This window comes from Gobio gobio (assembly GCF_949357685.1).
Source record: "Gobio gobio genome assembly, chromosome: 13".
NCBI lineage: Eukaryota > Metazoa > Chordata > Actinopteri > Cypriniformes > Gobionidae > Gobio > Gobio gobio.
In genome coordinates this window covers 39,094,462-39,166,550 of record NC_137106.1, presented here as the reverse complement: position 1 = coordinate 39,166,550, position 72,089 = coordinate 39,094,462, and the positions used below count along the sequence as shown (strand labels likewise).

The 72,089-nt window shown below is 39.5% G+C and overlaps 2 protein-coding genes across 2 annotated transcripts; both read right to left on the bottom strand.

The window, feature by feature from the left end:
• Positions 1-30,086: 30,086 nt before the first annotated feature.
• Positions 30,087-35,265, bottom strand: rab32b (RAB32b, member RAS oncogene family; the record flags this gene model as incomplete). Its single annotated transcript, XM_079832524.1, has 3 exons — positions 30,087-30,218; positions 34,390-34,667; positions 35,052-35,265. The coding sequence occupies 3 exons, from the start codon at positions 35,263-35,265 to the stop codon at positions 30,087-30,089; spliced, it is 624 nt and encodes a 207-aa protein (XP_079688650.1).
• Positions 35,266-38,258: 2,993 nt separating this feature from the next.
• Positions 38,259-68,798, bottom strand: grm1b (glutamate receptor, metabotropic 1b; the record flags this gene model as incomplete). Its single annotated transcript, XM_079832770.1, has 10 exons — positions 38,259-39,084; positions 45,415-46,345; positions 49,599-49,725; positions 49,863-50,031; positions 52,339-52,585; positions 56,770-57,011; positions 65,994-66,243; positions 67,332-68,000; positions 68,092-68,150; positions 68,689-68,798. 10 exons carry the CDS (start codon positions 68,796-68,798, stop codon positions 38,259-38,261), a joined length of 3,630 nt encoding a protein of 1,209 aa, XP_079688896.1.
• Between the last annotated feature and the right edge of the window lie 3,291 nt (positions 68,799-72,089).

Below are 72,089 nucleotides of genomic sequence, written 5' to 3'. Positions count from 1 at the left end.
TGCGAAAATTCTCGCGCATGCGTCGTGGTGGCACACACGGAAGACAAGAACAAGTTGGATAAAGGTGTTATTTTGATTTTTTTTTTGCGCACAAAAACTATTGTCATCGCATCATAAATTATTGTAGAGTCACTGTGGTGAGATGGACTTTGTAACAACGTTTTAAGTGCCTTTTATGGGTCTTGTGAGTGTAAATGTACTGAATGCCAATGGAGGCCTATCTGCATAGGCGTCGATTTCGGGGGGGACGGGGGGGACGCGTACCCACCAGATTTCGTCATGAGTCCTTTTGTACCCACCACTTTTTTTTTTTTTTTTAAACCTCGAGTTCAATTTTGCGGTGAAGCATTGCTGACACACATATTATTTTTTCCACTCAATTGTGTCGTAATAACGATATCTTATGTCGTTTTAACTACATCTTTTCTCATAATAACGAGATCTTATGTCGTTTTAATTACATCTTTTGTTGTAAAAACGTTTGAAAAGCAGAAGCAAGCTCCGTAAAATAGGCTCTTCCGCTGCCTGTATCAGTGGCAGTGCCCATAACACGAAATTGTTGTAATGGATTGATGTAGCCTATACAGTTCTTAACAGCCATGGGTAGCAGGTGCCATGGACCGCTCATGATTTAGCGTAATGACGGACCCCGGTGCAGCCACAAATATCATAATTATCTATAGGCTAGGCCTACTGTAATTGAGACATTCAAGAATTGTATTAAAAAGAAAGACGCTTTCAGCCTTACTCAAAGTAGAGCCCTACATTTCTGCCCGAGCCCGACGGGCCCCGACTTTTTTACGCCCTAGGGCCGCGGGCTTCGGGCCAATTTTCCAGTCATAGCCTACCTCAGACGCGGGCCGGGCTTCGGGCTTTTTTAGGCTATGACGGCGCTATGCAGCACGCATCGCCGCAAATAAGTAGCCTACTAAAGCAAGCCAACACGCAAACTGCCACAAGTGAAACTGAAAATAAGCTAAGTTTTAGATGCTCAAAAGCACAATCATCTTCATTACAATTAATGAGACTAAATGCTCTTACCAGTGTTTAGGTCGCTCGTTCTCATAATGCGGTCTTTGATGTTGAAAAGAGCTGATGAATAAAATACTCATATCGGTTGATTTCGTTGACATGAACTCCGTTAAATGTGCATATAGCACGGGAATTGAAGATCGGATTTATATTAATTTCGCGGAGAGGTGTAGCCTAAAGTAAGACAACCAGCATGTTTTTTATTTTTAATTATTTGTTTAGATTGTGTAGCCCGTTTTGTTTGCGCGCGCCGTTGCGATCTGCCTGCCTCATCTTGTCAAAAATGCCTTTTTACTGTGATGGTGGTGATAATAGGCTAAACGTTTAAACGATGCTTTAAGTGTTTTTTATGGATTTAATAAGCAAGACAAGTCAAGTGTTGATTTCAGAGGCTAAAGTGTTGGGTTAACTCACTGTCGGCCGCTGGCCGCTTGGTCGTTACTTTAAAAAGCAAAAACTTTAGTTTAACAAACATTAAATGCTTTAAACATTTTTCTAAATTAACTTAATAAAGAAACAAAACAAAATATATCTACTTTGACATTAAAAACAAAACTGAACTATTTTAATGGCTGTAACTAATGTGTAATAGGGAGGATAAAAAAAACACGGGCTCCAGTGGGACTCTGATAATGAAGTGGTAAAAAAAATAGCAAAAATGAAAAATATTAAATAATTTGCGGGGCGCTTTCGTCGGCATGAGTAAGATAGGCTATAAGACCCGCAATATGTCTCTCATCTGACATTTTTATTTATTTACATTAGTAAGCTGCAGGACATAGTCTTTCAAAACATGACCTGCGCGAAAGAGAAAAAAAAAATTACCCAGCACTTCTGAAAATGCACTTCTGAATGCGTCTCTCTCCCCAGCACATTTCAAACCAAACTGACGCCCATGCCTATCTGAAGCCTTTCTCAGCCATCAGCTTTCAACTAAAATATCTTCATTTGTGTTCCGAAGATGAACGGAGGTCTTACGGGTGTCGAACGACATGAGGGTGAGTAATTAATGACATAATTTTCATTTTTGGGTGAACTTACCCTTTAATATTCATTTGTTGCTTTGCCTGTTTTTGATGTGCACGATGCCTCCTGACATTTAAAGGCCGTTTAGTAAAGCAATGCTATTTCAGGACACAGAATAGGACACATGCTTATTTGATAACTGTTTTATTTCCTATTTGGGTTTATATATATGCTTTATTTTTTTAAGATTAACTGTTTTTTTTCCAAGGCATTGTTAGTTTCCATGTTAGCTATGCAAAGATTTTATGTCAAAAACTGTATCATAGCTATTAAATAGCATTCTTAGCAATCATGGCATTCTTCTTTTTTTTTTTTTTTAAACCTGTTAAGGTCCAAATCCATTACATTTTTAAAACAGTAATATCCTATACTAAACTTAACCTAATCTTGACAAACTATTTACCATTTGAAAGCAATCTCTAGTTTTCATATTTGACATTGTCAATTTGAGTAATTTATCAATTTGCAACAAGAATATTTTCATACTCATAAGGTGTGTACAGATCTTTATTTTGAAATAGCGATGAGCAGGAAAAATCAGGAAAGATTGGTAGAAACCTCAGTTTTCATGCCAAGAGTTCAAAAGATAACATCCATTCAATATTTTGAGAAAAAAAGGACTGAAAATGTTCTAAATATAAAGAAAAAAATCTCCATTTGTGATGTTGCGGCAAGCTAACACACATACAATTTTTTTATGTGTTTATTAGAGGTTGAATTCAAATAAAATACTGCCAAACTGCCCTTCTGAATAGGATGTCTACTTCATAAATTGTATGAAAATTATGAAAATATATGGTTCAGATCACTCAAACCATATATGGAAATGAAGACGCCCTTATATGGTTAGTAGGCCTAATGGAGCTTGGTTGTCATCTAGTGAAAAAGTTTGGTCCTGCCCAAACAAAATCCCCAAAATTTGGAACACAATTTGTTCAAATTTTTGGCTTTGATTTTCTTGCAGTTTTAGAGTAAACCATGTTTTGTGAAATATATATTTTATATAAAATATATTTTTACATTTTACACTTTCATAAACTAAAACATCTATAACTTTTTTTTCTATTTCACTTACATAATTTATTTCATAATATGCCAAATGTCTTCTTTAAAACAAGACCAGTCTATATCCCAAAGCATTTTTGAATAACAACCATTTAAGTTTGGATAGTGCATTTTCATATAGCCTAACTATTTCAATTACTTTATTAAAGTAATGTCACATTGCATTTTGATTGCTTTTTGATTACTTTTTTAAATTTCTAAAAAATGTTTTCAACTTTTAATCATTGAAATAGTTACACTAGGCTTATTACATTTTAAATAGGTAACTTGTAATCTGTAACCTTTCCAAAGATGTGTTGAAGCGAGAGCAGACGTTGTTGTGTGAAGGCATGTTGGAGATTAATATTTTGTAAATAAAGGGGTAAATTACACATACATGCAAAGACACTAATCGACTTGTCGACTTTAATGCTCTGCTCTGCCCTGACGCTTTAAAGGGTTAGTTCACCCAAAAATGAAAATTCTGTCATTAATTACTCACCCTCATGTCGTTGGACACCCGTAAGACCTCCGTTCATATTCGGAACACAAATGAAGATATTTTAGTTGAAAGCTGATGGCTGAGAAAGGCTTCACACAGGCCTCCATTGGCATTCAGTACATTGACACTTCCAAGATCCATGAAAGGCACTTAAAACGTCGTTACAAAGTCTATCTCACCACAGTGGCTCTACAATAATCATACAATGCGACGACAATAGTTTTTGTGCGCAAAAAAAAATCAAAATAACACCTTTATCCAACTTGTTCTTGTCTTCCGTGTGCGCCTCCACGACGCATGCGCGAGAATATGACGTAGCGCCGGTGTTCGGGAATCGATGAAATACACATTTAAGCCCCATTTTGAGCACTACGCCGAGACCTAAAGCACGATCAATGTAGAATCCAACAGCTTAGACACGCGCGTCTTCCTCTGCTCGTAAACAAATCGCTTCTGGGTCATCTGTCCGAACGCCGGATCTGCGTCATATTCTCGCGCATGCGTCGTGGAGGCGCACACGGAAGACAAGAACAAGTTGGATAAAGGTGTTATTTTGATTTTTTTTTGCGCACAAAAACTATTGTCGTCGCATTGTATGATTATTGTAGAGCCACTGTGGTGAGATAGACTTTGTAACGACGTTTTAAGTGCCTTTCATGGATCTTGGAAGTGTCAATGTACTGAATGCCAATGGAGGCCTGTGTGAAGCCTTTCTCAGCCATCAGCTTTCAACAAAAATATCTTCATTTGTGTTCCGAATATGAACGGAGGTCTTACGGGTGTCCAACGACATGAGGGTGAGTAATTAATGACAGATTTTTCATTTTTGGGTGAACTAACCCTTTAAGCTTGACGTCGACTAGTCGCTGGCCTGGCATATAGAGGGTGCAACAGCCGCCATTTCCTGACCCGCATGCATGCTCCGTTTCCAACAAATGCAGACTCAGCGATTGCTTCACAAGACATGTTTGATTATGCCACCTGTATGCTCAAAATTGATCGGGAGAATGCACGATTTAAACAGTTTATTGTACACGTAAGTTAATCGCCATAATGTGTGCTGCATATCGGAGATCGCGTGCGCCGCACACAGAATCATTCGAGAGAAAGTTTTGTCAACACTGTTCTGTGATTTAGCAATAAAATAGCTCAGAAACTGAAAAGTTATAACATCAAAACTAGTAGAGAGACGCTGACAGGTAATTCATTCACACACATCACTAATGCTTTAATAAATGTAATCTTTGGCTATTTTATCTGTATCTGATTCAAAACAAGCATAAATCTGTGAGAAATATAACGACCCAAAGACAAAGTAATTGATAAACAAAAGCTGTGTCATATGCCATCTGCACGTCTCAGCTCGAGGTTCAGGCTTATTTGTTCATTAATGACGTCAACAGCGACTAGTCGACGTCGATTCGACTTTCATCACATAAAATGTCTGAAATCGTTCAACCCCTACTTGAAAATGGTAGGTGCGTAGCTGTCTATGGAGGGACAGAAATCTCTCAAATTTCATTAAAAAGAACGAAAGTCTTACAGGTTTGGAATGACTTGAGGGTGAGTAATTAATGACAGAATTTTCATTTTTGGGTGAATAACCCTTTAATCCACTATTTTTGTTTTATAGCCTATAGAATTGTTCTATAGTCTCTATACTCTGTTTAATGCAATTACATCAGAAGAAACTGTAATTAAATTACAGAAAATTTAAGAGTAATCCTTTACTTTACTTTTTCAATTACTTAATGCATTAAACCCAACACTGAGTATAACTAATTAACTCAATTTCTGGATATTATCATCGCTGGCAACAGTTTTCTCTCTGAGACATGAGTGATTGCAGATAATCTGGGAGCCCTCTGGGAACAAAATATTCTCATTGAAGCCCGTGGCAGACAAATTTGGCCCTTCCCTTCCGCAATGGCTGGCAACACAACAGTCTCCAGGGTCTCCTCTCAGTGTCTTCAATGTTTAATGATGTAATTTTGCAAGCACACTATTGTGCATGCAGATATATATTGATTGCTTCTTCACAATAGAGCTGCACGATTCTGGATAAATTTAAAATCACGATTTTGTTTGTTTCATAAAGAGATCATGACTCTCCCGTGATTCTGAACAGACAATACACAACTAAACAAAATAACATGTAGTTTAGTTTCTAACCAAATGTTAATTGCTGTAGTTTATTTAAAATAATTAATTTGAAAAAAAATATTTAAATATCAGGTTGAATGATTCACTTCACTTGTTTAATTACTGGATGAATCTATTGACTCGATGAATGATTCAATGAAATAGCCTATATTTTACAGGGGTTTTTTCCAGTCGCTTTGACACATTTCTCCAAACTCAGGTCACTGTTCTCAAAACGGTTAACACAGTAATCTGAACACGTTGTAATTGTCCTCAGGTGGTACATTTTCCTGGCTATCACCAGACCAAGCTCAATTTAAAGGGGTGATGAATTGAGAAATCAACTTTCCCTTGAGCTTTTGATAAAAGGTCATAAGGTAATGGTAATATTTTCAGAGCTGAAAACTTCCTTGTTAGTCAAAGAAAAGCTTTTATAGGCACCAGAACCCAGCAAACGATCGATCTTAGAATGTGCCACACCTTGACGTCATCGTGTGGTGAAACACCGCCTCAACAGAAGAAGAACAATGCCTGATTCTGTAGCCCCGCCCACCGACTCATGCCACTAACATGACATAGGCCTACATAGAGCTAAACCGCATCGAACCTCTAAACATACCACATAAGCTTCATTCGGATTCCAATATTATGAATGCATGGATAAACTTTATTTTTAATGAATATACAGCTCACGTGGGGAAGACTTTGCGTTTGTTCCTTCATTTCTGATCACGGATTTGTTTGTAAACAAGAGACTGGATTTGCAGACAGGATGAGATTACATGAATGAATGAAGCAACACACTAATGTGAGTAAAACATGTATTTTTATATGTGATATTATTGCATTGTTACAGATCATTTGATATAGATCTATTGATTGTGTACATGTCTTACTTAACATACCGTAGCACGCGGTCAAAGGCTGGAGAATCCTTTATTTGTGGTTCTTAATGCGCGTTGTTCACTCTCTTGACTTGATATTTGAAGGAAAAATACAATCGCGGAAGTTTTGATCATGCAGTCTGCAACGTGCTGGCATGTCTGTGTGTGTGTATGTGTGTGATGCACGGTTCGCGCTTATATCCATCGATTGGGCGGGCCAAGTAATAAAAAAAAAACATTCCAATCAATCGCGGGTGGATGAGAGATAAATCATTGTGTTGGTTTGATAAAGCGGTTTTGCGAGCCCTCAGTGACGAATTATTCCGGTTGCCGTTTTCCCACATGCTTCAAAACAATCCCTCACGGTGTACTCGCGGGGAGCTGAAGCTCATTAAATATGCAAATCTTATCCAATCCTAGCCATGGGTGTTTATTTTCAAGTCTTCAGTGCGGCATGCCCATAAAATCAGAGCGTGCAGGAGAGCCTCAAAACCAGGGTAGAAAATACACTCTAAAAAAGTTTACTATGATTTACTCGATTTTTTTGGTGAAACATTTTTACACTAAAAAAATTTAGTAAATTTTAAAGCAGTGAAATCAATTACATACACCGTATGGGCTGAGCAAATGCAAGTAAAAAAATTAAGTAGATCTAAGTAACTACATTTGGTACATTTACAAATAAAATTGAGTAGAAAAAATTGGAGGGAAAACATTTAAAAACCAATATTTGAGTAATATTAACTGTTTTTATTTATGAGTAATATTAACTCTTATTGTTAGAGATGCTCCGATCAGCATTTTTGGGGCCGATCACCGATTACCGATCACCAAGATCATGATCTGCCGATTGCCGATCACTGCCGATCACAGAATGGCAATCTTTTATCTATAATCTTGCAGAGTTTGCACCATTTGTAGAAATGAAACTAACTCTAAATTAACTGAGTCAAGATCTTGAAGAACCACCAAGTGTTTATTTTAGAAAATGAGATAACTTAAGACTATTGTAGGCCATCTTTCCCAAATAAATGTATATAATAAATGTATATAATTCTCACCTAAATATTTGATCATGCAGTGCATTTTTGTTTTTAAAAACAATTTTTCAGGTAGGTCTAACATTAGTATTGAGGTAAGAAATACTAAAGACATTTAATAAGAAATCAAATGTAAATTAATATTGGTCTTCCCTGAATAAATTAAATTAGATTCATCCTTACACTTAAGGTTGCAAAAGTTAGTCATTCAAGAGCAGTGGGTGTCATAAAGGTTCAACACAAGACAAAGAGAAACTCAGAGACAGCAGCAGTTTATTCGACAGCTGTCACTTTAAGAGTGAACACGGTTACGGTTACATGCAGTTGCACAAATGTTCACTCGCGAGTCACGACGGGGTTTACGTGCATACTCGTCAAGACGGTCATTTAGTACATACATATGTGTGTATCTGACCATTTCAGCGCACTTTGTACTCGCAAGCTTTTTGTGAGATGGCCTGTGTGTGTGTGTGTGTGTGTGTGTGTGTGTGTGTGTGTGTGTGTGTGTGTGTGTGTGTGTGTGTGTGTGTCCAGACCGTGCGCGCGAGTGCGGTTTGAACACTGGCAAGACTTAAAAATAAATGCAAATGATAAACTTTAGTGACAATGCGACACTGCCTCGATTGTGCAAAGTGGCAAATCCTGTGTCAACTGAGCACCTCGATTTTAGTGCAGATGCGATGCGCTGATGTGAAGCCATTTGAGCATTTTGAAAGGGAGAGAGAGCGCGCGCGCACGCTGTGATTCACGCGCGCTGTTTGTGAACTTATGTCCCACAGAACGTTTTCAAATGACTGCGAAAGTTATCTAATATAGAAATATGAATTGTACCTCACCTTCAGCATTATAATTATTTTACCCGCACTGGAAAGAGAATGAGACGGTGTCGCTGCATATTATGCCCTAGCTCTCACAGCAGGCGCGGGGTTTATGTGTCGTCAGCATGCGATCGGTTCATGAGATCGGCCTTTTTGGAGACCGCCGATCAACCATCCCAAAGCGATTATCGACCGATCATGATCGGTTGCCGATCGATCGGAGCACCCCTACTTATTGTATAACTTTAATATTAACTTTAATTCCATCGAAACCTTTGTAAAATACGTCACACCACACTTATACATGACATTGGCCTTTATTGTCGATGAGTAAAGCAATTCAGCATATATTACAGTTTTGACATGTATACAATATTTTACAACATATTTACATCATTTAAACTCATTTAACAAACATTTTAGAAGTAAAAATTAAACATTTAAAAGTAATTCAAGTGTAATCAACCTGTCTGTTATCCAATTTCCACCGTATCAGTGCTGTTTCTCGAGCCTGAGATGGACTCACGCTCTAAAGGCCTGTACACACCGGGACGAATATCGCGCGCGCTTATCGCCAGCGTTTTTCGTGCCGTTTTTCGGCGCGTCTTGAGTGTTCACACCCAAGCGATTTTCACTGGCGCTGCGCCGAGTGAACGTGCACATTCAGTAGATGCGCTCCCGGTACACAAGGTGGTGCTGCGGCACTTTTCTGACACTCGCTTGTCACACAGAAGGAGAAGAGAGACAGTATTTACGTGCTTGCCAAAACCATAGACATATGTATATGGACAAAACCATTCACACACTTTTTGCTAACTGGCAAGCAGCATTAGCAGCCCATCTTCTTCTTTGTCTACTTACTACTTCTTCGTCGTATCAATGTGTGCTCGGCAAGAGCGTTTTGTGCTTGAGCGCCACCAAGTCGTGTTTTACTGTCACTTCAGCAGCTCCAGGCACGTGAACAAAAGCGCCGATCTCATTGGTCGGCCAGTTTTTTACGCGCCGCGTCAAAATAAAAAAACGAACCCGAGGCGTTTTTTTAAAAATGACGCTTTTACGCCTGGCGTTTTGCGCGTCGGTGTGAACACTCACATTGCCGCCCATTGTTTAGTCCCGAGGCGTTAAACGTCGGCGATAAACGCGTGCGAAAATCGTCCCGGTGTGAACAGGCCTTAAGGGTGGACTTTGAACTTCAGACCGCCGTCCTGCATTTCACTCGTAGCCGAGAGATGCTGCAACGCGCCTGACTCCATAACCTGCAAATAAACAAACAGTGCACAGTTTTAAGAACATTTTATCATCCAAATTAATTATATTAATTATCTTAAGGAATAAAGTTGTGTGTTTTGAGCAAGGCAGTGGCACCAGGGACTTCAAAGACAGATGCCGCACTCGTTTACTCACATTGCATCCCTGTATGTTGTTTTGCATTAAATAAAAATATTTTAAGCACAGTAATGATTTTATAGATAAAATAAAACACACAAACCTGAATTTCACAGAGGAAATGTTCCAATTCTGCGACGCTGAGAAGAAGGAACTGCTCTGGAGACTGAAGAGAATTCAAACAGCCTACGCTCACTCAACCGTCGAGCGGTTGTCACGTCAAGGGGCGGGGGAGGGGTGCAGTGTTTTAATCAAGTAAACTAAATTTCTTCAGTGCGTGTTAAATATTAATAATCTTGATTTGAATTAAGTAATATTTGTGGTTCTTGAAACAGATCGATTTAATTCTCCTTTCTCAAATATTTTGATAGAAATTTCACAAATATATTAATTATATTTTAAATAAATAATTGGTTATTCGAACACTAAATTCTTTTAGTGAAAAAAACTTAAATATAACTGTAAATTTGAGACAATTAACTGTTGGATTTTTAGTCAATTATTTTGGTATGTTCAACTCAAAACATCAAGTAAATGATATTTCAAAATTGTATTAAGTTAATGAAGTTAATTATTACTGTGATATTTACTAAGCCACTGAATTATTTTTTAGAGTGTAGCCTATTACTTATTTATTATGATGTTTTTGAATGTACAAACCAAGCAAACGTCATAAGTTGACCTCAGACAACAGTATATATAAAAAAAAGCCAGTTCATGACCCCTTTAAGATTGAACATTGGTCTGGGGAGTCTGCTATGTATTTTCTTCTGCACAAGAGGCGTGATAAACGAGCATAAATGAAATGACTCTGTACGCAATTGGATACTCCTTCAACCAATCAGACCACAAGAGGCGTGATCAATGGGCAACGACCCATCGATTCTCTATCCGTCGTTGTGTTAAACCCGTCAATAGCGTGCCAGGTGGATAAGCCAGTCTGTGATTGGTTCCCGCAAAAGTGTAACAGAAGCAGGAGAAATAAATGTACAGGTTTCCAGACTGAGTTGCAGGGCGTAATATAAATCGCCGGCAGATCAGGCTGGGTTTACCCAGTCTAACATTTTCCTTCATTTCATGCTAAATACAAAATCACATGCATCATTTTCTCAAAACACTGTGAAGAAAAATTCTCAAATGTTTTCAGAGTAGTTCACACAGCCAACCAAAACTTAATAACTCTTTTTATTGTTTTTTATACAAATCATAATCATTTGTGCACCATTTTTCCAAACACAACAAACGCGACTGTTATTTGTTAAATTTTCAGTTGCAATTGGAATGTTTTCAATTAGACTCAAATAAATATCTGCTGAGTTAGTAATACACACAACACAGGAAATGCAAATTTCCTAATTGTTTACAGAGCTATCTCAATTACAAAAACTATAAAATCGGAAAAGAAACGCAAAAGCAAAAAGAGTGTAAGAGTGAGATGTTTTGGAGAGGATAGGGGAAAGGTAACATTGAACAGTGGAACAGTGGAGGTAAAGAGATCAGGGGAAAGGAAAAGATGGAATAGGAAGAGGAGATGAAGCAAGAAGAGTTGAGGATTTAGGAAGAGGAGTAGAGGTAGAAGAAATGGTAGATTGGAAGGCAATGGTATTAGTGGACAGAGCAAGATAAGAGAAGATAAAATATAAGAAGACATGGACAGAGGGGAAGGGGAGAGCAAGGGGTAAGAGGAGGAAGGAGGGGTAGAATGATAGGGTACAGACAGGTTTCAGAGCCGTCCTAATTGACCATGTCGTAAATTATGATCTTTCCTTCATAAGGATGGATCCAGTCATAAGGATGGATCCAGCATCCACAGGTTTTTTCCCACGATGCATGACTCGTGAAAATATATGCTGCAATGTTGACCAGATGTAAATGAGAGGCATGATCTATTCATGGGGGGCTTGGGGGTATTTTCATTCATGTATTTTCTACAGCTGAATTTGTTATCAAATCAACAGAGAACACACTTGTAATTTGGATGTTACTATTTATTTTTGATAAATGCATTAGTAAAATGCAGTTCTTCATTATGCAGTGAATACTGAGAAAAATCTGTAAGTCACCTGTAGCCATCTGGTGGTGTAATGACGTAATCGATACAATCATTATTTTACAGTTCCCTTTCAAGGGAAATCGTGCTGCGTCGAAACACTGTGGGAACACCCCTGCGTGATTGCATCGTGAAGCACGTATGGAATCAGTCAAATGGCATGACGGAAAAGCATACCGAAACCAAACAGCGCCAGCACATTAGAATGGCGAGCGAACAACATTTCAGAAAGTGTGTTCATCCCTGCCCTCGTTTCATTACGGGTGGGGATACACTCGATGTGTGTTTGTTTGGGAGCGCAGCACACTCAGGCAGCTCTTGAGGGGACTGCATGTGAGCACTGTAAGCAGTTATCATTAAGGACGCTGAACTCCCGCCGGGAGCTCTTCGGGGGGGCGCTTCAGCACACGTTCCTCACGGCTCAGGTCCTGCAGCTTCCCTCAGCAGCTTCAGTCATGGGGTTCGCAAATGGATTTGACAGAGGGGTTAGAGAGAGGGACTGTGCCCTTTCTCTGCCCTCTCTTGTCAGATCCAGTGCCTCATCTGAGGTTCTGGAAGCACGCGCTGCGGTTACTTCCGCCCTGAGTGAGGCACTGGTACTGTAATTATCCAGTTCCGAGGAGCTAAATGTTGTTAGTATCAAGACATGAGATACTTTCTTCCCAAGACTCGTCACTTCAGTCTCCTGCGTGTGAGGAGCTGGTCTACCAAATATATCGTTGAGTCCTGCAGACAGTTGAAAAAGACTACGCTATTCAGTTCAGGTCTCGCTCACCCCGATTCAGGCTATAGAACAGGTTCTTCCTCCCAGCAGGGAGTCCATTACTTCATTGTCCTGAAGAAGGATGGTTTATATCTGCTGCAACTGAATCGCACTGTAGGGAAGCTCAAATTCAAGAGGCTTACTCTCAGGCAGATCATGTCACAAATCAGGTCCGAGGACTGGTTTGTCACGATAGATCTCAAGGACGCATACTTCCACGTATCCATCCTTTCACAGCACAGGAAGTTTAGGTTGGGGGCGAAGTGTACCAATATGTAGATGCGGCTCTTGCTCCTCTGCGTCTGCAGGGCATCCATATACTTAACTAGACAATAGACAATTAGTTGATTCTAGCTCAATCAGAGCAGCTGGAGGTTCGACATTGAGATGTCGTTCTCGCTCACATGAGGAAGTTGGGATTGAGGCTAAATGCAAAGAAAAGTGTCCTTTCGCCAGTGCAGAGAATCACATTTCTGGGTGTGATATGGGATTTGATAACAATGCAGACGCGCCTGACCATATAGTGTTGATTCTCTCAGCCATAAAAGAACTAAAGCTAGGCCAGTCACTCACTGTCAAACTGTTTCAGAGACTGGCTAGGTCTGATGGCAGCTGTGTCTAACGCAATACCTTTTGGCCTGCTTCGTATGATCAAGGTCACGCGGCGCTGCCTTCGTGCCTTAGTCATGTGGAAAAAACGTTGGTTTCTTTCCCAAGGACCTGTGTTGGAAACTCCTTGTCACCGCATCATGCTGACAACGGATGCATCCCACACAGGTTGGGGAGTGACCATGAGTGGTCGCTCGGCTCGAGGTCTGTGGCAGGACCATCATCTCTCATGGCATATAAATTGCTTGGAAATGCTGGCTGTGTTTCAGACTCGGAAAATGCTTTCCACCAGGGCTGTTTACATCCCAGGATACGTAAATCAGGGAGCAGACATCCTGTCGAGGCAGGGACCAAGGCAAGGGGAATGGTTTGGCCGTTGTGTTGCAAGGCCTTTCTGCTCCCATCGAGCCTATTGAAGAAGTTTTTCACACTTAAAAACTATCTTGCTTATCACTATTTCGTCTCTCAACAGAATTGGAGACATTCGAGCCCTTTCATTATCTCCCTCGTGCTTGAAAATTGCGCCCAGCATGGTGAAAGCTTTCCTCCACCCTAGGCCAGGTTATGTTATAAGGTTCCTACTAATACTGCAAGACCTATCGTACTGCACCGGAGACCAGGCCGGTGACGGCCGTTCAGGTTGTCCCCCCTCCCCCCAAAATTTTCTTGGGAGGAGCTCCTGATACTGAAGAGAGTTCATGGACGGAAGTCCTCTCTGGACCCTGGACAGGAGACAAAGTCCTCTCTGGACTCTAGTCAGGGGCTGGAGCCATCTCTGGACGCTGGTCACGGGCTGGAGCCCTTTCTGGACTCTTTTCAGTGGCTGGAGCCATCCCTGGACGCTGGTCAGTGGCTGGAGCAGTCTCTGGATACTGGTCAGTGGCTGGGGCAGTCTCTAGACGCTGGTCAGTGGCTGGAGCAGTCTCTGGATACTGGTCAGTGGCTAGAGCAGTCTCTGGATGCTGGTCAGTGGCTGAGGCAGTCTCTAGACGCTGGTCAGTCGCTGGGGCAGTCTCTGGACATTGGTCAGTGGCTGGAGCAGTCTCTGGTTGCTGGTCTCGGACAGGAGATGTCGCTGAGCTCTGGAAGTTGCCAGGAGACGTTGCTGGATGGGAGTTTGGACTGGTGGCCAAGATGTTTGGAGGAGTACTGCGTTCCTCCTCTGCGACTCCCATAATAAATACAGAACCACTCAGCTGCAATGCTAAACTAATATAAAATTCTAAAGTCCAGTTAGGGTCATGCAATGGCACGATTGCGCTGAGTGGCTCATATAGACCCCTCCGAAAAAAAAATCACAAGGGAGATCTCCATCTTAGACCACTGAGCCAGTTCAACAAAGTCTCTTACATAATCCTCAATAGGACAATCTCCTTGACGGAGACGCAGGATTCTTGCTGCTGGATTCATTGTGGTCAGTCGATCTGTCACGTGTGAGCAGGGATGAAGCTGAGTGAGAATCCAAGTGCAGCATAAACGATTTAATAACAAACAACATCAAAAGTAACTACAAGAACAAGGGTATCCAAAACCTGGCAGGAGGTAACAACAGGAACACACAAACAAAAACTGAAGCACAGAGCTATAAATAATCAAAGAGAAACAACTATAACAAGGGGGAGTGGCTAATAGGCAACACCTGGGGAAAACTACAAAACATGACAAGACAGGAAATAACAAAGAGTCCTCACAAGACAGGGAAACACAGGTTGGAATCATGACAATAGTGAACATTGTCTGATTACATATCTCTTCTGGACAGCAGCAGCTACATCAGTCCTTATTTGTATATACTTACACATTTGTATTTATACAGTACATTTATTTTTGTAGAAATATGTTTCATGTAAACTGAAAATTCTTGTCATGGAAGAGCAATTGGAAGATGTGTGTATGTGTTAGAAAAAGACAGAGTAAAACAACAGTGAATTTTAAGCTTACATGTTACACATTTCTTTTAAAAAATAAATGTACTGTATAAATACAAATGTTAATTTTCTTTTTGTTTAATATATTATTGACTTTTCCTTTTTTATTGTCTTTCTTTACTACTGTCTGAATCTGTATTTACAGTAAAAAGCTCAGTGTGATCCACAAGAAAAACTTTATTATTGTATAGAATAGAAAGCAGTTAGTCAACAAAAGAAAGTTTAAAAAAACAAAACATGAAATTTGTATATTTCCATGAAATATATGTGAAAAAACATGTAAACATTTTGACCAGTGTGGCTCACACGATGACAAAAACACTTTTTATTTTGGTAATATTGGCCAATTTACTGACACAATAACTAGGGTTTGAAGCATGAATTAAATATTTTGGGTGAGTAACTACATTTTGCAGAAATGCAATAGAGTTGTGATGTTCCAGCAAATAGTTGTGACAATTGAAGTTTATAGAATGTTAAGACTGTTTCGAAAAAAGAGATTGAGAAAAACTGTAATGAAAAATATGTCTACAATCTTGGCCTCTTCTGCCTCCGTACCCTTCCACCACACATCCTTACTTCCCTTCTTCTTTCTGGCTGTTGACACTGTTTGTTTCCTTGTTGTTCTTTCGTTATAAGAAATTGTAACACTGTGTTGTCGTCTGTTTGTATATGCTTGCAAACTGAAGGTTCATGACATCTCTGAGCTATATTTTAGAGAACTGGTTGATAATTCACCCTTTACATTTCCCTTCATTATTGAAATTCTAAATTCTCCTCCACAGTTCATCAATTCAAGACACATTTACACACACACACACACACACACACACACACACACACACACACACACACACACACACACACACACACACACACACACACACACACACACACACACACACACACACACACACACACACACACACACACACACACACACACACACACACAAACTCTAATAGAAATGTATAGAAAATGCACAATGCATTAAGAAAACTTAGCCGTTTTGAGAATTTCAGTTTTGATCTGAGAAATGCACCAAAGCGACTGAGAAAAACTATGATATTTTCAAAAGGATTAGCTCTATTTCGATTGATTCCATAGACATCAGTGTTATATCTGAGCTATAAACCCAGTAGGCCTACCTACTGTGATAATAAGAAACAGAAATAATGATACTGTGTGGCAGGGCCATAACCACCACATTGAGGTTACATGACGACTGCAGATCTGAAAGTTCCGGTGTGAGTTTGTCAAAGGTTTAATAGACACAAGCGAATCGTTGTCATTTAAGAGTGAGATGGCATAAGTGTTTGAATCGAGATTATGAACTTTTAACGAATGATCTTGCAGAACTATCACAATAGCTTCAAACTAATCTCGGCTGTATTGTTTTAAATGTGAGTTTTTATCATTTCTGCTGTATTGTGGCCAAAAGACACCTGTTTTACAACAAAGTCAGAGAAGCTATACAGCACAAGTAGTGGGTTTCTTGAAAGCATTGAATTAAGGGGCGGTATGTGTTTCACCCACTAGATGGTGCCATAATCATTCTTAGATCCCCAAATTAGCATTGCCAAAGATGAGGTTTGAACCAGGTACATTGTATTTCCACTCACTCATTTGCTGCGAATATAGGCTTTCTTATTTTTTATTTTATTTTAACCTTTCTTTTTTTAATCCTAAAACTTCTTTCTGCTTATGTTAATCCCCTATTTCAATGTGAACCTCACTATAGTTTATATACATTTAATGGTTTGTCAAACATAAAAATACAACTGAAGTGCAGAAAGGTCATGTTTGATTTGCAGTAAAATCATTTGCACTGCAGCCCTTCATGTGTCCTGTGGATTCTCTTCTGTCCAGCATCCCTCCTACTTGTGCGATTCTCAGGCTCCGTACGCCAGCAAAGTCATCATCCGCTTCTCCATGAGAGCCATCTGCTCTCACACATGGGGCTGCCGCTTTACCCATCAGACACAAACGCAGTGCCTTTTGTGTCCTGTGACACAGTTTGTTAGGGGTAAGCTGTCATGTGTCAAGGGGAAAGTTGATGGGAATATGGTAAACAACTTATGATCCCTTATTTTGCAAATTATTCACAATGACTCACAAATCAGGGAAAAGGGAACAGGGAAAGGTTTCATATTTAGAAAACAACTTGCCCCAAAAATTCTTTGCCGTTTCAGACTGAGTAGTAGTACCGACAATGAGACCAATAAAATAATATTTAATGAGCCACTGACACACTTTACCCCACATATACCAGTCTGGGCTTCATTTAATAATTAATGTATTTTTTACCCGACAATTTTCATGGTTTATACATTAGAAAGTCTCTAACATGTATAAAATATGTACCATGTAGAATGTATAAACCATGCAAAATTATGAATATGATTAAATTATTTACTGTTGTCAGATATATATATACACATATACACTCACCTAAAGGATTATTAGGAACACCATACTAATACTGTGTTTGACCCCCTTTTGCCTTCAGAACTGCCTTAATTCTATGTGGCATTGATTCAACAAGGTGCTGAAAGCATTCTTTAGAAATGTTGGCCCATATTGATAGGATAGCATCTTGCAGTTGATGGAGATTTGTGGGATGCACATCCAGGGCACGAAGCTCCCGTTCCACCACATCCCAAAGATGCTCTATGGGGTTGAGATCTGGTGACTGTGGGGGCCATTTTAGTACAGTGAACTCATTGTCATGTTCAAGAAACCAATTTGACATGATTCAAGCTTTGTGACATGGTGCATTATCCTGCTGGAAGTAGCCATCAGAGGATGGGTACATGGTGGTCATAAAGGGATGGACATGGTCAGAAACAATGCTCAGGTAGGCCGTGGCATTTAAACCATGCCCAATTGGCACTAAGGGGCCTAAAGTGTGCCAAGAAAACATCCCCCACACCATTACACCACCACCACCAGCCTGCACAGTGGTAACAAGGCATGATGGATCCATGTTCTCATTCTGTTTATGCCAAATTCTGACTCTACCATCTGAATGTCTCAACAGAAATCCAGACTCATCAGAACAGGCAACATTTTTCCAGTCTTCAACTGTCCAATTTTGGTGAGCTTGTGCAAATTGTAGCCTCTTTTTCCAATTTGTAGTGGAGATGAGTGATACCCGTGTTGTGGCTTCACAAATGCTTTGCTGCATACCTCGGTTGTAACGAGTGGTTATTTCAGTCAAAGTTGCTCTTCTATCAGCCTGAATCAGTCGGCCCATTCTCCTCTTACCTCTAGTGTCAACAAGGCATTTTCGCCCACAGGACTGCCGCATACTGGATGTTTTTCCCTTTTCACACCATTCTTTGTAAACCCTAGAAATTGTTGTGTGTGAAAATCCCAGTAACTGAGCAGATTGTGAAATACTCAGACCGGCCCGTCTGGCACCAATAACCATGGCACGCTCAAAATTGCTTAAATCACCTTTCTTTCCCATTCTGACATTCAGTTTGGAGTTCAGGAGATTGTCTTGACCAGGACCACACCCCTAAATGCATTGAAGCAACTGCCATGTGATTGGTTGATTAGATAATTGCATTAATGAGAAATTGAACAGGTGTTCCAAATAATCCTTTTGGTGAGTGTATATACCATGCAAGCAATTTCTTGCAAATTGCAATATGGTCTCATGAGTTAATGTTTGTTTAGCCCTTGTGCGGTCTTAGGTCATTTCTGACCAGAGAATTTTACGTTTTGAAATTTAAAAAATCACAGCCTCATTGGAATGGCACGAAACTTGGTGACTTTTATGACACTTGGAATGTGAACACAAAAAAAATTGAGGGCATGATTTGAAAAGGCTAAGTGGTCGTAAAAATATTGTCACACTCATGGTCTTCGGTCAAAAATGACCGACCATAGAAAATGAATGGGAAATGACAAAAATACGAAAATACTGAAAATATTTGTGTGCACAATCTAAAAATCGGACACACAATACTGAAAAAAATATACAGCAGTGAAGGGATGACACACACACACACACACACACACACACACACACACACCTATGAACCACTGTGTCTGTAACACAGAGCAAAGTTTTGAGAATATGTGAAATCTATTCAATAATTCAGTCATAATTCAGAAAAAGCTCACAGCAGTGAAGGGGTGACACGCTAAAACATCAAGACTTTGAAATAAACACACTCATTCCTACACACACAGACACACACATACACATATGAACCACTGTGTCTGTAACAGAGCAAAGTTTTGAGAGTATATGTGAAATCTATTCAATAATTCAGTGATAATGCAGAAAAAAGCTCACCGCCGTGATGTGGTGCCACAGGGTGATTGAATGAATTGCATTTTTTAAAATTAAATTCTGAATCAAAAAATGGCTAACAAAATGTTTCCTTGCGTTCTCTTTCTAACACAATGGTCTGGTTTGACTGTAATCATAATGCATAAACTGACACTTCAAATCACTATTTCTACACTCTAAAAAATGCTGGGTTAAAAATAACCCAGCAATTGGGTTATTTTAACCCATCAAATGGGTTGTTTTAAGCAAACATTCAACCCAACCGATGGGTTAAAACTAGGGGTGTAACGATTCATCTACTACATCGATGTATCGATTTATTTTCCTACGATCTAACTACATCGATCTGTGCTCGGCAAGTTGGCCTTCCGGACGACATATATCGATCTAACATCGTTTTAAAAGGTAATCAATCGATTGTATCGATCATAGGAAATAACGCATTGGATTTAAGCACGTCAGACTTTAAATGGATGTTTTTTCTTAGCACTTTTAATGATAAAGGCGTTAAACGTTACTCGATTCAGTCTGCCTATCTGTGACATCATCGCAACGCACGCACCAGCAGCAGCGCTAAGAAAACAAAACATAGCATGGCGTATGGCAGAGGAGAAGCCAACCAGCGAGAAATTATCAAGCCACCAGGAGAAAGAGCTAAGTTAGTAACGTGTTACCTGTACTTTCAACCCTTGCTAAATGTTACCTGTGCATTCCTGGGACCAGTGTGCCAGCAGAGCGAGTTTTTAGCACTGCTGGCAACATAGTGAACGCACAGAGAAGTGTTCTGCGGTCAGATCATGTTGATATTTTTGAAAAAGAAATATGTAGAGTCATTGAAGAGTAGTTGGTTACATTTTATCTTTTGTTAAATATTGTTTGTTTATTAAACTGAGAGTAGTAGCAGGTTCAGCCAGTTTATTCAAACTGAAGAAATGTTGGTTGCACTTTATTTTTGATATTAATATTGTATTTGTATTATTTTAATGTTGAAAAACAACAGCAAAAGTAACAGGTACACCTACTATTAATTAAACCTGAAGAGAAGTTAGTTGCACTTTATTTTTGATATTAATATTGTAATATTATTATGTTGGATAACAAAAGCAGAAGTAGCGGGTTAACCTACTGTTGAAATGTTGGTTGCACTTACTGTGCTTTTATTGAAAATGTATTGAATATTGATAATGAGAGCAGAAAAGGTTAACTTCCTGTTAATTCAACCTAAACTGTTGGTTGCACTTTATTCAAATAAAATTTGAATGCATTTGCCATTAATTGTTGTTTACTTGTTTGTTTATATCCATAATTAATTGATACCTGATTCCCTTACAAGAAACAACAGGAATCTAGGAAACTTCACCTGCACTGACCAGTATCCAGATATTTATTTCAGTCACACAATTTTTGGCTAAAAAGTTACTGAATCGATTTCAGGTCACTGAATCGTTTCGGATCGTATCGTTCTAAATGAACCAAAATCGTCCTTGAATCGTATCGACAACCTCAAATCGTGATACGAATCGAATCGTTGTTAAAACGAATCGTTACACCCCTAGTTAAAACAACCCAAATGCTGGGTTAGTCCATTTTCAACCAAACTTGGGTTATTTTTAACCCATCATTTTTTAGAGTGTAACAAAACAAAAAAAGTCTCTGAGATTGTTTAAATATATACATTTTCAACCTAATAAAAATATGTAATTATGTCTAAAAACAACTAGGCAATTCACAAGCTGCTCTATAGAGAGCTATACAGGCAACTAGTGGTTACACCAGGGTATTACATGTTTTAATCGGCCTTCAAAAAAATAATATTTGAAAGGCCTAGAGTAGACTCTATTTTAACCTGAAATACTGCATAAATAATTCTATTAAAAAACTCTCTCCACGTGATAAATTCCACTTTTTCACATAGCAAAAAGCAAACAACGCCATATCTAGAGATATGTATCCTTGGCTGACATTATTGCTAAAATCAAACTGAAATAAGTACCTTAGAGAGAGTAGAATTCTGAAGTTTTTGAAATATATGTAATATGTGCTTATGGTTCAAGGATTTCCCACAAATAATCCTTCCCTCTGCCTCTGAAACTAGGTCTGAAGTAGGACACGGGCTGTTTTCTTTGATGTTTTTCCTCTAAGCAAAATATCCACTTCAAAAACAACCAGAAACAGTTATAATGCATGTGCATCCATCAGAGCAGAACGGTCACATTTGATACAAAGTACCAAAGAAATGCTAAAAGCTTTATGTGCTCAATGCAAATGAGATCGATTATGAAGACTCTCTGCTTTATCAGGACAGATGTATCACTCCACATTATTTGTAAACAACTGCAGTGGAGGGGCTCAAATAAGTAGTATGTAGAACAGATCCCTAGACGCACACCAAGGACGCTACAAAGTAAAGCTACGGGACGGTGCGGAACAGATGGGAGGGTAAAAATATCTGCCCTCCTATACACACTGTCAGCAAAAACCTGCCTTCAGGCTCAGTGCTCACATGTAATGAGTGAGACCAGAATGAGACCAGCACAGTAATGAGTGAGACCAGAATGAGACCAGCACAGTAATGAGTGAGACCAGAATGAGACCAGCACAGTAATGAGTGAGACCAGAATGAGACCAGCACAGTAATGAGTGAGACCAGAATGAGACCACCACAGTAATGAGTGAGACTAGAATGAGACCAGCACAGTAATGAGTGAGACCAGAATGAGACCAGCACAGTAATGAGTGAGACTAGAATGAGACCACCACAGTAATGAGTGAGACCAGAATGAGGCCACCACAGTAATGAGTGAGACCAGAATGAAGCCACCACAGTAATGAGTGAGACTAGAATGAGACCAGCACAGTAATGAGTGAGACCAGAATGAGACCAGCACAGTAATGAGTGAGACCAGAATGAGACCAGCACAGTAATGAGTGAGACCAGAATGAGACCAGCACAGTAATGAGTGAGACCAGAATGAGACCAGCACAGTAATGAGTGAGACCAGAATGAGACCACCACAGTAATGAGTGAGACCAGAATGAGACCAGCACAGTAATGAGTGAGACCAGAATGAGACCAGCACAGTAATGAGTGAGACCAGAATGAGACCAGCACAGTAATGAGTGAGACCAGAATGAGACCACCACAGTAATGAGTGAGACTAGAATGAGACCAGCACAGTAATGAGTGAGACCAGAATGACACCAGCACAGTAATGAGTGAGACCAGAATGAGACCAAAGCAGTAATGAGTGAGACCAGAATGAGACCACCACAGTAATGAGTGAGACCAGAATGAGACCAAAGCAGTAATGAGTGAGACCAGAATGAGACCAGCACAGTAATGAGTGAGACCAGAATGAGACCAGCACAGTAATGAGTGAGACCAGAATGAGACCAGCACAGTAATGAGTGAGACCAGAATGAGACCACCACAGTAATGAGTGAGACCAGAATGAGACCAGCACAGTAATGAGTGAGACCAGAATGAGACCACCACAGTAATGAGTGAGACCAGAATGAGACCAGCACGGTAATGAGTGAGACTAGAATGAGACCAAAGCAGTAATGAGTGAGACCAGAATGAGACCAGCACGGTAATGAGTGAGACCAGAATGAGACCAGCACGGTAATGAGTGAGACCAGAATGAGACCAGCACGGTAATGAGTGAGACCAGAATGAGACCAGCACAGTAATGAGTGAGACCAGAATGAGACCAGCACGGTAATGAGTGAGACCAGAATGAGACCAGCACGGTAATGAGTAATGAGTGAGACCAGAATGAGACCAGCAAAGTAATGAGTGAGACCAGAATGAGACCACCACAGTAATGAGTGAGACTAGAATGAGACCAAAGCAGTAATGAGTGAGACTAGAATAAGACCAAAGCAGTAATGAGTGAGACCAGAATGAAGCCACCACAGTAATGAGTGAGACCAGAATGAGGCCACCACAGTAATGAGTGAGACTAGAATGAGACCAGCACAGTAATGAGTGAGACCAGAATGAGGCCACCACAGTAATGAGTGAGACCAGAATGAGACCAGCACAGTAATGAGTGAGACCAGAATGAGACCAGCACAGTAATGAGTGAGACCAGAATGAGACAAGCACAGTAATGAGTGAGACCAGAATGAGACCACCACAGTAATGAGTGAGACCAGAATGAGACCACCACAGTAATGAGTGAGACTAGAATGAGACCAAAGCAGTAATGAGTGAGACCAGAATGAGACCACCACAGTAATGAGTGAGACCAGAATGAGACCAGCACGGTAATGAGTGAGACCAGAATGAGACCAGCACGGTAATGAGTGAGACCAGAATGAGACCAGCACAGTAATGAGTGAGAGCAGAATGAGGCCACCATAGTAATGAGTGAGACCAGAATGAGGCCACCACAGTAATGAGTGAGACCAGAATGAAGCCACCACAGTAATGAGTGAGACTAGAATGAGACCAGCACAGTAATGAGTGAGACCAGAATGAGACCAGCACAGTAATGAGTGAGACCAGAATGAGACCACCACAGTAATGGGTGAGACTAGAATGAGACCAGCACGGTAATGAGTGAGACAAGAATGAGACCAGCACAGTAATGAGTGAGACCAGAATGAGACCAGCACAGTAATGAGTGAGACCAGAATGAGACCACCACAGTAATGAGTGAGACTAGAATGAGACCAAAGCAGTAATGAGTGAGACTAGAATGAGACCAAAGCAGTAATGAGTGAGACCAGAATGAAGCCACCACAGTAATGAGTGAGACTAGAATGAGACCAGCACAGTAATGAGTGAGACCAGAATGAGACAAGCACAGTATTCAGTGAGACCAGAATAAGACCAGTAATGAGTGAGACCAGAATGAGACCAGCACAGTAATGAGTGAGACCAGAATGAGACCAGCACGGTAATGAGTGAGACCAGAATGAGACCAGCACGGTAATGAGTGAGACCAGAATGAGACCAGCACAGTAATGAGTGAGACCAGAATGAGGCCACCATAGTAATGAGTGAGACCAGAATGAGGCCACCACAGTAATGAGTGAGACCAGAATGAAGCCACCACAGTAATGAGTGAGACTAGAATGAGACCAGCACAGTAATGAGTGAGACCAGAATGAGACCAGCACAGTAATGAGTGAGACCAGAATGAGACCACCACAGTAATGAGTGAGACTAGAATGAGACCAGCACAGTAATGAGTGAGACCAGAATGAGACCACCACAGTAATGAGTGAGACCAGAATAAGACCAGTAATGAGTGAGACCAGAATGAGACCAGCACAGTAATGAGTGAGACCAGAATGAGACCAGCACGGTAATGAGTGAGACCAGAATGAGGCCACCACAGTAATGAGTGAGACCAGAATGAGACCAGCACGGTAATGAGTGAGACCAGAATGAGACCAGCACAGTAATGAGTGAGACCAGAATGAGACCACCACAGTAATGAGTGAGACTAGAATGAGACCAAAGCAGTAATGAGTGAGACTAGAATGAGACCAAAGCAGTAATGAGTGAGACTAGAATGAGACCAAAGCAGTAATGAGTGAGACCAGAATGAGGCCACCACAGTAATGAGTGAGACCAGAATGAGACCAGCACGGTAATGAGTGAGACCAGAATGAGGCCAGCACGGTAATGAGTGAGACCAGAATGAGACCAGCACAGTAATGAGTGAGACCAGAATGAGACCACCACAGTAATGAGTGAGACCAGAATGAGACCAGCACAGTAATGAGTGAGACCAGAATGAGACCAGCACGGTAATGAGTGAGACCAGAATGAGACAAGCACAGTATTCAGTGAGACCAGAATAAGACCAGTAATGAGTGAGACCAGAATGAGACCAGCACAGTAATGAGTGAGACCAGAATGAGACCAGCACGGTAATGAGTGAGACCAGAATGAGACCAGCACAGTAATGAGTGAGACCAGAATGAGACCAGCACGGTAATGAGTGAGACCAGAATGAGACAAGCACAGTATTCAGTGAGACCAGAATGAGACCAGCACAGTAATGAGTGAGACCAGAATGAGACCAGCACGGTAATGAGTGAGACCAGAATGAGACAAGCACAGTATTCAGTGAGACCAGAATAAGACCAGTAATGAGTGAGACCAGAATGAGACCAGCACAGTAATGAGTGAGACCAGAATGAGACCAGCACGGTAATGAGTGAGACCAGAATGAGATCAGCACAGTCCAAGTTATTGCGATATTAGTCGCCAATTTATTGACAGAGGATGGAAATTAGTCACTTTAAAAGAAAATCGATGTGCTGTACACTAAAAACTGGTTCAGGTCACAGAAATTGAATGACAAATGTTTTTATTTAAAAGTCAATATATTTTTATGGTAAAATAATTGTTTAAATAACGTTTTTATAGGTACAAGTATAAAGCATTCCCAGAAATCCCTGCACAGGGTTCCCACTATCATGGGAAACCTGGACACTTCGCATTGACCGTCGCTTCATAAAATTGAGTTCATGTGACTGGAGTCACATGGATTACTTTAGCGATGTCTACTGTATACTTTCTGGGGCTTGAAAGTGAAAGTTTGCGTAGGCTGCCAATGGAGGGATAGAAAGCTCTCAGATTTCATTAAAAAGATCTTCATTTGTGTTATGAAAATGAATGAAAGTCTTACGGGTTTGGAACAACATGAGGGTGAGGAATTCAGAATTTCTATCTAATGCAACATTTGCATGTAATGTGTTTCAGTGTCACATTCCACTCTGTTTAATGTACAGTATAATGAATAGCCTATACAGTCCCACAATGCCCGAAACATTGCCACATGTTTATAAAGTTCTTTAAATTTTAACCAAGAAAATTTGTGTGCATTTTCAGACTTTGCATATTCATTAACTAAAATGCTTGGACAATTCAATGAAAGTTATTAATTCCCAGGGCTCTACGCTAACATTTTTCTTGAGGAGCACTTGTGCTCCTAATTTTAAAAAATTAGGAGCACAGTCAAAAATTTAGGAGCACTTTCTGATCAATAACACGTATTCCAATAATAACTTTCCCATTACAGGATGATCTTTGTCCCTTTAAATTAATGTCCAGGGGCATTTTTACCATTGTAAGAGCAATGTTTTCTAATCTTATTAAATGTATGCATCATCTTTTGTCAATTTCTTCATTTAAAATAGAAACGTTTTTTTTTTAAATGTTAATTTAAACAATACATTCAGTTAGAGCAATAAGACACAACCAGACTGTTACCAATCAAATTAAATCAGCATCAAAAGTAGAAGTGGCACAGAAGCTCTATCTGAAATTGTGTTTAGATACATTTACATGCAGCTCATGGGTAAATAATGTTGTATAAATGTTTTAAATATAAGTTTTTGAATTTAGAAATAGGCTATGTACAAGTTAAACTTAAAAAAAGTTAAAATATTTATATTTTAAATAAAAAGTCCATGCAAAGAAAAAAAAAATGAAAATAAAACAGCCAGTAGGGGGCGTCAAGTCTATGTGGGAGTGATTCATTCATTCGTTCAAACGCAGATTCATTCGATCGAACCGCTTGGAGATGCACAACTGGTTGTTTTGATTTTCACGAAATAAACAGTATTGTGGCTAAAACGTTGTTACTTAATATCAACTTGTCTATTGGACTTTTGTACAAGATCAGTATCACATTTGCAATCATGCCAATACTCGGAGCAATAGCTGTCCGTAACTTTTGGCGCTCTGGCGCTAATAAACAGAACTGCGTGCATCTCGCGGAAGAACACTGCAGCTGGATCTACTTCTCTCTGTTTATGTCTATGGCGAGTCACGCAGGGACTGTGCTCCTCCGCAGCGCTGCGACCCGAACTGGAATGGTCAGAAAAGAAACACTTATTGGCCCGGTTTCACAGACAGGGCTTAGACTAAGCCAGGATTAGGCCTTAGTTCAATTAGGACATTTAAGTAACTTTTATAAACGTGCCCAAGAAAAAAACATTACTGGTGTGCATCTTTAGACAAAACAATGCCACTGACACATTTAAAGATTTGTCAGTGCAAGATTCTTTCAGTTAAAATAGCTCAAACAAGCATTTTAGTCTAGGATTAGCTTAAGCATTGTCTGTGAAACCGGGGGATTATATGTGTACCGTAGTGATTCAGGGTAAGATAAAAACACGGTTTGGAAAATGGATTCATGATGTACTCACTCATATGGATCTAGTCATTTTTAAACAATAAATGTTATGGACTGCAGCTGATAAAGATTAAATCAAGAACTCATACAGGAGCGTTTTTTAATTATTTTTTATTAATTCATTTTTGGCCCAAGCCCCTGTTAATTTCCGACCTTGTTTATGATAATCAAAATGTGGTATTTCTAGTTAAGTTTGGCTGCAAACATGGCTGCAAAGAAACATCAGCGCGAGGCGTCTGGTAAGTGCATGGCCGCGTCACACCCGTTTCACCCATAGACCGTGGTTTCACCTTTTAAACTATCTCCGTCGCACACGTTTTTTGCACATGCTCCGCTGACAGAAGGCATGAAAAGCAGTTGATTGCAGCACGAAACGTAACAGTTGCTCAGTCAGTCAGTGTTTGTAGTTTTTATTCCGATTGTATTATACATCTATTCATGAGAAGCGATCGGGTCACTCGCACCTGTGCGCCTAAATATTTTTTTATATTTTTTTTCGCAAATGCGCCCAAAATGGTCGCTATGTAGAGCCCTGATTCCTGCTCTCATTATTGAGCTCATAAATAAACAATCCACTTTCTACTAAATTTTTCAATAAGTCACAGCTCATCTTCATCAAAACACGACGACGCAACAGTGCCTTCTTGTTTGCTCACAATACTCACATGGAAATCTGCCAGAAAATGTAAAAGCGCTTCACCTGTACAACCTGTCTGGCAGCGCTAACAGATGGGAAGTGCTTACGGCAGACGGGAACATTTTTCGTGCCTCAGGGGGAACACAATGCACAGCGCACCATCAGACCTGTACTACTAGATGCACGGCTGTGTAAGGGGGCATAAACGCGTTCAAACCCGCTCTTCCATCCACAGAATACAGAATCTGCTGACAGCTGAGGCCTACAGTCAGTTCAGGCTGGTATGGAGGCTTGAAGACAGTATTGTTTGCTCAATATAGCACAGATCTCTGGGGGCAGTATCAGAACTGTACGGCAGAAATGGGTCATGCTCAGAATTGTTTCGTATTTCTGTGACATCAGCCATTGTGTATGGAAGCTGTGCATCATGCTGATGAGTTTGATCGCGCTCATGACCTGGATAATTGTTGAGGGATATTTCACTTCTTTATTTATATATTTTGATAATTTAATAAACTGGATAAATAGGGCAGGTCATTGGGCTATATTAGAGTCTGTAGATTTTTTTTTAAATCTAACCTAACCTATTGCTATTTTCCAAAGAAAACAAACTGTCAGTTACAGTATAGTCCATATGAAAAATATTGGTCATGTCCCTTTGCACAGTCCTTTCTGAAGAGAGAAACATACCGTAATTAATCTGGTATCTCTTGATGAAATGTTTAAGTGTGTACAGCGGATCTCAGTTAGTGTCCTTCCATGCTGATGTATTTAATAACCAGGGAGCATGCAGCGGATTAGTAGTGGAAATGAGACACATTGCCACAGGGGTATTTATTAGACACTCACCATGGTACACTCTCAGAAAGGTACAGTGGAGGTACAATTTTGTTCCTTTGGGAACAAAACGTATAACTGTACCTTTAAAGGTACACAATTGCTCCTTAGGGTACAATTAAACCTTTGGCAGGCAAGTTCGGTCCTAGTGAGACGCTGTCCTGCAGAGTTTGGCTCCAACCCTGAAAGACGTCTATAGAAGCTCTTATTGAGAATTAACAGAGGTTTAGATGTTGATGTTTTATTGGACATATTTGGTCACCATTATGGTGATCAGTGTTTCATTTAGTTGGGTAGTTTGACTCTTGGCTTTTTGTGCAAGTTTGTGGTTTTCGTTACAGTGTTAACAAAACACATAATCTGTTCAAATCAATAGAAGCCGTAAACTAATTTTTTTTGACTAAACTCATCACTGACTAAAAATATTAATAAATAATATTCAACAACAATACTTTCTTGCCACAGATCAGGCATTCTAAATTTAGATTTTTAAATACATTCTAGGGGGGAAAAAGTTTAGACGCACACAGATATCAAGAATCAGCATATGAATCTCAACAATGGTGACATACTTAATGCTGCAATGCATGCTGGGAGCCATGAGTTTTATACTGTGGGGGCTTAGCAGGGTTGGAGCTAAACTCTGCAGGACAGCAGCTCTCTAGGACCGAACTTGCCTAGCCCTGACTTAGAGGTACAAAAATGTACCCTTAAGGGTACCACCCCAGTGATGGCCACTTGTACCTTAAAAGGTACAATTTCGTACTCTTTTTTTGAGAGTGTAGGCTACTCATTCAAGGCTCCAAATTGTTTAGACAAGTATTAATCATTGACAATAAAATAAAATACATGAAAAATCCAAATTTCAAAATGACCACTGAACAGAAAGAATGATATACTAGAGTTGGATTGTAAAATCAGCAGCAGGCAGAATTGGTCTTTGTCTGCTGTTTCAGGTTTATCTGCTCTTCTTCTTTCACTAACTCCTCATTGGTCTGGAGAATGTGCTTCACGAGGAATTGGGCAGCTTCATCCACATTGATATTCTCCTAAAACAAACACAACACAAAACTTTTATTTGAATTTTATTTTAAATCTAGGTATGCATAAATCGAGTTTTCACAAGTAATTTTGATGTGTGTGGGTGGGATGTTTAATAGTTCTCAATATACTATTAAACATCAGAAAAAGCGGTAAGTTGTCTGTCAGTAACTTGTGTGTGCGTGTTGCGCAGTGGTCACACCAATGGTTTGTCAGAGCTGCGCGCTTTCATTGACTTGCGCAATTTAGTCCGTAACTTTTTTGGGTTAAAAATTATCCAAAATACATTTTTGAGCAAGTGTATAACCAGCTAGTGTTCAATACTATCTGCTTACCTTAGCTCGATTTACAACGGTAAGCTTGTAATAATATTTTTAATTCCAGTGGTACTGGTGGATTTCCTCAGAAAATTCAAGCATGTCTTTGCGTCATTACGTCACATCTGTACACATAAAGAAGGTGTCCCGGTTAGTAGGCTATTTTACGTGTGAGGTTTGCGTGTGTTGGAGGTGGAGGTTTATAGCCTTTTCTCACAGCACTTTTATAATTTATAATTAAACATATCAATTTGATGGCAGATCCAGAAAGGTTCAAACGACAATCACCAGTGACAACTTGAGATTCACCCGTTGTAAAATGCAAAAGACTTCGGACTTTCGTGGTGCGTCTCAATCTTAATAGTTCAGTAGTCAGGGCACTGATCAGGACATATGTCAATGGGCTGACTCCCTGATCAGTGCCCTGACTACTGAACTAGGGAGCTGATTGAGACTTACCCTCGGAGTGGCTGCAGAAAAAAAGAGACTTCAACTGGGCCTATGCCAAAACAAGGATAAAAATGGCTTTTGAAAGGTGGCGTGAACTCCGTGTTTTAAAAGGGTTCAAAACGGACACAGAGACCGCTTTTTTTCTGCTGGACAAGACATTTCAATGGTTTAATTATGTAACAAAAGCACACTTGTTCGCTTAATTAATTACGGAGCTTTCTTTGTTGTGCCTTTCTCGTTTTGCTATGTGCATTATGGGGTAAATATGAGAGGGAGCAATTCACCTCTACTCCACATTCATTTGTTGGTATATGACAGTTAGAAATTAGACTGCACAGAAAGGGAAACTAAACTACAGGTAGCCCTAATACACATTAAATGTAGTCACGCTATGCTGATGTTGTTAACATTAACAATTTGAAAACAAAGTATTTACTGCAATGCTTTCCCCCCCTTAGTTGGTCAGAACAAGAGTGGATGTTATCTGCTTACTTTTCCGGTGAAAATTATTATGTTGGTCATACTTTCAAAAAGTATAATCTGTGATTCTGAATGGCAGTATCCACACCACGCGGTGACTGACAGCCGCACGTTCTCCTCAAAACATTGGATTCCTCCGCGCTGTGCCGTGCCGAGGCACAATTCACGTAAAGTTGATAATTCCGCGAATAACTGCAATTGCAGATTTCGAACAGAGATGGCGCCAAAGTGGACAATCTACGGACTGCAGCTTTAATAAAACGAGCTGCATTACTATGAGGGATTATTACCTCAAAATGTAGATCTGTATACAGAGAGGTACTTTATCTGAATTAAATGTATACACCTCTCTCGCTTTTGCTCACAAGCCAGCGATTACCCCTCCGCGTGCCAGCGTTGGTACATGTGCCATAGGTTGCCGACCCCTGCTCTATAGCCTTAACAACCTTCTTCCTTCCCTTGTAGGGCGGGCAAAGAAGCCTAAAAGGTCCCAAGAGCAAAATCTCTAATAAAGTGTTGTTATCTATGTCAATACTTTGACAAAGCTTAAAGGGTTAGTTCACCCAAAAATGAAAATTCTGTCATTAATTACTCACCCTCATGTCGTTGGACACCCGTAAGACCTCCGTTCATATTCGGAACACAAATGAAGATATTTTTGTTGAAAGCTGATGGCTGAGAAAGGCTTCAGATAGGCCTCCATTGGTATTCAGTACATTTACACTCCCAAGACCCATAAAAGGCACTTAAAACGTCGTTACAAAGTCTATCTCACCACAGTGGCTCTACAATAATTTTACGATGCGACGACAATAGTTTTTGTGCGCAAAAAAAAATCAAAATAACACCTTTAACCAACTTGTTCTCGACTTCCGTGTGTGCCTCCACGACGCATGCGCGAGAATATGACGCAGATCCGGCGCTCGGACAGATGACCCAGAAGCGATTTGTTTACGAGCAGAGGAAGACGCGCGTGTCTAAGCTGTTGGATTCTACATTGATCGTGCTTTAGGTCTCGGCGTAGTTCTCAAAATGGGGTTAAAGTGTGTATTTCATGGATTCCCGAACGCCGGCGCTACGTCATATTCTCGCGCATGCGTCGTGGAGGCACACACGGAAGTCGAGAACAAGTTGGTTAAAGGTGTTATTTTGATTTTTTTTGCGCACAAAAACTATTGTCGTCGCATCGTAAAATTATTGTAGAGCCACTGTGGTGAGATAGACTTTGTAACAATGTTTTAAGTGCCTTTCATGGATCTTGTGAGTGTAAATGTACAGAATGCCAATGGAGGCCTGTCTGAAGCCTTTCTCAGCCATCAGCTTTCAACAAAAATATCTTCATTTGTGTTCCGAATATGAACGGAGGTCTTACGGGTGTCCAACGACATGAGGGTGAGCAATTAATGACAGAATTTTCATTTTTGGGTGAACTAACCCTTTAAGCTCTACTTATTCCCCCTAAAGTCATAGGGGAGAGCACTCAACTCTATTTGAGCAAAGAACCTCTCCCAGAACCACTAGGAGACTCGTCTGTGCACTCGTCTGATCAGAGTGGGGCCCTTACAACAGGGAGACTGCCTCTACCTGTCAAGTTCTCCCAGCATGGACCAACTAGAGACTTTGCACGACACCCAGCCATAGGCGGAGAATAAGGTTCAACTTCAAAACCCAGCCTTAGTTGGGGAGGGAACAAACAAAACTGGGGAATTTTGTGAATACCTATGACAATTTTATCCATCCTGCTCTACCCCAAGGGTATCTTGAGGGCAGCTCAAAAAAGGGAACATCTTTTTTTCTTAAGTGCTCAAAACCTTAGTAATTAGTCCTTTAGGCTATGTACTACTACTGCCTCTCCAAGAGAGAGTCTAATCCTTACTCCTACTCAGGGAAGGAGGGAAATGAAAGTATACCCAGTAATTCTCATCACCCAGACTCTAGACACCTAGAAAGATGCAGTGGAATTTGAGCCCTAGTAAGATCCACTACCGCTGACGCCTCGTTTTTTTAAATATTTATTTTGGCACCAGACCATATGTGACAGCTAACAAGAAGGGATGCCTCACAGGTGAACTTCCTCTACTTATTAGCATTGTCGAACATAGTAGAGCACACTTCCCAAAGGGGGGCGATATCCCGATATCCCTATATAAACGAAACAAAGGGAGTTTAGTGAGTTCCCCATTGTAGTTCTGTCCACCCTGCTCTACCCTAAGTCCTTACTCCTGTTCAGGAAAGGAGGGAGAATGTGAGCAGGGTATAATACAGTGTGCCCACTATACAGTACTCTAAGGGAACCACAGGGGTGCTAATGATCTACTTCAAAACCACAAATTTAAATGACATGACAGATAACACAACCTAAATTACATGACAGATAACAAAGAGGGATGCCAACAAGTGAACCACCTCTACTCATTAGTATTGGCACCGTGGTCGAGCACCCAACCAAAGGGGAGTCATAATCCTGAGGAGGGAGGTAAACAAAGCATGGTTCCATTCTCCATGCTCAACCTTTAGGGTACTAAAACAACTATAAGTTAGCAAGCAAGGCAGCTTAGAGCTGAGAGGGAAGCCTACTTCTGTACTTTGCCAAAAAGGGAGGGAAATAAAAGCAGGGCATAATGCAATGTGCCTAGTAACGCCTACCACCCAGGCTCCAACCCAAAAGGAGCTGCAGGGGAGCTCAGGCCCTACTTAAAACCCCAATGTCATTGGAGGAGAGCAGCTCATTACCACTACAGCCAGCAATTAGTTTAAGTAGAGCACCTATCCAAAGAAAAGTGAAACCTCTACTTTAGAACCCAATAATAATGGGGAGGGAGATAAACGAAACACAGGGAGATATGAATTCCCCCAGTTCTGTTCACCTTGAACTTTGAAAGTCCTAAATGTAGTCTGAATATGGAAAATAGCATCATAAAAATCCAGTCACCTTTGCCGATGTCTGAAACCATCCAATAAAACCCTTCTCCTCGCAGGTTTTCTCCAAAAGAGAGGCATTCCTCTGGCACACTTTAGACTCATCACATTTATTGGCCAGTAGAACAGCAGGGATTGGACGGCCATTTTTCAACATTACTTGGCAATCAAGTTCATGTTTCCAGTTCAGAGCTCCATCCAATGTTGACCCGTTTGTCACGTCACACACAACAATTGCACCACTGGATCCCTTGAAGTACACGCGGTTCAGTCCCCTCACACGCTCTTGACCTAAATAAACAACAGCAAACAAATTTTTTTTTAAAGCAAATTATGGTCCCAATTCTCCAGTTTCATGAGCTTAAATGCATTTCGGATGTCATGTCATGACATGTATTTCTTGCCTGTTGCTTTATACTCAGTAAATATGAATATGAAAGTGAAACTGTGCCCTGAAATGGTTAGGTATTACCATCCATGAGGAAGAATGACATTAAAATTCTTTGGTCAAAGTTCCATTTCTGTCCTATTCTGCTCTTGATACCATTTTTCTCATGATACACATCAACATTATACGTTTTATGCATTGATGATTTATGACAAATCAAAATAACAAATGTAATGTGCATAAACTTTTAAACTATTTTAATTTTTAAACAAGGTAATACGACTTACCTGCTATATCCCAAAGCTGTAATCTCACCCGTGTGTGACTGTCCCAGTCGATCACCTTCATAGAAAAATCCACACCTATAGTCGTTTTCAACTCCTCGTAGAATTGATTTCTCACATATCGTTTAACAAAGCTGGTTTTCCCAACTTTATGGTCTCCAATCACTAAAACTTTAAATAAATGTTCAGTGAATACTAATTCCGAGTCTCCTGACATTTTCCTTGGATAGCTATAACAACAAATGACCTAGTTCAGATTTATTTAGCCGTGTCTTCTTTTCCAACTCTAACACAGACCGTTTCCAGCATCAAAACAATAAAACAAAACATTCAAAGACCATTTTGAGCATTTCAAATGCAAAAAAGCATGCATAAAGTGACAGAGAGACAGGCGGGTGTTGTATACAGTTCTTTAACATTGTCATATGAAAGCAATAACTGGTCACATTTTGGGAAAATATTAACTAAACACCAACTGCAGAAACAACCCTGCATGAGAGCTTATTTACAATATATACAATATTTATCATAAAACCAATAAAACATGCTCACTAAAATGATAAGCTAAGCAATTTCTGACAAATATAGCAGCAAATATATATTTAATCTAGGCTCTATGCGGTATACAATAGGACAGCAAGGATTTTTTTAAAAATATATAAGCACAAATGTTTTCTTAAAGATAAAGTTAAGTTTCAAGGCTACCGTATAAAATCTGACAAGCTCAGAAACAAACACATTAAACTGCAACAGAAAAAAAGAAAACTTACTGCATTATCATGTTAGATAATATCTAAATACACTTTTTTTTATAATTGCTTAAAAAGTTAAAATTCTATAATAATTTAAGAACCGTCATGTCATCCAGGACTTAAATGGTCATAACAATAAGAGGATATAACTGCTACAGGTATGCTGTACACATATGAGGACTCATGATACATTCTGGTGAAACTGCCGTCGGTGGCCCTGTTGAGCATTAGGGGTTCTTGAATCTTCATTAACACACTGACTGTATGAAGCATATAAGTATTCAGAACTGATATGAAAACATTCAACCAACAATTAAGAGAAGTTACTAAATACAGTCAAAAGGTCTATCTATGTAAGAACACAAACTCTGGCTTTAAGTTATGACCATTTAAATCCAAATCTATACAATTACTTCATTACTTTACATTACAAAAATCACATACATGGAAGAAAATTAATATATACACTTTCTATTGTACTTCAAAGACACAAACTATACAAAAATTACATAAAAAAGAATACAGCATGGAAAAAAATACAGTTAGTATTGACATTGGCACTTAAACACTATCCATTTATGGCTACATTGTACTTGTAGGCATTGGTTATCTACACTTAGTTTACGGCATACATATATGATATGCTGCATGATATGATGCTTTAACTAGACCTAAAATTGATCATGTTTATTTAATATAGTCTCAGTTTTAAAATGTAGTTTATAAAAGTCATGTAGACCGATTGTATAAAACACATTAAACACAATAAATTGTCATTTATAAGAGTTGCTGCACATGTTTTCTAAATCTTTCAGTTTCTGCTACAATGGTTATATTCTGCTGGTCATTTAGACGATTTGATCTATAATTAAAAGCATCAACAGTGCAGAATATACAGCATTACAATGACTGGTGTTGGTTTCATGTCAACTACTGATGCCATACTAAAGCAAGTGATAGTGACAGAAATCAAAGGGCTCCTGCATGTTTGGGTTTCTGCTTTTACTCAGTCCAGCATTGACATTAAGGTCCAAAAATAACCTTTTTTTTGCCATACCTGCCAATTGTGGATGAATTGTGAAAATGTACCTGGGTCAATGACAAATAAGAAAAATAGTAATTTTTTTTATATATTAAAAAAAATACTATTTTTGAGCAAAAGAGTTTTAAAATGCATTTTTATGCATGTCCAAAAAATGTATGGTGTTGATTCATATTGGTTTTACAGCTTTTAAGACAGCATTAATTCATTATTAAACAAGATTTCTGATTTTACCACCCAGAAAATGTCAGGTGGTCCGACCATATATTCATTTAAAATAATATACATATACAATATGAATCACTGTAAAATGCATATCACATGGAATATTCCCTTTCCCTTTTCTATATATTGCCCTTTTAGTCCAATTCATATAAACGGACACTTTTCTATGTGTTCAGAACACAATTTTCCATAAATGTTTTTAATTATTAGTATACATTATATAATGGTTTACATTTATATTTCTTACTTCATTTTGTAATTGCAGTGGGAATTGATACTTTTAAATGTAAATTTGCTGGTCGCACCACCTGACATTTTAGGTCTTTGAAACACCACAACTCAAAAAGTCAATTGAATTTCAAAAAAATTAAAAGAGTATCTTATAAATGAAATATTGTAGATCAATTTGGTATGTAACATATTTATTAAAAAGTGTTGTATAAAAATGTATATCTAAATTCGGACACAAAAATGTAATGTCATTGACCCACCTGTTATTAAAAAATAAATTTCTTTACATTTCTGGGTTATTATCGTTAACTTAATTAAAAAAATCATTAAAAAAAAATAAATAAAAAAATAAAAAAATAAAAAAATAAATAAATAACTATTTTTGTTGCTTGAAAAAAAAAAAAACCAAAAACATTTGATTTCAGCTGGTTGCCAAGACATTTAGTCCAACTAAATTTTTGAAGTAGGCCTTCAAGTAGGCTTTCTAATTTTCATTTAGTTCAACCTGAAGTACTAAAGTAACTAAAACTGAAATGAAAAGCAAAAAAAATAAAACTATATAGACATAAAATATAATAAATAGACAATAAAAAGACTAACTAAAAAAGAACTAAAATTAAAAAGGAAAATAAAAACGAATTCAATATATTAATAAAAACTATAATAGTATACCAATGATACTTAAACAATGGCTCATTGAAAATAAATATATTGCACTCACGCTTCTCCACGTCTATGTGAAACCTTAAAAGACGTACTGGCAAAATTTGACTTGCATTTGGCACTTGTTAATTTTGGACCCTGGTCAACATACATCCACTTCCATACAGTCTCTTTAAAAGCTCGACTATCAAACAAATATAACATTAAAGCTCGCAGTGCAAGCGATTTAAGTCACATCATTGTACAAACTATTTCACAACGCTAGATGACATGATCTCCTAAAATAAATGTTGTGTTTCAAAGGGTCGAGGAGCTTTGCTTATAGTCTCTGAGAATGACGGACGCGTACGTCACACTCGGTGGCGTGCATAAGGTGGACTCGGACCTCGGGGAGTTGGGAACGGGGCTGCCCGAGCCCAGAAAATCACGAAACGGAGAAGGTGGCATCAGAGCCAGAGAGTCCTCCATTGCCATTTTGATCTGTAGCAACTCCTCCTCGTCATGGATCTGTGCATTGTCATACATGTAGCCGTGGAGAAGTCCAAACCGCTCATTTTCAACCTCCTCCAAAGGGGAGACGGGCTCGTCCTGGTAAGCACCCAGTTGCATGGGCAAAATCGGATGTGGATGCAATATTTGGGGTTGAAGCTGCAGCATCACCCTGTCGCCTGGCTCAGGCAGGAGTATGATCTCATCCAGATCGGGCATGAACTTGACCACCTCTTGCTGAAGGTGGTCTGCGATAACATGTTGGGGGAGAACACTGTTTTTTTGTGGCACGTGTTGCTCAGGGGTGTAAAAGGTCAGATTGGAGCCCACTTCCTTCATAGGCTTGCTGACAGGCGACTGCCTGAGAGCCATCAGAGGAGGGCTGCCCGAGGGATTGTATCTTATCGGGTCGCCCTCGTCCTCCTCGGCTACATTGTACAGAGTCTTGGTGCTTAAATCGGAAAACTCCATGCCTGGGTTATTGAAGGTATTAGTTAGGGGTTTGATGACAGCCGTCTGATTGGATCCGGCTTCCTGCCTCTTCACATGTACAGACAGTCTGTGCCACATGTGTTCCCCTTTCGGAGGATGTCTTGAACCTGGTTCAGACCATGACACAGACTTTCCATTAGAACTATGAACAAAATAAAGACGACTGTTATTTCACAGGAACCGAGAAAGGTGAACACAAGAACAACATTTCTCGTTCGTGTAAAAAAAATTGTTTGAACAAGCAACAATTATGCTGAATATTATTATTATTCAGACATCTAGTGTATCCTTAAAACATGTTTACAGATCAATAGAGGTGGGTGGTAATCTTATTTGACCAAAATCTTATATAACAGAATACGCAATTTTATAACACAGAACGGTTTACAGTGGGGGTCCAAAAGTCTAAAAGTAACTTAAATGTGGTATTTTTTCCACATAAACCTGGATCACGTGACTCTTTGTACAGACAGTCAGATGTTTTTCCATTGAATTCTCATTGGAACATGGAGAATATGATCATCAGCTTTTGTTCACATCAGTTCCAGTCCTGATGTAATTATATGTATGTATAAATACAGTGTTGGGGAAAGTTACTTTGAAAAGTAATGCATTACAATATTGCGTTACTCCCATAAAAAGTAACTAATTGAGTTACTTAGTTACTTTTTAAGAAAAGTAATATGTTACGTTACTTTTGCGTTACTTTTGCGTTACTTTTTCTCACCTGGGCTGGGCTTGCTTTTTAGTTTTGTTTTTTAATAGCAAAAAAAGTCCTTTTTTGTGCAAATGTAAAGACCTCTTCATACCAAAATTGAAATAATAAGCCTCAGGCTGAGGTATAAATGTGGTGCCATTCTGGATAATGGAAGAATAGGACGCAGGAGAAAAACGTTTTACCAATAAAAACAAAAAATCTAGTAATGTTTGCTCATGGCTTAACTGAATCATCAAAGGTCAGCAGCACGACATTGGTCAATAAAGGTAGATTAAATGCATACAAATATTTGTTCTATTTAACATTTAAATATTTGAGGTTTGAGTACTCTGATTTTGCATTTGTCTGATTTTATTCATTTTGAGGAGTACAGAATCTTTATTGTGCAAGTGAGATGAGTAAATGCTCACATTTAGTCTAGAACTACAATAACCCTCATGTTTACACACAACGCCTTTCCACTTATTTTTCACAACATGGGGGCAGGAGAGCTGTCAGTTAAATAAATGTGAAAAAGTAACTTGCGTTACTTTTTTGAAAAAGTAACTCAGATATTTTGTTGTAAATTTGAAAAGTAATGCGTTACTTTACTAGTTACTTGAAAAAGTAATATTATTACGTAACTCAAGTTACTTGTAATGCGTTACCCCCAACACTGTATATATATATATATATATATATATATATATATATATATATATATATATATATATATATATATATATATATATATATATATATATATATATATATATATATATATACACATGTGTATGTGTGTGTGTGTTCTTATTAAAGCTGTCAATCGATTAAAATGTTTAATTTAATCAATTACACGAGAAATTTCGTTCAAAATATAATTTTAAATGAAAAAAGCATCAAATAGACATTACAAAAAGTAGCTTTAGAAAGAAAGATTTTATTTGATTCAACATAGAAATGTATTACACATACATTTTTAGGCTACAATGGCCATTATATTTTTCATAATTTCTTTTTCATTCATTCAAACGGCTGATTCTTTTAGGAATTAAGCAAATGGCTCTCTTTATGAATGGGCCATTGAATCATTCACCCAGTTGTTTCGCTCAAAAGTTGAGTTATGCATATAACTAATGTCCCTAGAAGGAGGGAAACGAGGTACAACATGTAACAATAGGATATTACGCTCTCACGCCATTCGCTGAAGACACCTTTATTCACGCCTGAAAAGCCAATGCTGACGTGGGCGGGGTTACCTGCCCACCACATATAAATGTAGCCACATGCATCGTTCCCTTTGTTTAGTCCAGCTCTTCTCTGAGCCTCAGACTGCGTGGGTCTCAGAGGTCTTTTAGCTCGTTTCCCTCCTGGGAACAGTAGTTATATGCATGTCTCTCGCTCGTGCACCTCGCCACACCTACGAACCGGGTTGGTAAAATAAAAACAAAAAGTTGGTCAGAAAATGAAATGAAATATTCCCGCAATCGGGCATTGATATAGTGATAAAAATCTTTGCCCGCACTGCTCTTCAAATATGCACATAAAGCCTCTTGCCGACAGTGCCCTAGCGCTCTGTATTGTGGCCACGACATTTATTGGTAGCCCCGCTGCCATCACATTCTCTCTCTAAGCAGGTAGGCCAATAGAGAGCCCAGTTCCGGTCGATACTTCAACTGCCGCAAATCTAAGGTTAAGGCGCAAACCCCAACTTTCCTTTGGGAAAGGAACTGCATCCAATAGCCCCACTGAATCGTGCGAATTACCCACAGTGTTAGTGGGCATGCACGCCACCACTCAAGGCAGACAGCAAGGATCCCTGGCATCATCTGGGGAACCCCCGCATCTTTTTGTGAACATTGCTAGATATTGCATATCACTGCATTTTCTTCCACTATTGGTACATGGTCTGATTGTGAGGTTAGTGATTCTAATACATTTTGATTGTCTTCAGCATACAATGCCTCATGTGTTGGTTTGTCAAAACAACGTTTCTTTATTAATAACTTAAAGCTTTCCCACTCTTGCAGGGTCTTTTTTTGCACAAGACAAGAGTAGCTGCCCCTGGACCGACGTTCTTCCCTCGTATGCTCATGTGGTCCGATCAAACAGACGAGATACTGTAGCTCAAATTGCTCAAGAAGTTAATGCTGGTTCTGATAGAAAGGTGTCAGAATCCACAGTGCAGTGCAGCTTGTTGCATATGTGGCTACATAGCCACAGACCAGTCAGGGTGCCCATGCTGACCCCTGTCCACCGCTGAAATCGCCAACAGCGGGCATGTGAGCATCAAAACTGGACCACGGAGCAATGGAAGAAGGTGGCCTGGTCTGATGAATCATGTTTTCTTTTCCATCACGTGCGTGTGTGTCACTTACATGGGGAACACATGGCACCAGGATGCACTATGGGAAGAAGGCAAGCCGGCGGAGGCAGTGTGATGCTTTGTCCTGCCATCCATGTGGACGTTACTTTGACACGTACCACCTACCTAAGCATTGTTGAGGACCATGTACACCCTTTCATGGAATAATGCGCCCTGCCAACCAAAAAATGGTTCAGGAATGGTTTGAGGAGCACAACAAGTTTGAGGTGTTGACTAGACCTACAAATTCCCCAGAACTCAATCTAATCGAGCATCTGTGGGATGTGCTGAACAAAAAAGTCCAATCCATGGAGGCCCCACCTCGCAACTTACAGGACTTAAAGGACCTGCTGCTAACATCTTGGTTCCAGATACCACAGCACACCTATCAGGGGTCTGGAGTCCATGCCTTGATGGGTCAGGGCTGTTTTGGCAGCAAAAGGGGGACCAACACAATATTAGGAAGGTGATCATAATGTTATGCCTGATCGGGTGTATATACAGTACCAGTCAAAAGTTGGGAAACACTACTATTTTTTATGTTTTTGAAAGAAGTCTGTTATGCGCTCTTATTTATTTGATCTTATTTGATTAAAAATAAAGAAAAAAAAGTAATATTGTCAAATATTATTACAATTTAAAATAGTGGTTTTCTATTTGAATATACTTTAAAATATTATTTATTTATGTGAAGCAAAGCTGAATTTTCATCAGCCATTACTCCAGTCTTCAGAGTGACATGACCCTTCAGAAATCATTCTAATATGCTGATTTATTTTTAATGTCGGAAACAGTTGTGCTGCTTAATATTTTGTATAACCTGTGATACTTTTTTTAGGATTATTTGATGAATAAAAAGTAAAAAAATAACAGCAATTTATTTAAAATAGAAATATTTTGTAACAATAAACACTACCGTTTAGTTACCGTTCTTTTTTGTTGTTGAAAAAAAAGGCTAATTTTATTCAGCAAGGATGTGCTAAACTGATAAAAAAAAGTGATAGTAATGGTTTATATTGTTAGAAAAGATTTATATTTTAAAGAAATGCTGTTCTTTTTAACTTATAATTTGGCAATATACTTTCTGTTAATGATTTTTCTGTATTTTTGATCAAATAAATGCAGGCTTGATGAGCATAATAGACTTCTTTCAAAAACATTAAAATACAACAGTTTGACAGCACAAGCGTGAAAATAAATAATAAACAACAAAAGAGTGTCTTTAAAAAAACTCTTTTGTGTCCGCCATGGATTCAAATCTCAAGTTGAGAGTTTAACAGTTGAGTCAAGTCAAGTCAAGTCAACTTTATATATATAGGCATTTTAACAATGCAGATTGTTTCAAAGCAGCTTCACAGTGTTAAACAGGAAAATAATGCAACAGAATTTTATTCAGCCGTACATCCATTCCGGAGAAAACGGTGATGTCATCAGTTCATTTCAATTATCATACAGTGACAGTGTGGGCTTTAGATCAGTAATTAGATCAGTAATTTAGTTTAAATGGTTAATTTGGTTTATTAATTCGATTTATTTGAATATTTAGTTGAAAAATGTAGTGTCCCCAACTGAGCAAGCCAAGCCAGAGGCAACAGTGGCAAGGAAACCAAAATCCCATCAGGTGGCCTAATGGAGAAAAATAAACCTTGGGAGAAACCAGGCTCAGTCGGGGGGGCCAGTTCTCCTCTGGCCAATTAACAAACAGCGTATGATTATTATCCTGGCAACTTTACAGGTCAGAAGTCATAATAGATCGGAATATCCGAAGGATCGGAGGCAACACGCCGGAGACGGGTTTATTGAGGATGATGTGTCGATTAAATAATTATTAAATAGGAATAATCGAAATATCGGAGTCATCACGCCGGAGACAGGTTTATTGAGGATGCCGTATTAATTAAACAATTATTAAATTGCAATATTCGAAAGATCGAAGTCATCACACCGGAGAAGGGTTTATTAAGGATGCCGTATTGATGAAACAATTATTAAAGTGCAATATTCAAAAGATCGGAGGCAACACGCCGGAGACGGGTTTATTGAGGATGACATTTCAATTTAACAATTATTAAATAGTAATATTCGAACAGTCGGAGGCAACACGCCGGAGACAGGTTTATTGAGGATGCCGTGTCGATGAGGCAATTTCAGGGGGAGTCTAATTGACACTGTCTCTACAGACACTGCAGTTGAGCCCAAGCCTCCGTTACTAATTCTGAAACATCTCTTTAGGACTAGTAACGAAGGATTTCCCATGACAGCAATTCAATTGTTGGTTGTTTACAGTAAAAATAACATTCCTGTTTCATTGCATATTTGAGGTCTAAATAACTACATTCCTCGCCTAAAAAAACCTCTTAAAACTACATTCCATCACACATTAACAGTAATATTTGTAAAATTTGTAAAATATTTGTGGGTTTGCTCTTCCGCCATGACACTCTCTGTGAGAAATGCTGCAAGCAGAGTGATACAAACAGTGAAATGGCTTCTTTGGTGATACTGGTAGAATATTGTATGGCTGGAGAAGGCTCTTAGCCAATCAGATTCGAGAACAAGAAAGAACTGTGTATATTATATATACAGCAAAATAGCAGCATTTCTCCTAGTACTCTCAGACTTTTGGTCCCCACTTTATATAACAAAATACATAACAAATATTAGGAACTTTAGCTTATTTGATTATTTCCCCATTTTATTTGGAACTTGATGGACTCAAACCAAAATACCAGATTATTCATAACACATGAATTAGCCTGGCATCAGTGCACAAACAATTCATGGGACATTTGAATTGAAAAAAAAAACCTGAAAACAGTAAAACTAACATTATAAAACAATCATTTGCAACTCTAAATTCTGACCAAAGCTGTTGCAAAACAGCCTGTGTATACATAATATGATCTCTATTAAATGCAACAAGTCGCAACCGTAATTGATTAGGCGCAAAGATCACCCACATCTTGACTCGTTTGGGACACGACTGCTCTGTATTTTTGCATTACTCCATGTTTTGTTTGACTGCTTTCATGTGTAGATACAACAAATGTATTTACCAAATAAATTATTAAATATTTTCCGGCTGACACAGTCCTTCCATTATCTGATATACACCATTAAACTGCTCAGCAACTCAATAGTTGGTTGTAGAAGAATAATAACTCTTGCCATTACGTAAATCTAAAGCTACTATAGTCACACAGTCTCTCTCAGCCCTGCTGCTTAGACGCCCCTGGGTGTGCAGGTTTTAATTGTAGTTGACCTGCAAATCACAAGATGTCTGAGAAAGCCGTTAATTGAGTAAGCTCCTGGAAATGGCATGATCCTGAGGCCTGGAGAGAATTTTAGACCCATGGGCTCTAAAGCAACAGGACGGAGAGAGACTGCGCTAATGCCGCTGAGCTACTTACTTGGCATTTCCAGATGTGTTCTTCTTACGTTTGAACATGTTTAGCAGGCTGTTGCTCCTGCAAGCAATTTTTCCATCGCCCACGTGCATACGCACCACATCGGAGGTGGTGAACGCGCTGCGTACGTTCCTCTCGGGCTTGGCGAGGATTATGTACATTTTTGGCGTGAACATGCAGCCGAGAGCCACCGTCACGCTGAGACTCACGGAGAAGGATGTGGTGATGATCTTGTAGTTGGAGCCGAAGTAAATCGGCACAAAGGCCAACCAGATAATACAGGTGGTGTACATGGTGAAGGCAATGTACTTTGCCTCGTTGAAGTTGGCAGGGACGTTGCGAGTTTTAAACGCATAATAGGTGCAGCTGAGAATGAGCAGGCCATTATAGCCCAGTGGCGCCACCATGCCCACATTACTGGTATTGCATATTAGAAACACTTCTCGAATACTGGGGTAGGACTTTATCGGCTCTGGAGGCTCCAAGATGATCAACGTGACCTCCAAAGTAAGTTGCACGCTGATGAGGATGAACGCGATCACCACTTGCGCCCAGGCACTCATGAAGCGCGGTTTGCGTGTGCATATCTTCTTCTTGCTGCCGGCCAGAATGCGAGCAATGCGGTTTGTCTTGGTGACGAGAGCCGAGTAGCACATGGAGGCAGAGAGGCCAACGAGGAGGCGCTGCAGGTAACATGAGGCTAGGGTGGGACGGGCGATGAGAGTAAAAGGGCAAATGTAACCCAGGAAGATGCCAGCCAGGATGATGTAGCAAAGTTCACGGCTGGAGGACTTGACGACTGGCGTGTCTCGGTACAGTATGAAGATGAAGGTGACAAAACTGGTCACTAGGATGCCCAGACATGAAAAGACGACAGCCGCAATGGATTCAGGATGACTCCACTCCAGGTAGCGCAGGGGAAGTGGCACACAGACTGAAAAGACAAGACAAAATGATTATATCAATGTGAGACTATGAACACAATGCATGAAATTGTTAGGCAAGCATCACTATTATTATTGCTGTACTGTTGTAGTAATTAAGACCATTTTTTTTTGAAGGTCTTGGCCTTATCTAGGTATCTAACGTGTTTGTACTCTGTCTTGTCTTGGTCTCAGACTGGGGACTCTGGATTTTATTTCAAGACTGGTCAAGACCACAACTGCAGGGATATCACTAATATGCTCTATATAGTGTATTATTATTATAACTGTATTTATTTGGACTTGTCTCAACACACTCAGGTCTTGGTCTTGACTTGGTCTCGACACTATACTCTGCTATTTGCGGTGTGCAATTAATTTCCATTTTGTCTGGTGTACAATAAAGTGAGCAAAAGTATCCTACAGACCTACACTGAAATGGAAGCTGAGCCAAAAATACAGACCAGAATATCATAGGAAACCACTTTGAACACCATAGCAACTGCATAGCAACACACACACACACACACACACACACACACACAAATACTCAGAACACATTAGCAACGCACCAAAACCCACTCAGACCTTAGGACAGTAAGTAACCACTTTAAACACCCTAGCAACTGCATAGCAACACAATAAAATACGTCTTGGAAAACAGTCACAAAATTCTGGGATGAGTTCTACTAATTTTGCTAAAACACAAAAGTTGGGATTTTTCTTCAAACTTGGGCCAGTAAGTAAGCACACTTACTGAACAAAAATATATAGGAATGTACTGCAAAATATAATATATTACATAATACATTTCCATATATGCAACCTAGCAACACCCTAGTAACCACATAGCAATGCACAATAAACACAACCACATAGCAACATCCTTGAAACTGCGCACTAAATCTTTGAATGAGTTCTGTTGATTTGGACCAGAAGCAACAAGCAATTCCCTAGCAACTACTTTGAACACCCTAGAAACTGCAGAGCAACGCACCAAAACTTCAAAAAGTAACAGTTTTGAACACCCTAGAAACCACATAGCAACACACAAAAATACTCAGAACACTTTAGCAATCACAAAGCAATGCCTTGGCAACCAGAAACAAAATTTGGGATGGGTTCTGTTGATTTAGTTCAGTAAGTAACCAGCAACCAAATTTGACATCCTTGCAAGCATAACAACACACTGAAATGTTTCTGAACACATTTTAATCACATAGCAATACCCTGGCAACCTCTCACAAAATTTCCTTTTGACTTGGGCCAATGTACAGTGCAGAACATACAACACACCTGCAGAGCTTTTTCCCATTTTACTGTGGACTCAAATGCCTATATTATTCATAGGATATGACACATTATGAATTTATGCTTCCACCAATATGCAAACACTCTAAGGGGCCAACAGGGGGTTGCGATCAAAGCGTACATTGTTGAATATTAAATAAAAATGGCAAAAGTATACACTTCGCATTGCTGTTTGTCTTTGTAGGACTGGCCATCTGAGTGTGGCCAGCTCGCTTATGCACCAAGTGCTAAAGTAGGTTTCCAGCTCACCTAAAAATAAACAGCACCTCCACTAAGGGACCGGCCATAAGAAAGAACCAAGCCAAAGGAGACTTGAGAGACTGCAGCAGGAGAGAGGAAATGAATGCTTCCTCATTACCAACACCAGTATTCATGAAAGCCTTTTACGAAAGATAAAACTCAAGGAGAGCCTAAGGACACAACCATTTACATCTAGCGGGATATGAATAACTTCCTAAATGATAAATACAATTTCTATTTTTTTTTTTTAGCATTTCTGACCATCTCTGCATGTGCTTTTCTTTAGCCATGGTGAATCTGTGCATTACGGCAGTAACATAGAATGGAACTATAAAGTGAACTAATAAAAAATACATTGCTAGGACACTCTAAGCTGCTGCATTGACATTGACCATCATAGTGTATGAAAATAGGCCAGAGAAGTAGGCGGTGAAGTAGGGCTGTCACAGGCGATAAGTTGCACGGCGCATGCAATCTGTAAAAATGATAAATGGCCTTCAGGTGTCATGGGGAACCTTTTGAAAATAGGACAGTGAAGGTCTTTTAAAGAGCCAAATCAGTTATAATGCAAGATTTGGAGAACGGTCTTCTGACGCATCTTTGATGCTTTGATTCAGACACATACTTTTTCTCTTGACTTCAAAACTCAAAAACAATCAGTGAATTACCAAAACTCTGGGCAAAAGAACCATAGGTAAATCATTAAGTACTAGATTTTGACATTTTCTGAAGAAAACAGAATGTGCTTGTCCATGCAAAAGTCATCACGTACACTCTAAAATAAAAGGTTCTATATGGCACCAAAAATGGTTCTTTGTCGTAATCATAGAGGAACCACTTTTGGTGCTATATAGCACCATATCTTAACATGTTCTGTATATGGTAGTGGTGCTATATAGCACCATAATTAGCGGTGCTATATAGCACCTTAGTCAAAGAACCGGTGAAGAACCGCTGAAGAACCGCTGAAGAACCACTGAAGCACCAAAATTGGTGATATATAGCACTTAAAAAGATCCCCCTATGATTACGAGCCAAGAATTTTTGGTGCCATATAGAACCTTTTTTTTTTAAGAGTGTAAGTCTGATTGCTTAGAAAAATAATATTACACTTCTCCTCAACATGCCTGATAATAAGAGTCTTTCACGTCTAGAACAAATGCTGACAGACAATGGATTGTTTTAAGATGCAGACTAGCTTATATATATTAATATTTAGTTTTACAAAAACATTCAAATCAAGACCATTGTCATTGTCTATCTCCATTGTTTCTCAAAGACAAAGACGAGACTAAACAAAGAACCTTAGAAAACTTTGCTCAAGTCTCTTGACTCTCAGATTTCCATTTATTTATGTACTTCTAAGAAAAAGACTCCAGTAATTTCATTTGTCTCTTTTACAACTTGAAGAGATATCTCAACCTTAACAAGAAACCAAGATACCTGAGCTTGTAATCTGAGTCTTTAATACGACCTCAAACATTTCTCATCATATTCTTCCAAAAATCATATTTTCTCAGCTATACTATGCAGATTTATTTTATACAGTAGATCTTTACTTCTACTTGGTCAACTATAGTCTCTATAGTGTCTATTTTTACTTCTCCTGAGGAATTTTAGGAGAAACATCTGAGAGAGTTGATACTTGAAATGTAAACTACCTACATTCATCAAAATGACTATTGCAATAAAAGGATAACAATTGCAAATTACCTTGCAGTTCTTCATCTGGCCACCATCCCAGGTCACAGGCTTTGCAGGTGAACTCATCCTGGACATATTCATTGTCCTTACAGGCCGTACAGATCCAGCAACAGCTCACCTCCCCTTTCCTGATCACCTGTGCGGACACATAACAGCACATTACACATTTCCCCAGTGGACTACAGTTTATTTTTGTATTTTAAGGAGAAGAAGAAGCAACATGAAAAAAAGGCAACAATACAATGGTTTTTGTTAATAAATATACACACTTACCTTGATCTCTCCTTTGGAGCAGGGCTCACTGCAGACAGATCGGACCATCTCACTGCGGTTCATCTGGATCATATAATCATCAATACTCAGAATGCCTTCATGCCACGAGCCGACGTTTATATAGTCGAAGACTCCAGGCTCTACATACTGCAGGTTCATAATGTCATACCTTCAAGAAAGAGAGATAAAAACACAGTTTAAAAGTTATTTTACAGTCAAGCATAATTATTATTGTTGCTCATGGTTACATTTGAGCATTTACTCGGCTGATTTATAAACATTTAGACAAAGGGAGCTTGCACTGCATTCGAAATATCAATTAAGTTTAAGTAGGAAAGTTTACATTAAAGGGATAGTTCACGCAAAAAGGAAAATTCTGTCAATAATTACTCACTCTCATGTCTTTCCAAACCCGTAAGGCTTTTGGTCATCTTCAGAACAAAAAATAAAGATATTTTTGTTTAAATCTGAGAGCTTTCTGTCCCTTGATGCTTCAAAAAGTTCATATAGAGATCGTAAAACTAATCCATATGAATTGAGTGGTTTGCACGTTTGAGGTTCCTCCTTGTGTTACGCAGCAAGCTTGAGCTTCTGCAAGAACCAATGAGATTCATTCTCATGTTACGCAGCACGTTTGAGCTTCTGCAAGAACCAATGAGATTCATTCTCGTGTTACGCAACACGTTTGAGCTTCTACAAGAACCAATGAGACTAATTCTCGTGTTACGCAACACGTTTGAGCTTCTTCAAGAACCAATGAGGTTCATTCTCGTCTTAAGCAACACGTTTGAGCTTCTACAAGAACCAATGAGATTCATTCTCGTGTTACGTAACACGTTTGAGCTTCTACAAGAACCAATGAGATTCATTCTCGTGTTATGCAACACATTTGAGCTTCTACAAGAACCAATGAGATTCATTCTCGTGTTGTGCAACACGTTTGAGCTTTTACAAGAACCAATGAGGTTAATTCTTGTGTTACGCAGCACGTTTGAGGTTCCTCAAGAACCAATGAGGTTCATTCTCGTGTTACGCAGCACGTTTGAGTTTCTGCAAGAACCAACAAGGTTAATTCTCGTGTTACGCAGCACCTTTGAGCTTCTACAAGAACCATTGAGGTTCATTCTTGTGTTACGCAACACCTTTGAGCTTCTACAAGAACCAATGAGATTCATTCTTGTTTTACGCAACACGTTTGAGCTTCTACAAGAACCAATGAGATGCATTCTTGTGTTACGCAACACGTTTGAGCTTCTACAAGAACCAATGAGGTTCATTCTTGTGTTACGCAACACGTTTGAGCTTCTGCAAGAACCAATGAGATTCATTCTCATGTTACGCAGCACGTTTGAGCTTCTGCAAGAACCAATGAGATTCATTCTCGTGTTACGCAACACGTTTGAGCTTCTACAAGAACCAATGAGACTAATTCTCGTGTTACGCAACACGTTTGAGCTTCTTCAAGAACCAATGAGGTTCATTCTCGTCTTAAGCAACACGTTTGAGCTTCTACAAGAACCAATGAGATTCATTCTCGTGTTACGCAACACATTTGAGCTTCTACAAGAACCAATGAGGTTCATTCTTGTGTTACGCAACACGTTTGAGCTTCTACAAGAACCAATGAGGTTCATTCTTGTGTTACGCAACACGTTTGAGGTTCCTCAAGAACCAACGAGGTTAATTCTTGTTACACACAGCACGTTTGTGGTTCCTCAAGAACCAATGAGGTTCATTCTCGTGTTACGCAGCACCTTTGAGCTTCTACAAGAACCATTGAAATTCATTCTTGTGTTACGCAACACGTTTGAGCTTCTACAAGAACCAATGAGGTTCATTCTCATGTGTTACGCAGCACATTTGAGCTTCTGCGGTTTGGGCTCAACAGGTTCCATTGAGCTTTTGTTTATGTTCACTGATCAATGTTTATATGTGAATAAAAGCCTAAATTCAATCTGTTCATCATACAAAGTGGTTTAATTCATATGGATCTCTTTATTAACTTTTTGAAGCGTCAAAGTGAGTTGCGTAGCTGTCAACAGAGGGACAGATTTCATAAAAAAGATCTTCATTTGTGTTCCCAAGATAAACGAAAGTCTTGGGTTTGGAACAACAGGAGGGTGAGTAATTAATGACAGAATTTAAATGTTTGTATTACAATTTGTATTACAATTTGGTGTGTGTACACTGTTTGTGCTACAAACATAAATGATCCCTTAAATAATGCATCTCCCACAATGTCTTCAGAAAAACATACTTTATCATTTCAAAACCTTTCTTGATAAATAGTCATAGCATTTGTGATTTGTGGCCAAATCATCCATAAATGCCTGCAAGTGAGTATTTGCTAAAGCCAGGACATTGGACTTATTGGATGCAACTCCACGGTGGTTTAAAAATTAATTAATAGCTATTTTTGTGTCATTCATTTAGTGCATAAAATGTAGCTTTATGTAGGCCAGTAAGTAAGACTGACCTGCCTGGAGAGTCCCCGTTTTCATCGAACCACACATCTTCTCCAGACACGCCAGTAAAGGAAGTCTTAAGGAGAGCGTCCAGCAGTTTGCTGCCATCAATGGGGTCCATTGCCTCACATAGTCCCACGTAACCCGGGCACAAGTGTTCATGCATATCATGAAGGCCGTGAGCCATGGCATAGATGGCATTAATGACAAACCCCATCTTACTGTCCTGGACATAGTTGTCCTCAAGGCTTTCATAACCTGCGAGAATCAGCAAACCAAACAGCAATTATTAGAGCATCACTGCGACAACTTGAGCGTCTTAGTCAACATGAAACAACATTTGCAACCCAATTTACTTTCTTATACATGTAAACATCTATTTGACTACTGGTTAACATTATCCAACAGCCTGCATGGCCTAAGCGATGTTAGCTGAAAAGGAAAGTCTTTTTATACAGACAATGAAGACAAATAGTTTTTCTTTGGAATAGCGTGCACAGTAAGACCAGAAACATGCATTACGAAAGTAAATAGGGTCAATTTTGATTTCATATTGACTACAGAAAATCCTTTAGCAATACCTGCAAATTCTGCAAAATAATTATTCCACTTTTACTGAAATGAAAATCACTGTTACAAAAAAAACTCTGTAACAGTTCAGCCCTATTTTCAGACCCCATTTTATAGAAATGTAATTTTTGCACTTGAAAGGGAACGATAGGGTGTCCAGAGACAAATTATTATTCTGAAGCCACGGGCGACAAGACAGTAAGTTATTTCAATTTCCAATGGACAGCGAATCAAAAGACAGCCACATTAAAACAGAAGTTCAAAGGAAATGCTTTTTGTTGCCATGGCGAAGCAAGCCATTTATGTAACCAAACTCAGCATTTAATTAGTAATGGACATGATGTTGACATTATTATTAATTGAGCAAGGAAATTAATTATTCATCCGTGTTCTCATTCGTGCCCGTCTCCCTCATGAGTAAATGTGGCTGACAATTGAAAAAAAAAAGAAAAAAGTATTAATTCAAAGGAACGGGCAATGTCAAAGGACACCCTATCGGATCATTATCTGGTGATCTGTAAAAAGCCAGCAGGAAGCATCAGGCACCATAGCTGATAAATATGATGATTTTAAAGATTAAGAACATATTTTCAAAGAAAACTCTCATCATAACATGGCTATCACATTATACATGTGTAAATTAAAGGGCATTGCAGCAAGCAACGGGCGAAAGCTAAAACCTAGGCATGCTTTGCTTAAAATGCTGTCTTAGTTGATCCCTCATTTTTAATGGGTACAAACCATAATAAAGCAGTGACACTTTGAGGACAAACTGAAACATTAAATCCATGTTTTATTAATGATAGAGGCAGATTGCGAGAAGGATTTATCAGTGTTTCTTACACCCTTGCTCTCTATTAAATCATTTATGTTCAAAAACGACATATTTTCTATGGTATGTCAAAAGTTTGTTTACATGCAAAGAGAAATATTTAGTCCAGAAGGTCTCAGTAAAGATATGATACTGTGCTATGATATTTCAACTCAAAAATCATCTCAATTTATCATCAAATATCATCAAAATCATTCTGAAAGAATAAAAAAGATGGGGGAGGGGGGATTGGGGGTTCTGTCTAACTTTAACTTTCTAAATAATTTTGTAATTTTGTAATATTACATTTTTTTATGAGTATATAAATAAATCATATACTATGTTTATCATGTTTACAATTCTGTGCAAATTTTGCTGGATAAATGTGTCCCCCTATTATTTATGTCAAAAATAGTGAACAACACAACACCAAACTCTAAAACATTCTTCCACCAAAGTCACAGTATGACATCGATACAGTATTTTTATTTTTATTTTTTTGTGCATGTAGCAGATGCATGTTGTAAATGGAGCCGAATCTATAGAAATAAGAAGCGTGACCTCTTTATTTCTTCTCTCTGAAGGCTCTGATTTATATTAGCACAAGCAACTAAAAATGTTTGGAGCTTAAAAAAAGTTCCCCACCGGAACATGCAGCATATCCAACTGGCATTATAGATCTAGTTAATGTTATTGGGATATAAAGTTCAAACCAAAGTGTCCATACAGATGCCAATATTTTGGGGATAAAACATCCCAATAACTTCATATATTAGAGGTCAACCGATATACAGTGTCGCTTTGTGACATTATTGACAATAGTAAAGGACTGTTCTAATAACCTTTACTAGTGATCTGAAAATGTAGAAAAAAGACTGTTTTATACAGACACAGAATCACAGAGCATAATTTCCTTTAAATTCATATGGTTGTACAATATCAGTCGACCTCTATCTATATTTCTGAAGTGAGGTGTCTCCACGTTAGCTCTTCAGAAAAATATTCACTTACCATCTTGGAGTTCTAGACAAAGAAATAATAACAGAACAGCACACTATGACTATTTCTCTAATCGATTATTTGTAACAGTTTTCATTTTGCCTTTATGTTCATGTTGCATAAAGTTCAAATTATCATCTTGAATCAAAATCATTTGACCTATGAAAGTTCACCTCTTGCCTAAAACAACTAAAAAAAGAAAACAAACAAATAATAAATAAATAAATAAAAATTATATAGCAAAGCAATGCTGTAAATAAAATTAAAAAAAAAAATATATATATATGGACAACAAGAAAATAGCATAAAATCAGATCAGACATTAAAGTGTGTGGCAAGCTTCCCTGTATTTATGCTTGCACTTAAATAATTTGTATAAAGGTTAAAACATTTTTTTATCTATCAAGTTAAAACATATTTATTGCATTGTGAAACAAGATGTGGCACTGCAAAAAAAAAGAAGAAAAAAAAAAGAAAAAAGAAAGAAGTCAGGTGTCATTTTGACAACATGCTTTCTGAGTGTTGTCTCAAACTGATGTTAAACAGTTGATGTTAAATATCAACCCAGCCAGACAGAAATGTGCCATATAAAGAGTCAATTTACCTAGGTCACCTTTTTCAGTCAGCAGAGAATGTTTCAAAGATACCAAAAGAGCAGAAAAACACAAAAAATACGCCTTTAAATTAGTATAAACCTAATAAGCAAGTATTTTATTTTCTTCTGTTTTGGGAAATAACAGCTATTTTGTAGCATGCAAAATGGGTCATTCCTGTTCTGCAGTACCTTTTGAACATATATATATATATATATATATATATATATATATATATATATATATATATATATATATATATATATATATATATATATATATATATATATATATATATATATATATATATATATATATATGTGTGTGTATATGTGCTTGTGTTGCAATTGCAATTTAAGAAGATATGTTTATAAAACATATTCTGGTCAGACACTTTAATAACTAAAAAAAAGAACAAAAAAAAGAGGATGTTAACAGAGAGCTAAAGCTTGTCATTGCTCAGTGATGGATTCACTAGTGAGCATGTCAACTTATTTATATACAACAATTTTAGAAATGTTGGTATTATCAGACTGTAATTTGATCAACAAGGAAGAAAAAACATGATATTGAAGAAATATAGTCGAAATTACCGCCTAAATTGTTGGAAAGGTTTTTATAATAATTGGGTGCAAAGAGTACGGCCATTTAAGAGGATTAGGTCTGGGTGGGATATCGAGTTTGTATGATATATCGATACATTTTTATAATAGAATGTGGCAATATCGTACAGAGCCCACAGTAGTTTGATATTATTAGCGCATCTGAAAAATAGCAAATAGCAGAGGACGCGGAGTGAGCTACTGCAGGAATAGTGTATAATCCAATTTGAGTCTCCTCATTTGCTATAGAATAACAAAATAATTCTGACTAAAAGATACATTTTGGTAAACATTTGGTGTTGGACATTAACACACCGCATGTACATTTTTAAATCTACAAGTATGTATATTTTCATTATAGCAGTAACTGTAAAGTGACTTGTAATGGAACAATCAAATGTAGGCTAATATAATTATAAGCTCAGAGGAGTGAATGTTTTCCTCCTACCAGTTAACATTTAGTCTGTGCTTTTGTTTTGTAATATTTATTTTATTGTACATCATCATTCAGCCCAAAAATACAGAGATAGGATATTTTTGTCCCTTTCTCCCAGTCCTAAAGAGGATCACACTGTTTTATTCAAATTATATAGGGCAAAGGATAAAGGATAATCTTAGGGAAAAAAAACGTTATTTGAACTACCTGGAATATTTCTAAATAAATTCAAAAAAATTTCCCCCATTTTAGAAATTAGTGCATAACAATCATCCAAACAAAGTAGTGAAGTCTTTAATTGTAATACTTTAATGAAAGAAAACGAACTCATATGAACTTATCTCATTTATCTCATTTATTAGGTCATCTATGATTGGGACATGAAAATGTACTGCATACTAGGAATGACCCATATGCAGCCTCTCTCTCACTCGTACCTGAGCAGTTCTTCTTATAATTCATGTTTTCTTGTGGGTGTCCTGGGAGGCGACACTGGAAACGATGCTGCCAGAATTCAGCGAACCAGGGGTTTCTATTGTTGGTGTTGAGCCGTAACTTTAGGTAGTAGTCATCAAAGGATGTGACTTCCGCCGACTGTAGCTTCATAGTGATGCCGCCAACAGCTTCCTGCTCGTAGCCCTCCACAACCTCATCTCTGTCCGCCCAGCCATCACTGTAGGAAACGGGTCACAAAGTGTCTAATTAGTAACCTAATTACCACCAGCTTCCTTTTCAATCTCTCACCTGCAATGCCCAAATAACACTGATGCTCAAGTGCATTGACCTACTTTAGCACAGCACGCACAATACTTACTTTGTGTTTGAAGTTTCATCATTAGAGCATAAGTGCTGAGATGATGGCTGCTAGCAGATTGATATAATCTTCTCTGAAACAATTCTAGGAGATAATGCTTTTAGCTACACCATCCAAAGATAAATAGTGTGCAACTGGCTGCATAAACTGCTGGCATATCAAAAATAGCATGGGAAAATGTATATGAACTTTATAGTCTATATTAGGCCAGCATTGATCCCAGGTTTTTAAGTCCCAGTCCATTCCTGCTTGAACGTGGTTGCTTGAGCTCATAATGAAGGTATCTTTCTGTGGTCATAGCATCATCAGTACCATCTGCCTCTCAGCATCTTCCTGGCAGAATGCCAAAAACTGACTATTATTAGTTGACACTTCATATTTCACAGATAATTTTTTTTTACCATGAGCAGCTGACAAACATTGTTTCTTCTAATTGTGATTACAACTTTGTATTACCAATGAAATGCCATAATCGAGTATTTCTTCAACTTCAGGCACTTTTATGTCCCAGGGGTTGATTTTAATTAAAACCTAAAAGGGTTCAGATTATTAGGTCAAATTAAATCTGTCTTGGAATGATTTTGCAATGTCATGTGTGAAAAACGTCTCAGGTTACAGATGAAACAATGGTTTCCTGTGAAAGGGAATGAGACACTGTGTCCCTTAGAGGGCTCTGCCTTTATGGGGAATGCCTTTGGCATGACTGGTGTCTGAAGCATGAGTCTAAACACGACAATGAGCTTGACACTGGCAGACGGCAGCCTATGACATCACTACTGGTGCAACCGTGAGTATAAAAGAACACCTGTGAAATACTTCATCCAATTCTTGTCCGAAGGAGATGTGCACTGAAAGCATGCTGGCAAGGGGACGCAGCACCTTGTTCCACTTCTTAGGGAACCATGGTTACATGCGTAACCTGAGACGTTCCCTTTCTGCGTACTCTCACTGCATCCCCTAGAGGGCGCTATGGGGAACGAAATACCCACACCGCCATACTGAAGGGATGAGTGCCTTAGTGGCTGATATAAGTCAAAGACTCAAAGGATTCCCCATTACAAAGGTGCACAACAGCAACACAATTAATTCCCTGTGGCCAAAGCCCGAGCTACAAGACCCCTTACAGGCAAGAGCTTGGTATTCCTAATAACACCTTAAAGGGAATATCGTCATGGAGCAGAGCTTTTTCAATAATGGAGGCCTCAACAAAAAGATGATATAAGAAAATAAGAGGCCTAGAAAGAAACTCACAGAGAGCCTAACAACCCTACGCCTAGATGAGCTCTAGCAGCGGAGAAGACCTAGACTACGTTCCACACTCAGGACAGCTTCCAAGGAGGCTCACAGAGCCTACAACTCACAATTGCTGTCCTGGCGGAGCTCTGCGAAGCTGAGGCCTTAGCAAGATAACTCTCTCTAGTGAGAGGAGTAGCCAAGGAGGCCCACAGAGAGTCCAACAATTTAGCCTATGGCTGAGCTAATAGGACAAATACACTATGTCCTATGCCTGTCAAGGAGGCTACATAACAGGACCAGGAGCTTGACACAATAACGGGCGGAGGTCAGGGGAGCGGAGGCCTCTAATAGAATTAGTTCAAGAGCAGCGGCCAAGAACGTTTGCAGAGAGTCTAACAACTTAACCCCTGACTGAACACAGAGGATGGAGGCCTCATAACGACTCTCTCATTATGATAAGGGAGAGAGAAAGAGAGAGAGAAAGAGAAAGAGAAAGAGAAAGAGAGAGAGAGAGAGAGAGAGAGAGAGAGAGAGAGAGAGAGAGAGAGAGAGAGAGAGAGAGAAAGCCTAGATACAGCCGAGAAAGAGAGAGAGAGAGAGGTACATCCAACATCTTTCAAGGCTTCATAAAAGCCCTAGCAACTGGACAATAATAGCAGGTGGAGCTCAGGGGAGCGAACAAAAATGGTTAAAAGTACTCCCAACCCAGGGGCACCAGAGGAGGCTCAGGCAAAGAGCCCACAACTCAGTGCTACTGCCCAATTCTGGCTCCGAGAATGGAGGCCTCAATATGCCGACTCACTAAAGCGAGAAGAGGCCTAACTACGTTGTAGTCTCATGGCAGCTCCCAAGGAGGCTCAAAGAGAGCCTATAACTCACAATTGCTTATAAGGTGGAGCTCTGGAGGAAAGGAGGCCTAAATGTACAATTCTCTAAGAAAAGAGAAGGCCTAGCAACGCTCTATCAAAAGAGCAGCCGAGGAGGCCAGAAAATGTTATACAGGTGAAGCTCAAGGGAGTGGCGGCTAGAATAATTCTCTATAGCGAGAGGAGACCAACGAGTGCTTCCTAAAGGCAGAGGCAAAGGAGGCTCGAAAGAGCCTAACAACTCAGCACCACTGCATGGTGGAACTCTGAGGACGGAGGCCTCAACATGACAACTCTCTAAAGCAAGGGGAGGTCTAACTGTCTCCTATACTCAGATACTATACTGTGTCGGCCAGGTTCACCCAGAGATGCCTCTCCATAGAAACCATGGCCACCATGGATCCTTGTAGGAGGGGGAGCACGAGAGGCAGTGCTAGGAGCACGAGAGGCAGCGCTAGCCTTCTGGTCTTGTCTCCGGTCCTCAGACTGGGATGAGCCAGACCGCTTTGCAGGCTGAGGTGTAGACCTGGGCCAGCACAGTATAAAAGTCTTAAAGGCTACAGAGCACGTCTTCACCTCCCTAAACCTTCAAACCAATGGCTCAACAGATGTGCCAAAAAGTTTGGAGGGACGAAACTGACGCATTGAGCAGAACGTTTTTCATCCAGGTTCACCCACAGATACCTCTCCATAGCCACCATGGATTGAAGCGGCAGTTTGTTTTGTGGCAAGGAGAGCCAAATCTGTGGTGCGCCGCAGCTCCTCTGCTGCCTCAGGGGGGAGCCCCTGGTCCTGGTCCTTAAGCAGGTTAGCCTGGTAGGCCTGCAGCACAGCCATCGTGTGCAGTGTAGCACCAGCCTGACCTGCTGTCACATATACTCTGCAATTTATGCGCAATGTGACACACAGCGGCTTAGATGGCAGAGACAGAGCCTTTAATGCAGATGCCTCACCCATCGAAAGATAGCTAGCCAGCATCTCTTCAATCGGAGGCATTGACACATAACCATATTCCCGCATCCCCTCCACAACAGCATAGTTTGCTTGAGTGCGATAGATGGAACGGACTCCTGAAGACAAGAAAGAGGATGACGTATTTAACAGGTGCCCTTTTATATTCACGGTCGCACCGGTAATGACTTCATTGGCTGCCACCTGCCAATGTCAAGTTCATTGTCGTGTTTAGACTCATTTTTTTATAAGTCGGTCATTCCCCATAGTGCCCTCTAGGGGACGCTGCATGAGAACAATTTTTTTTCTCAACTCTTACAGACACGGACTAATAACAGCTAACTTTATATATAAATTGAAGTTATGAATTGAAGTAAGTTTTAAAAAAATAAACATATTACAAAATAAACACTGACCTCATGTTTTACCATTTTAAGAAGAGTTTTATATATATAGTTTTATATATCATTTGAAACAGCATGGAAGATGCATTAGAGACAGATTTGCGTTATTTTAAAGGAGCAGCTAAATCTTTAAACCTCAAATTTTATTGAACAGATAAACTGCCACATGTAGCTCTCTGAGTTCATTGTAAAGCATTATCTATTATAAAGGGTAATTTCATTATGTTTTTTGTAGTGCTGTGTAATTTATTTCAAAGAAGTACCATATCTTAGCCTGACGTCGTCATACTCAATTCTAGTCAGAATATGAGTCTGATACTGCTCCGTTGGGCTGTGATTATGGGGCGTGTTTCAACCGAACCAGGAAAGACCTCAATTGGATAGACCTACAACCAATCAGAGCAACGGAGCGACGCATAACGTTAGTAGTCAAATGTTAACAGAACTCAACTGCACTGTGTTGCCAAGTCCACGGGTTGAAGTTTATGTGATATACAGACCCAGGAATGCGAATTTTAGCAGGCAGTCCTTCCAAAATAACACATATTTTACCCCCTAAATGCCTTTTTTTCCCGGAGAACCCCCCTGGAAAGCTATTGGGCTTGTTTTTGGCTAGTTTTGAGGAACGTTAGCAATTGGGCGGGTTTTGTTGTAAAAACTTGGCAACCCTGTCTGCACGCACGCTGGAATAAGTAGCCTAACGTTAGAAGAAAAAGATGAGTGTAAACGAACTTTGCCGGTGTTGTAAAAAAAGAATTTAAGCATACACAGAGTACTAACCAACACAATCATCATTTCTGAGAGAAATAGTAAAGGTGAATGCAGATATGAACAAGTTCTCCGTTTAGGATTAGAACAAATTCAACCCAAGCGCTCTTTGATGACGTAGATGATTACGTTACTGTTTATCATCTGTCCATCATCGTCTAAAGCCCGCCCTGACAATTTCATTGGTCCGAACAGCTTCTGTTTGGGCATAATTATTTCTCTATTGAGCAAGTCCAGACCGAACTGCCCGAGTAAAAATGTTGTGGGCGGGGCTAAGTTCGGTTGGCATCCAGGCTAACCATATCTATCAATGGGTATAAATACAGAAACATTTTCAGCTAGTCAGCTAGAGATCCTTACCATCTAAACTGTCTGGTTATATCTCTTAAGCCTAGTAGTGAATATTTTATGAGCAGTAGGACAACCATAATCATTCGCAGTCACGCAGAGCCAAAGCACAACCAAAAGAATATTCTTCCACAAAATGCATGTCACCCTCATGCACCCTCATATACAGTTGTCCTCATATACATCATTTATTTAAAATGTGCAAAAATGTAACCTTTCATTGAAGTAAAAGAATTGAAAGTAGGGGGTAAATCACATTATGAAATAAATGCTTTTCTCCAAAACACGTTGGCCATAATTATTGACACCCCTAACATTTTTTATGAGTAAAATATCTCTCAAGCATATCTCCATTAATATTTAAATTTTTTAGCAAACCAAGGTGACTATGAGCATAAAATTGTCTAGCTATGACTTCTTGTTTCACAGGAGTATAAATATGAGGAAGCACAAAGGCCAAATTCCCTCAATAGTTCATCACAATGAGCAAAACCAAAGAATATAGTTCTGATGGGCAGCAAAATATCATTGAGCTTCACAAAATAGAAAGTGGCTGTCAGAAAATAGCTAAAGAATAGAAAATTCCCTTTTCCACCATCAGGGCAATAATTAAGAAGTTACAGTCAACTAAAGATGTTACAGATCTGCCTGGAAGAAGACATGTGTCTATATCGTCCTAATGCATGGTGAGGAGGAGTGTTTGAGTGGACAAAGACTCTCCAAAGATCACAAACGGAGAATAACAGAGATTAGTTGAGTCTTGGGATCAGAAGGCCTTTTAAAAAAAATCTAACAACCCCTACATCACCACATGTTGTTTGGGATGTTTCAAGAAAAATCCTCCTCGCTCACCCAAAAACAAACTCCAGCATATTCAGTTGTGAGACATGACTGGAGCTTCAGACCGGACCGGGTTCTGTGATCAGATGAAACTAAAAAAAGGAGCTTTTTGGCAGAAAACCCAGATGTGTTTGGTGCAAACAGGGATAAAAAAGTACCCCATGCCCACGGTTAAATATACTGATAGATCATTAATGTTGTGGGCCTATTTTTTTGCTGGAGGTCCTGGACATCTTGTTCAGATACAGGGTATCATGGATTCTAGCAAATACCAACAGATAAAAAATGAAAACCTGACGGCCTCTGCTAGAAATCTTATAATGGGCCGTAGTTGGATCTTCCATCAGGACAATGATCCAATACAAACATCAAAATCAACACACATGTTGTCCCTGAACACAAAATGAAGCTTCTGCCATGGCTTTCCTAGTCCCCTGACCTGAACCCTATAGAAAATGATTGAGGTGAACTGAAGAGAAGAAGCACAATCATAGAGCTGTGAGGATCTGGAAGGATCTGAAGGATCTGGAAAGATTCTGTATGGAGGAATGTTCTCTGATCTCTTGCCCCAACAAAAAATACCATCACGTGACCATGTGTACTGTGTGTACAATGTATGTAATGTTTGCATGTATGCTTAGCAATCTGCATTTCTTTTTTTTGGAGAGCGTGTGGCGGCGCTTTAAATAGCTGCGGCTCGGAGGCTTGCTCCAAACTCATTTCGTTGCATTGTACTTGTACATGTGTAATGACAATAAACTTGAATCTCATCTCATCTCATGTGTTCTCCAAACTCATCAGGCATTATAGGAGAAGACTCAGAGCTGTTATCTTGACAAAAGGAGGTTGAAAAAAGTATTTAATCTGCTCTCCGAAGCAGATGTAACCCCACTGCTTAAGAAACCCTCTCTGAACCCAGCACTTTTAGAAAACTACAGACCGGTATCCCTTCTGCCTTTCATTGCAAAGACAATTGACCGAGTTGTGTTTAACCAGCTCTCTACGTTTCTTGAACAGAACAACCTCCTGGACATCAACCAATCCGGCTTCAAAAGCGGCCACTCAACTGAGACTGCCCTGCTCTCGGTTACGGAGGCACTGAGACAGGCAAGAGCAGCTTCCAAATCCACAGTACTTATCTTACTGGATTTGTCTGCTGCTTTTGACACAGTTAATCACCAGATCCTCCTGCCAACTCTCATGACGATGGGCATCTCAGGAACTGCTCTCCAGTGGTTCAAGTCTTACCTCTCAGGTAGGTCCTTCAGGGTGTCATGGAGAGGTGAAGTGTCTAAGTCACATCATCTAGCTACTGGAGTTCCCCAGGGCTCAGTGCTTGGACCACTTCTCTTCTCCATCTACATGTCATCACTGGGTTCTGTCATTCAGAAACGTGGTTTTTCCTATCACTGCTATGACGACGACACTAGACTCTACTTCTCATTTCAACCAGATGATCCCATGGTTGGTGTTCGTATCGCTGCCTGCCTGACAGACATTTCTGCCTGGATGAAGGAACATCACCTGCAACTCAACCTTGCAAAGACAGAACTGCTTGTGGTCTCAGCCAACCCAGCACTTCACCACAATCTCTCCATTCAGCTAGGATCATCAACCATAACTCCGTCCAGGACAGCCAGGAACCTTGGAGTTGTGATTGATGACCAGCTAAAATTCACTGACCACATTACTGCAACAACCCGGTCCTGCAGATTTGCGTTATACAACATTAGGAAGATTAGACCCTTCCTATCTGAGCAGGCCACACAACTACTGGTCCAAGCTCTTGTTCTCTCCAGACTGGACTGCTGTAATGCTCTTCTAGCGGGCCTTCCGGCATGCACTATCAAACCCTTGCAACTGATCCAGAATGCAGCGGCGAGGGTGGTCTTTAACGAGCCGAAGAGAGCGCACGTCACGCCTCTCTTCATCAGTCTGCACTGGCTGCCAATAGCCGCTCGCATCAAATTCAAGGCACTGGTGCTCGCCTTCAAAGCAACCACTGGCTCTGCACCAATATACCTAAACTCGCTTGTTCAGACTTACACACCCTCCAGAAGCTTACGCTCTACCAGTGAACGACGCCTTGTGGTGCCATACCAAAGAGGCATGAAATCGCTCTCACTGACCTTTTCCTGGACCGCCCCCACCTGGTGGAACGGCCTGCCTATTTCAATTCGTGCAGCCGAGTCTGTAGCCATTTTCAAAAAACATCTAAAGACACATCCAGCAGCACCTGACCAATCAAGAATAGCACTTATCATTCTATTCATTTTCTGTTTGTCTAATTTATAAAAAATAAAAAAAACTCTCCTGTGTGTTCTATGCTAGATTAACTGAGACTTGTTACAGCACTTGCATACTGTTGCCCTTGACTGTTCTAGTTGCTTCTATTGTAAGTCGCCGTAACTCTCGACAGACTCTTTTTTTACCAAGATCAGTTTTGAGAATGATTATGAGAATTTCAGTGTCGAGAAATATTGTTCACACGGTCACACCACCGCTTAACTTCTCGAATAGGAAAGTGAAACAGGATCTATAAAATGTAACTATAGTGACAGTAACTAAGTAATATCAAAGATGATGACATAAATAAACTGTAAAGTCTTTTTACATCTATTAAATTAATCTACAGCAGCTCAGCTTTAATACCTGAGTGAGAACGGAGCATTTGAGTCATGCGCAGACCACAAAACTCATAGAAACCACTCTGGTGGAAGACAATGAATGTATCTAAACCCTTCATATGACATAACACGCAGATTCATGCTTTTATAAGTTAACAATCCCGCGTTCAGAAAAGAGCAGTTCTCTCGCACTGTATGACGTTATAGAAAACATTCCGGTTCCATTCACACAGCAGGGCTTCGTGGAAAAACGGTTGTTATTCCTGAAAATGTATGGGTGTGAGTTATAAAATTAGTCGTTTGCAGTTGTTGTTTTTTTTGTGCAGCCAGTAGGCCCTTCCTCAGTTGACCTTGACCTTTGACTTTGTGTACACACTTTTAACTAGTCAAATGAGCCTGGTGTAACTAGTATGTCTTTCAGTAAATTACTAGAGTAGTTTATATGGCTTTGAACAAGCCTCCTTTAAAACCGTCTCCTTGACCTAGAATAAAGCAGCCTTGGCCAAATGATGCTCCTCTTTTCTCTCCATAGAGACAGCTCTGGCATCAAGACAGAGGTTTGAAATATACTTCACACCAACAAGAGTAAAAACAAACCCCAAAGGTACAGTCATCCATCATTTTAATATCTCATTAATAGAAACCTGCAGCATCAGGAGATCATGATAATTTCTAAGCAGAATCCCTCGGATCGATCAGGTGCTTTATGAAACTATCAAGGATTATGCTTTAATTCCTCAATGCCGTTAGTGTCCCTAAAGTGCCTCGTTTCATTAAATTAAAAATGAAACTTATAGTCACCTTCCGATGAGGAGGAATTCTCCAGCCACACCAAGGCGTCTCATGGCCATGAGGAGACCACGAACAGTCATTCCCTCGCAGAAACAGACCACCACGCGAGCTTTGGGCAGACGCTCTCGCAGTTTCCTCAGCAGCCGGTCGAAGTGTTTCTCCCCAGCGTTGCTGTAGATCTTGTCGGAGTGTGCGATACACAGACCCTCCTGAGATGCCAGTTCCTTAAAGGCCTCCATCCCACTCTCGCCATAGTTCCCTGAGGAATAAACAACACAATCTCTGCATCAGAGCTTCTCTTGGTTCCAGCTCTCCTGAGACTACAGTGAAAATACAATGAGATGGACAACTTAACAGCAACTTCAAAGGTCTTAAAATCAGACGAATACTGCAGACTGACTTTAGCCTGACTTGCATTAAAAGTTTCATGCCCTACCATAATAATGTTACATAAAAAAACCGACCTGTTGAGATGTCAGACTATTGTATAGGCTAAATAGGCAGAGTTGTCTATTAGTATTCATAAGAGTATTCACAAAATATGTGTATTTTCTGAATAGCAAATTAATTACAACAAAACATCCATAGTCACACTTCAATTTGGAAAAATGGGTGGGTGAAATAAATTATGAATGTTTAAAATAATGAAAGAATAAACATACAAATAATGAATGACTGACTTGAGTGAATGAATGAGGAATGAACAACGGAAAGAACAAATTAACAAACAAACAAAATGAATGAATGAACGAATGAACAAACTAAAATAATATTGACTGAAGGAAATAATACGCAAATTAATGAATGAGACTACAGATTATGACACAGACATTTATTTCATTGAATGATTTGAGAGCTCAGCTTGTGACCCTGATTGTGCTTTCAAATGCTGTTAAGAAGATTAAAGTGTTACCTTTTAATCACAGATTGGGTCATATTTGGAATAATGTACTGTGCTTGATATGAGACCAATATCAATCTCTTGATAATGATATGGTGATTAAAACGTCAGTCTGCTAAAGACCCTGCATGGTTGAAGATTCCAGTGATTTTTGATCAGATTTAAGATCGATTAACTTTAATTTCATGCTATTTAAATGTTTCTCTTGGACACCAATGAGACCAAATTGCCTGTTTCTCATCAGAAAGAAATTCACAATAGATTTTAACGTGCTAAACCATACTCCGGTGTGAAATACAAAACATTTCTTATCAAATTCTTCTAAAAATCAAATGATCTAAGCTACACACATTCATTTTGTGTCTATTTTATTTCTCAGGAGAAACATCTTACTTCCGATTTCCAGGTCATACAGTATCCTGAGCTACATACGAGCTATAACTCACCCTCAGTGTGAACCGCTGACACGTACGTCCAGTTGTAGCGTTTAACAATGTCCAAGAGAGCTCTGGCCTGAAGAGTGTCAGAGGGCACGACCCTAAGGAAGTACTTAAAGAGGGTTTTATCACTCAGATCAATGCTTGTAGCCGAGTACGCAATCTGAGGGATGTTGAACAGCTGCAGAAGGTTCTGAACTTGAATGGCCACTGAACTGGATCCAGGTCCAATCACACCAGCGATGGGCTTTTTGGTGGCCGGTGGCTGAGCAGAGGGATTTCCCTCAACACACCACTTCAGCCCGTCTCTGTCATCGCGGATGGAAATGAGAGAATCTCTTATGAACTCAATACTCTGTTCCAAAGCCACTGATGAGTGCCAGCAGGAGTCCCTGATCTCACAACCCAGAGTGATGTTGGGAAGAAGGTTGGGATCAGCGTTTATTCTATCCAGTGTGTGGAACATCGCTTCCACTCTTTGGATCCCGTACTGTTCCCTGATCTCCCCGCACTTCCTCTCTGAGACCTTCTCTGCTGAGGGTTGATGATGGACAGAAAACAGAGCGCCGATGATGATATCGCCATCCATCCTTGCCACTGAGCGGGACACTGCCCTGGGTATCACTGACCTCTGACTTACATCAGCTGATGAGATGGGATGGGTACAGAACAATAAGACTGAAAGACATAAAATAATGATGAAATTTATTCTCGGCATCATCATCCTTATGGTGTAAGATGTCTTCACTTCAAATCAGCTCCATCTTGCTGGTAAGAGACACAGATTTGATGCATTCCAGTCCAGCCATGACCATCCAAACAGCTTCCCTGCAGAATAAAGATGAGAATGAATAACTTCACATCATGTTTTAGCAGCATCATACAGATGAAATAAACTGTCATGGTTTGTTCTTTTATAATTCATGCCAGTAGATTAAGTCACTGAATTGTGTACTGCGTTCAGCACTATGAACAGCAGCACACACTCACAAATGAACCAGAAAGTCACTTTGTCAAGGGCGATTCAATCATTTTGAAAGTCTATCGTGATGCTTAGTAGATTAGTTCTGATACAGATATTTATGATGTTCAGAAACAATAAAAATGCACACCATCCTAGATATCTGCCATGGCCATTTCTGAATCAAATAGATATTGAAACAGCTGATGGAAAAAATAAGTTTTGATCTGAACAGGTCAGAGTTTCCTCAACATTGCACTATGTGTCTGTAGACAAGCTGTTCTATGCTATCAATTAACTCAAATATAATACCTGGTATAACAGCCAGCATGCAATAATTCAGTGATATGCTGATGTATTATATGTGTCAAGCATTCAGTGCTCATTTAATCAGCTCATTCTCACCTGAAATCACAGCGCGTGTCGTCACATGTCTCTCCTGAGCTGCCGGAGCACAAACTGAGCCTCCTGTTTTCATCCTGCAACCAGAGCGCAGGAACCTCCTCCTTTATCATCACTGCATATGAAAGCGGGTCAAACACCAGAAACAGACACAAATACTGAGGAATATGAAACAATTATTATATATTTAATCAAGTATGATATCTGAATGAGTGTCTAGCTATGATGAAGAAAATTAAAATGTGTTTCCATTAGGCTATGTTTAGTTCAGTTATGTTATTTGAAGACCTATAAGACCAAAACCAATAAAGAGTAGATTATTCAGATTCTACCTCCAAATAACTCCACAAGCATCTTCAAAAAGAAACTCAGCCTATAAATACAGATATATTCGGAAATGCATAGATGTAAATTACAAACCTGATATTAAGGTTTGTGAGGAGACACTAAAGATGTAGAACTGCAGACACATCACATATCACAATGTACAAAAATTCAGACATTCAGACACTCCATTGCAACAAGGAGGTGACAGAGACCTCTGGTGGTGAGATGAACGTACTGTTCTGGATGTCACACACTCCTTTGACCTTGAAATTTTTCTTTTCAAATTCTCAGTCTCCTGAGCATTGAGTCTCCACACAATAGAAGTCTGTGATATGTCTCATTTAGACTAAATGTATAAATAAAGTAAATGTGTGTGTTTCTATACACTATCTTTGAAAAGAAAAACACAAAAAAAAACTAAAATGTATGCATTTCAATGGCAACACTATCAATGTCAAGTCAAGCCAAATCACCTTTATTTATATAGTGCTTTTTACAATGCAGATTGTTTCAAAGGATTTTAAACGGGAAAATAATGCAACAGAATTTGATTTGGCTGTACAGCCGCTCTGGAGAAAACAGTGATGTCATCCAGCTCAGTTCAGTTATCATATAGTGTCAATGCGAGCAGATCAGTAATATAGTTGAATATTTAGTGTCCCCAACTGAGCAAGCCAAAAGCCAAAGGCGACAGAGGCGACGGTGGCAAGGAACTCAAACTCCATCAGGTGACAGAATGTAGAAAAAAACCTTGGGAGAAACCAGGCTCAGTCGGGGTGCCAGTTCTCCTCTGGCCAACGAACAAACAGTGCATGATTATGATTCTGGCAACATTACAGGTCAGAAGTCATATTAGATCGGAATATTCAGAATATGTGTCCAGTTCCATCTGATTGAAGATCGGAGTCATCATGCTGGAGATGGGTTTGTTGAGGATGTCGTGGCGATGAGGCCTTCACAGGGGAGAGTCTAGTTGACACGGTCTCTGCAGACACTTCAGGGATGCGTTGGTCATGGCTCAGGTCCTCCATCTGATCTGGATACGGCCTGGATCCGGCTGACTACAGTAAACCTCGGGATAAACAGAGAGACTAACATTAGCGTAGATGCCATTCTTTTTATGACGTAACCAGTACATCAGGTGTTGTGGGAAGTGTTCCCGGTTCTGGCAGACCTAGTTAATGCAGCCTAAAACAATCATTTAACTGATTTGAATAATAGAAATTGGTAATGTTCTATGTGTATGCCATATTAAAGAGATGTGTTTTTAGTCTAGATTTAAACTGACAGAGACAGAGTGTGTCTGCTTCCCGAACAATGCTAGGAAGATGGTTCCAGAGTTTAGGTGATAAATAGGAAAAGGATCGACCGCCTGCAGTTGATTTTGATATAGGTATTATCAACTGGCCAGAATTTTGAGACCGCAATAGACGTGATGGAGTATAATGTGTTAAGAGCTTGCTCAAGTACTGGGGAGCTAAATCATCTAATGCTTTGTAAGTAATTAGCAAGATTTTAAAATGTATACGATATTTAATAGGGAGCCAGTGCAGTGTTGACAGAACCGGGCTAATATGGTCATACTTCCTGGTTCTAGTAAGAACTCAAGCTGCTGCGTTTTGGACCAGCTGGAGTTTATTTATTAAGCGAGCAGGACAACCATCCAGTGTCACGGTTCATGAATACATCGTCTCACCTTCTCTGTGTGTATGGTTGTGTTGGAGGCGTGGTTTCTGATTGCTGAACACTCTGATCACTTCCACCTGCTGCACTCATCACCTGGGCTATTTATACGTGTGACTCACTCAGCCTTGTTGTCAGATTGTTGCAGTTTGTCCAGTGGTTCCTGGCTGTTCGTGTGTTCCTGGTCGGGGCTCTTCGTTTCGGATCCCTAGATCCCGATGGTTCGGTTTGCCCATTGCATCCCTGCGTCGCTGTTCTGAGTGGTATCCTCGTCAGCCTGCCCTTGCCTGCTTCAGTCTGCTTTATTCGCCTGTGCTGTGCCAGCGATTTGTCCTAAATATCAACTGTGAACCTGAGTATAATAAACACTTGTTGTTGAACTCACTATTGGATCTTCTGCCTCTTTTTCCTGTCACCAGACGTAACACCCAGTAGAGCATTACAATAATCTAGCCTTGAGGTCATGAACACATGAACTAACTGTTCAGCCTTTTGCATTGAAAGTATGTGCCGTAATTTAGATATATTTTTAAGATGGTAGAATGCAGTTTTACAGATGCTAGAAACGTGGCTTTCAAATTAAATATTGGTATCAAAGAGCACACCCAGGTTCCTAACTGACGACAAGGACTTGACTGAGCAGCCATCAAGTGTCAGACAGTATTCTAGGTTACTACGTGCAGAGGTTTTTTGTCCAATTTTTTCTGTATGAAGTTGCAGGAAATTATTAGTCATCCAATTTTTTTATATCAGCTATGCATTCCGTTAATCTTGTGAATTGGTAAGTTTCATCAGGACGTGAAGAAAAGAGCTGAGTATCGTCAGCATAACAATAAAAAATAACTGCATGCTTCGTAAAGATATCTCCCAGTGGTAGCATGTACAGGGTGAAAAGCAATGATCCTAGCACTGAGCCTTGCGGTACTCCATACTGAACTTGTGATCGGTGTGACATCTCTTCATTTACTGCTACAAACTGATAATGGTCAGAAAAGTATGATTTAAACCATGCCAATCCAATTCCACTAATGCCAACATAATTTTCGAATCGATTCAAAAGAATGTTGTGGTCAATAGTATCGAAAGCAGCGCTAAGATCAAGTAACACTAATAGAGAGATACAACCACAATCGGATGATAAGAGCAAATCATTTGTAACTCTGATGAGAGCAGTCTCAGTACTATGATACGATCTAAATCCTGATTGGAAATCCTCACAGATACCATTTCTTTCTAAAAAGGAGCGTAGTTGTGAGGACACTGCCTTTTCTAGTATTTTTGACAGAAAGGGTAGATTTGAGATTGGCCTGTAATTGACTAATTCTGTAGGATCAAGTTGCGTTTTTTTGGTTTAATAATAGCCAACTTAAAAGTTTTCGCTACATATCCTAATG